Source organism: Ursus arctos, chromosome Y, assembly GCF_023065955.2.
Source record: "Ursus arctos isolate Adak ecotype North America chromosome Y, UrsArc2.0, whole genome shotgun sequence".
Classification (NCBI taxonomy): domain Eukaryota; kingdom Metazoa; phylum Chordata; class Mammalia; order Carnivora; family Ursidae; genus Ursus; species Ursus arctos.
In genome coordinates, this window is record NC_079874.1 from 3,472,329 (window position 1) to 3,541,620 (window position 69,292).

The following is a 69,292-nucleotide window of genomic DNA, read 5'->3' on the forward strand; positions in this document are numbered from 1 at the left end:
GTTGTGCGTGTGATAGTGTATGTGTGTGTGTGTGTGTGTTTAGCTGGATACCATTGTGTATGTCTGTAAGAAAAAGTCGTTGGGTGTTTTTGTGTGTTTCTTCTGCATGTGTGTTTCGGGACCACGTCTGTGAATATGTTAAGGTAATTCCAAGTGTTCATGGCTCTGCTGGAGATCCAATGTGAGTGCTCTGTCGTGAGTGTGACTTTTGTGTGTGTGTGTGTGTGTGTGTGTTTGCAGGAAACCATTGTGTATGCCTGCAAGAAAAAGTCGATGGGTGTTTGTGTGTGTTATATGTATATGTGTGTGTCAGGACGATGTTTTTGATTATGTTAAAGCAGTTCCAAGTGTTGACGGCTGTGTTGGAGACCCAGTGTGAGTGCTATGTTGTGAGTGTGATAGTGTGTGTGTGTGTCTGTGTGTGTTTCAGAACCCCCTGTGTACGCCTGTAAGAAAAATTCCATGGGTGTTTGTGTGTGTTTCTTGTGTATGTGTGTGTCGGGAAAACGTTTGTGAGTATGTTAGGGCAGTTCCAAGTGTTGATGGCTCTGCCGAGGCCCAGTGTGAGTGCTGTGTTGTGAGTGTGAGAGTGTGTGTGTGTGTGTGTGTGTTTTCGGGTAACCATTGTGTATGCCTGTATGAAAAAGTCGATGGGTGTATTTGTGTGTTCTTGCGTATTGTGTTTCAGATCCACATTTGTGAGTGTGTGAGGGCAGTTCCAAGTGTTGATGTCTCTGCCGAGGTACAGAGTGAGTGCTGTGTTGTGAGTGTGAGAGTGTGTGTGTGTGTGTGTGTTTTCGGGTAACCATTGTGTATGCCTGTATGAAAAAGTCGATGGGTGTATTTGTGTGTTCTTGCGTATTGTGTTTCAGATCCACATTTGTGAGTGTGTGAGGGCAGTTCCAAGTCTTCATGAGTTTGCTGGATATCCAGTGTGAGTATGTGTTGTGAGTGTGACAGTGTGTGTGCGTGTCTGTGTGTGTGTTTGCAGGAAACCAGTCTGTATGCCTATAAGAAAAATTCCATGGGTGTTTGTGTGTGTTTCTTCTGTATGTGTGTGTCGGGACCACATTTGTGAATATGTTAGGGCAGTTCCAAGTGTTGATGGCTCTGCTGGAGACCCAGTGAGAGTGCTGTGTTGTGAGTGTGACAGTGTGTGTGTGTCTATGTGTGTGTGTGTGTGTTTGGGGCAACCCCACAGTGTATGCTTCTAAGAAAAAGTCGATGGGTGTTTGTGTGTGTTTCTTGTGTATGTGTGTGTCGGGACCACGTATGTGAGTATGTTGTGGCAGTTCCAAGTGCCAGTGTGAATGCTGTGTTGTGAGTGTGGCAGTGTGTGTTTCTGTGTGTGTTTGTGTTGGCGGGAAAACATTGTGTATGCCTGTAAGAATAAGTCGATGGATGTGTGTGTGAGTTTCATGTGTATGTGTGTGTCGCGACCACATTTGTCAATATTTTAGGGCAGTTCCAAGTGTTGATGGTTCTGCTGGATACCCATTGTGAGTGCTGTGTTGTAAGTGTGACTGTGTGTGTGTGTGTTCGCGGGAAACCGTTGTGTATGCCTGTAAGAAAAAGTCGATGGGTGTTTGTGTGTGTTTCTTGTGTATGTGTGTGTCGGGAAAACGTTTGTGAGTATGTTAGGGCAGTTCCAAGTGTTGATGGCTCTGCCGAGGCCCAGTGTGCGTACTGTGCTGTTAGTGTGACAGTGTGTGTGTGTGTGTGTGTGTGTTTGGGGAAACCCCATTCTGTCTGCCTGTAACAAAATGTTGATGGGTGTTTGTGTGTGTTTCTTGTGTATGTGTGTGTCGGGACCACGTTTGTTTGTATGTTAGGGCAGATTCAAGTGCCAGTGTGAATGCTGTGTTGTGAGTGTGAGAGTGTGTGTGTGTGTGTGTGTGTGTATGCGGAAACCATTGTGCATGACTGTAAGTAAAAGTCAATGGTAGTTTGTGTGTGTTTCTTGTGTATGTGTGTGTCGGGACCACGTTTGTGAGTATGTTAGGGCAGTTCCAACTGTTGATGGCTATGCCGGGGACCCAGTGTGAGTGCTGTGTTGTGCGTGTGATAGTGTATGTGTGTGTGTGTGTGTGTGTTTTGCTGGATACCATTGTGTATGTCTGTAAGAAAAAGTCGTAGGGTGTTTTTGTGTGTTTCTTCTGCATGTGTGTTTCGGGACCACGTCTGTGAATATGTTAAGGTAATTCCAAGTGTTCATGGCTCTGCTGGAGATCCAATGTGAGTGCTCTGTCGTGAGTGTGACTTTTGTGTGTGTGTGTGTGTGTGTGTGTTTGCAGGAAACCATTGTGTATGCCTGCAAGAAAAAGTCGATGGGTGTTTGTGTGTGTTATTTGTATATGTGTGTGTCAGGACCATGTTTGTGATTATGTTAAAGCAGTTCCAAGTGTTGACGGCTGTGTTGGAGACCCAGTGTGAGTGCGGTGTTGTGAGTGTGATAGTGTGTGTGTGTCTGTGTGTGTTTCAGAACCCCCTGTGTACGCCTGTAAGAAAAATTCCATGGGTGTTTGTGTGTGTTTCTTGTGTATGTGTGTGTCGGGAAAACGTTTGTGAGTATGTTAGGGCAGTTCCAAGTGTTGATGGCTCTGCCGAGGCCCAGTGTGAGTGCTGTGTTGCGAGTGTGACAGTGTGTGTGTGTGTGTGTGTGTGTTTTCCGGTAACCATTGTGTATGCCTGTATGAAAAAGTCGATGGGTGTATTTGTGTGTTCTTGCGTATTGTGTTTCAGATCCACATTTGTGAGTGTGTGAGGGCAGTTCCAAGTGTTGATGTCTCTGCCGAGGTACAGAGTGAGTGCTGTGTTGTGAGTGTGAGAGTGTGTGTGTGTGTGTTTTCGGGTAACCATTGTGTATGCCTGTATGAAAAAGTCGATGGGTGTATTTGTGTGTTCTTGCGTATTGTGTTTCAGATCCACATTTGTGAGTGTGTGAGGGCAGTTCCAAGTGTTCATGAGTTTGCTGGATATCCAGTGTGAGTGTGTGTTGTGAGTGTGACAGTGTGTGTGCGTGTCTGTGTGTGTGTTTGCAGGAAACCAGTCTGTATGCCTATAAGAAAAATTCCATGGGTGTTTGTGTGTGTTTCTTCTGTATGTGTGTGTCGGGACCACATTTGTGAATATGTTAGGGCAGTTCCAAGTGTTGATGGCTCTGCTGGAGACCCAGTGAGAGTGCTGTGTTGTGAGTGTGATAGTGTGTGTGTGTCTCTGTGTGTGTGTGTGTTTGGGGGAACCCCACAGTGTATGCTTCTAAGAAAAAGTCGATGGGTGTTTGTGTGTGTTTCTTGTGTATGTGTGTGTCGGGACCACGTATGTGAGTATGTTGTGGCAGTTCCAAGTGCCAGTGTGAATGCTGTGTTGTGAGTGTGGCAGTGTGTGTTTCTGTGTGTGTTTGTGTTGGCGGGAAAACATTGTGTATGCGTGTAAGAATAAGTCGATGGATGTGTGTGTGAGTTTCATGTGTATGTGTGTGTCGCGACCACATTTGTCAATATTTTAGGGCAGTTCCAAGTGTTGATGGTTCTGCTGGATACCCATTGTGAGTGCTGTGTTGTAAGTGTGACTGTGTGTGTGTGTGTTTGCGGGAAACCGTTGTGTATGCCTGTAAGAAAAAGTCGATGGGTGTTTGTGTGTGTTTCTTGTGTATGTGTGTGTCGGGAAAACGTTTGTGAGTATGTTAGGGCAGTTCCAAGTGTTGATGGCTCTGCCGAGGCCCAGTGTGCGTACTGTGCTGTTAGTGTGACAGTGTGTTTGTGTGTGTGTGTGTGTGTGTGTGTTTGGGGAAACCCCACTCTGTCTGCCTGTAACAAAATGTTGATGGGTGTTTGTGTGTGTTTCTTGTGTATGTGTGTGTCGGGACCACGTTTGTTTGTATGTTAGGGCAGATTCAAGTGCCAGTGTGAATGCTGTGTTGTGAGTGTGAGAGTGTGTGTGTGTGTGTGTTTGCGGAAACCATTGTGCATGACTGTAAGTAAAAGTCAATGGGAGTTTGTGTGTGTTTCTTGTGTATGTGTGTGTCGGGACCACGTTTGTGAGTATGTTAGGGCAGTTCCAACTGTTGATGGCTATGCCGGGGACCCAGTGTGAGTGCTGTGTTGTGCGTGTGATAGTGTATGTGTGTGTGTGTGTGTGTGTGTTTAGCTGGATACCATTGTGTATGTCTGTAAGAAAAAGTCGTAGGGTGTTTTTGTGTGTTTCTTCTGCATGTGTGTTTCGGGACCACGTTTGTGAATATGTTAAGGTAATTCCAAGTGTTCATGGCTCTGCTGGAGATCCAATGTGAGTGCTCTGTCGTGAGTGTGACTTTTGTGTGTGTGTGTGTGTGTTTGCAGGAAATCATTGTGTATGCCTGCAAGAAGGAGTCGATGGGTGTTTGTGTGTGTTATATGTATATGTGTGTGTCAGGACCATGTTTGTGATTATGTTAAAGCAGTTCCAAGTGTTGACGGCTGTGTTGGAGACCCAGTGTGAGTGCTATGTTGTGAGTGTGATAGTGTGTGTGTGTCTGTGTGTGTTTCAGAACCCCCTGTGTACGCCTGTAAGAAAAATTCCATGGGTGTTTGTGTGTGTTTCTTGTGTATGTGTGTGTCGGGAAAACGTTTGTGAGTATGTTAGGGCAGTTCCAAGTGTTGATGGCTCTGCCGAGGCCCAGTGTGAGTGCTGTGTTGTGAGTGTGAGAGTGTGTGTGTGTGTGTGTGTGTTTTCGGGTAACCATTGTGTATGCCTGTATGAAAAAGTCGATGGGTGTATTTGTGTGTTCTTGCGTATTGTGTTTCAGATCCACATTTGTGAGTGTGTGAGGGCAGTTCCAAGTGTTGATGTCTCTGCCGAGGTACAGAGTGAGTGCTGTGTTGTGAGTGTGAGAGTTTGTGTGTGTGTGTGTGTGTTTTCGGGTAACCATTGTGTATGCCTATATGAAAAAGTCGATGGGTGTATTTGTGTGTTCTTGCGTATTCTGTTTCAGATCCACATTTGTGAGTGTGTGAGGGCAGTTCCAAGTGTTCATGAGTTTGCTAGATATCCAGTGTGAGTGTGTGTTGTGAGTGTGACAGTGTGTGTGCGTGTCTGTGTGTGTGTTTGCAGGAAACCAGTCTGTATGCCTATAAGAAAAATTCCATGGGTGTTTGTGTGTGTTTCTTCTGTATGTGTGTGTCGGGACCACATTTGTGAATATGTTAGGGCAGTTCCAAGTGTTGATGGCTCTGCTGGACACCCAGTGAGAGTGCTGTGTTGTGAGTGTGATAGTGTGTGTGTGTCTCTGTGTGTGTGTGTGTTTGGGGGAACCCCACAGTGTATGCTTCTAAGAAAAAGTCGATGGGTGTTTGTGTGTGTTTCTTGTGTATGTGTGTGTCGGGACCACGTATGTGAGTATGTTGTGGCAGTTCCAAGTGCCAGTGTGAATGCTGTGTTGTGAGTGTGGCAGTGTGTGTTTCTGTGTGTGTTTGTGTTGGCGGGAAAACATTGTGTATGCCTGTAAGAATAAGTCGATGGATGTGTGTGTGAGTTTCATGTGTATGTGTGTGTCGCGACCACATTTGTTAATATTTTAGAGCAGTTCCAAGTGTTGATGGTTCTGCTGGATACCCATTGTGAGTGCTGTGTTGTAAGTGTGACTGTGTGTGTGTGTTCACGGGAAACCGTTGTGTATGCCTGTAAGAAAAGGTCGATGGGTGTTTGTGTGTGTTTCTGGTGTATGTGTGTGTCGGTAAAACGTTTGTGAGTATGTTAGGGCAGTTCCAAGTGTTGATGGCTCTGCAGAGGCCCAGTGTGCGTACTGTGCTGTTAGTGTGACAGTGTGTGTGTGTGTGTGTGTGTGTGTTTGTGGAAACCCCACTCTGTCTGCCTGTAACAAAAAGTTGATGGGTGTTTGTGTGTGTTTCTTGTGTATGTGTGTGTCGGGACCACGTTTGTTTGTATGTTAGGGCAGATTCAAGTGCCAGTGTGAATGCTGTGTTGTGAGTGTGATAGTGTGTGTGTGTGTGTGTATGCGGAAACCATTGTGCATGACTGTAAGTAAAAGTCAATGGGAGTTTGTGTGTGTTTCTTGTGTATGTGTGTGTCGGGACCACGTTTGTGAGTATTTTAGGGCAGTTCCAACTGTTGATGGCTATGCCGGGGACCCAGTGTGAGTGCTGTGTTGTGCGTGTGATAGAGTATGTGTGTGTGTGTGTGTGTGTGTTTTGCTGGATACCATTGTGTATGTCTGTAAGAAAAAGTCTTAGGGTGTTTTTGTGTGTTTCTTCTGCATGTGTGTTACGGGACCACGTCTGTGAATATGTTCAGGTAATTCCAAGTGTTCATGGCTCTGCTGGAGATCCAATGTGAGTGCTCTGTCGTGAGTGTGACTTTTGTGTGTGTGTGTGTGTGTGTGTGTGTGTTTGCAGGAAACCATTGTGTATGCCTGCAAGAAAAAGTCGATGGGTGTTTGTGTGTGTTCTTTGTATATGTGTGTGTCAGGACCATGTTTGTGATTATGTTAAAGCAGTTCCAAGTGTTGACGGCTGTGTTGGAGACCCAGTGTGAGTGCGGTGTTGTGAGTGTGATAGTGTGTGTGTGTCTGTGTGTGTTTCAGAACCCCCTGTGTACGCCTGTAAGAAAAATTCCATGGGTGTTTGTGTGTGTTTCTTGTGTATGTGTGTGTCGGGAAAACGTTTGTGAGTATGTTAGGGCAGTTCCAAGTGTTGATGGCTCTGCCGAGGCCCAGTGTGAGTGCTGTGTTGCGAGTGTGACAGTGTGTGTGTGTGTGTGTGTGTGTGTTTTCCGGTAACCATTGTGTATGCCTGTATGAAAAAGTCGATGGGTGTATTTGTGTGTTCTTGCGTATTGTGTTTCAGATCCACATTTGTGAGTGTGTGAGGGCAGTTCCAAGTGTTGATGTCTCTGCCGAGGTACAGAGTGAGTGCTGTGTTGTGAGTGTGAGAGTGTGTGTGTGTGTGTGTGTTTTCGGGTAACCATTGTGTATGCCTGTATGAAAAAGTCGATGGGTGTATTTGTGTGTTCTTGCGTATTGTGTTTCAGATCCACATTTGTGAGTGTGTGAGGGCAGTTCCAAGTGTTCATGAGTTTGCTGGATATCCAGTGTGAGTGTGTGTTGTGAGTGTGACAGTGTGTGTGCGTGTCTGTGTGTGTGTTTGCAGGAAACCAGTCTGTATGCCTATAAGAAAAATTCCATGGGTGTTTGTGTGTGTTTCTTCTGTATGTGTGTGTCGGGACCACATTTGTGAATATGTTAGGGCAGTTCCAAGTGTTGATGGCTCTGCTGGAGACCCAGTGAGTGTGCTGTGTTGTGAGTGTGACAGTGTGTGTGTGTCTATGTGTGTGTGTGTGTGTTTGGGGCAACCCCACAGTGTATGCTTCTAAGAAAAAGTCGATGGGTGTTTGTGTGTGTTTCTTGTGTATGTGTGTGTCGGGACCACGTATGTGAGTATGTTGTGGCAGTTCCAAGTGCCAGTGTGAATGCTGTGTTGTGAGTGTGGCAGTGTGTGTTTTTGTGTGTGTTTGTGTTGTCGGGAAAACATTGTGTATGCCTGTAAGAATAAGTCGATGGATGTTTGTGTGAGTTTCATGTGTATGTGTGTGTCGCGACCACATTTGTCAATATTTTAGAGCAGTTCCAAGTGTTGATGGTTCTGCTGGATACCCATTGTGAGTGCTGTGTTGTAAGTGTGACTGTGTGTGTGTGTTCACGGGAAACCGTTGTGTATGCCTGTAAGAAAAGGTCGATGGGTGTTTGTGTGTGTTTCTGGTGTATGTGTGTGTCGGTAAAACGTTTGAGAGTATGTTAGGGCAGTTCCAAGTGTTGATGGCTCTGCAGAGGCCCAGTGTGCGTACTGTGCTGTTAGTGTGACAGTGTGTGTGTGTGTGTGTGTGTGTTTGTGGAAACCCCACTCTGTCTGCCTGTAACAAAAAGTTGATGGGTGTTGTGTGTGTTTCTTGTGTATGTGTGTGTCGGGACCACGTTTGTTTGTATGTTAGGGCAGATTCAAGTGCCAGTGTGAATGCTGTGTTGTGAGTGTGATAGTGTGTGTGTGTGTGTGTATGCGGAAACCATTGTGCATGACTGTAAGTAAAAGTCAATGGGAGTTTGTGTGTGTTTCTTGTGTATGTGTGTGTCGGGACCACGTTTGTGAGTATGTTAGGGCAGTTCCAACTGTTGATGGGTATGCCGGGGACCCAGTGTGAGTGCTGTGTTGTGCGTGTGATAGTGTATGTGTGTGTGTGTGTGTGTGTGTTTTGCTGGATACCATTGTGTATGTCTGTAAGAAAAAGTCTTAGGGTGTTTTTGTGTGTTTCTTCTGCATGTGTGTTACGGGACCACGTCTGTGAATATGTTCAGGTAATTCCAAGTGTTCATGGCTCTGCTGGAGATCCAATGTGAGTGCTCTGTCGTGAGTGTGACTTTTGTGTGTGTGTTTGTGTGTGTGTGTGTGTTTGCAGGAAACCATTGTGTATGCCTGCAAGAAAAAGTCGATGGGTGTTTGTGTGTGTTATTTGTATATGTGTGTGTCAGGACCATGTTTGTGATTATGTTAAAGCAGTTCCAAGTGTTGACGGCTGTGTTGGAGACCCAGTGTGAGTGCGGTATTGTGAGTGTGATAGTGTATGTGTGTCTGTGTGTGTTTCAGAACCCCCTGTGTACGCCTGTAAGAAAAATTCCATGGGTGTTTGTGTGTGTTTCTTGTGTATGTGTGTGTCGGGAAAACGTTTGTGAGTATGTTAGGGCAGTTCCAAGTGTTGATGGCTCTGCCGAGGCCCAGTGTGAGTGCTGTGTTGCGAGTGTGACAGTGTCTGTGTGTGTGTGTGTGTGTGTTTTCCGGTAACCATTGTGTATGCCTGTATGAAAAAGTCGATGGGTGTATTTGTGTGTTCTTGCGTATTGTGTTTCAGATCCACATTTGTGAGAGTGTGAGGGCAGTTCCAAGTGTTGATGTCTCTGCCGAGGTACAGAGTGAGTGCTGTGTTGTGAGTGTGAGAGTGTGTGTGTGTGTGTGTGTGTTTTCGGGTAACCATTGTGTATGCCTGTATGAAAAAGTCGATGGGTGTATTTGTGTGTTCTTGCGTATTGTGTTTCAGATCCACATTTGTGAGTGTGTGAGGGCAGTTCCAAGTGTTCATGAGTTTGCTGCATATCCAGTGTGAGTGTGTGTTGTGAGTGTGACAGTGTGTGTGCGTGTCTGTGTGTGTGTTTGCAGGAAACCAGTCTGTATGCCTATAAGAAAAATTCCATGGGTGTTTGTGTGTGTTTCTTCTGTATGTGTGTGTCGGGACCACATTTGTGAATATGTTAGGGCAGTTCCAAGTGTTGATGGCTCTGCTGGAGACCCAGTGAGAGTGCTGTGTTGTGAGTGTGATAGTGTGTGTGTCTCTGTGTGTGTGTGTGTTTGGGGGAACCCCACAGTGTATGCTTCTAAGAAAAAGTCGATGGGTGTTTGTGTGTGTTTCTTGTGTATGTGTGTGTCGGGCCACGTATGTGAGTATGTTGCGGCAGTTCCAACTGCCAGTGTGAATGCTGTGTTGTGAGTGTGGCAGTGTGTGTTTCTGTGTGTGTTTGTGTTGGCGGGAAAACATTGTGTATGCCTCTAAGAATAAGTCGATGGATGTTTGTGTGAGTTTCATGTGTATGTGTGTGTCGCGACCACATTTGTCAATATTTTAGGGCAGTTCCAAGTGTTGATGGTTCTGCTGGATACCCATTGTGAATGCTGTGTTGTAAGTGTGACTCTGTGTGTGTGTGTTCGCGGGAAACCGTTGTGTATGCCTGTAAGAAAAAGTCGATGGGTGTTTGTGTGTGTTTCTTGTGTATGTGTGTGTCGGGAAAACGTTTGTGAGTATGTTAGGGCAGTTCCAAGTGTTGATGGCTCTGCCGAGGCCCAGTGTGCGTACTGTGCTGTTAGTGTGACAGTGTGTGTGTGTGTGTGTGTGTTTGGGGAAACCCCACTCTGTCTGCTTGTAACAAAATGTTGATGGGTGTTTGTGTGTGTTTCTTGTGTATGTGTGTGTCGGGACCACGTTTGTTTGTATGTTAGGGCAGATTCAAGTGCCAGTGTGAATGCTGTGTTGTGAGTGTGATAGTGTGTGTGTGTGCGTTTGCGGAAACCATTGTGCATGACTGTAAGTAAAAGTCAATGGGAGTTTGTGTGTGTTTCTTGTGTATGTGTGTGTCGGGACCACGTTTGTGAGTATGTTAGGGCAGTTCCAACTGTTGATGGCTATGCCGGGGACCCAGTGTGAGTGCTGTGTTGTGCATGTGATAGTGTATGTGTGTGTGTGTGTGTGTGTTTTGCTGGATACCATTGTGTATGTCTGTAAGAAAAAGTCGTAGGGTGTTTTTGTGTGTTTCTTCTGCATGTGTGTTTCGGGACCACGTTTGTGAATATGTTAAGGTAATTCCAAGTGTTCATGGCTCTGCTGGAGATCCAATGTGAGTGCTCTGTCGTGAGTGTGACTTTTGTGTGTGTGTGTGTGTGTGTGTTTGCAGGAAACCAGTGTGTATGCATGCAAGAAAAAGTCGATGGGTGTTTGTGTGTGTTATTTGTATATGTGTGTGTCAGGACCATGTTTGTGATTATGTTAAAGCAGTTCCAAGTGTTGACGGCTGTGTTGGAGACCCAGTGTGAGTGCGGTGTTGTGAGTGTGATAGTGTGTGTGTGTCTGTGTGTGTTTCAGAACCCCCTGTGTACGCCTGTAAGAAAAATTCCATGGGTGTTTGTGTGTGTTTCTTGTGTATGTGTGTGTCGGGAAAACGTTTGTGAGTATGTTAGGGCAGTTCCAAGTGTTGATGGCTCTGCCGAGGCCCAGTGTGAGTGCTGTGTTGCGAGTGTGACAGTGTGTGTGTGTGTGTGTGTGTGTTTTCCGGTAACCATTGTGTATGCCTGTATGAAAAAGTCGATGGGTGTATTTGTGTGTTCTTGCGTATTGTGTTTCAGATCCACATTTGTGAGTGTGTGAGGGCAGTTCCAAGTGTTGATGTCTCTGCCGAGGTACAGAGTGAGTGCTGTGTTGTGAGTGTGAGAGTGTGTGTGTGTGTGTGTGTGTGTGTTTTCGGGTAACCATTGTGTATGCCTGTATGAAAAAGTCGATGGGTGTATTTGTGTGTTCTTGCGTATTGTGTTTCAGATCCACATTTGTGAGTGTGTGAGGGCAGTTCCAAGTGTTCACGAGTTTGCTGGATATCCAGTGTGAGTGTGTGTTGTGAGTGTGACAGTGTGTGTGCGTGTCTGTGTGTGTGTTTGCAGGAAACCAGTCTGTATGCCTATAAGAAAAATTCCATGGGTGTTTGTGTGTGTTTCTTCTGTATGTGTGTGTCGGGACCACATTTGTGAATATGTTAGGGCAGTTCCAAGTGTTGATGGCTCTGCTGGAGACCCAGTGAGAGTGCTGTGTTGTGAGTGTGATAGTGTGTGTGTGTCTCTGTGTGTGTGTGTGTTTGGGGGAACCCCACAGTGTATGCTTCTAAGAAAAAGTCGATGGGTGTTTGTGTGTGTTTCTTGTGTATGTGTGTGTCGGGACCACGTATGTGAGTATGTTGTGGCAGTTCCAAGTGCCAGTGTGAATGCTGTGTTGTGAGTGTGGCAGTGTGTGTTTCTGTGTGTGTTTGTGTTGGCGGGAAAACATTGTGTATGCCTGTAAGAATAAGTCGATGGATGTTTGTGTGAGTTTCATGTGTATGTGTGTGTCGCGACCACATTTGTCAATATTTTAGGGCAGTTCCAAGTGTTGATGGTTCTGCTGGATACCCATTGTGAGTCCTGTGTTGTAAGTGTGACTGTGTGTGTGTGTGTTCGCGGGAAACTGTTGTGTATGCCTGTAAGAAAAAGTCGATGGGTGTTTGTGTGTGTTTCTTGTGTATGTGTGTGTCGGGAAAACGTTTGTGAGTATGTTAGGGCAGTTCCAAGTGTTGATGGCTCTGCAGAGGCCCAGTGTGCGTACTGTGCTGTTAGTGTGACAGTGTGTGTGTGTGTGTGTGTGTTTGTGTTTGGGGAAACCCCACTCTGTCTGCCTGTAACAAAATGTTGATGGGTGTTTGTGTGTGTTTCTTGTGTATGTGTGTGTCGGGACCACGTTTGTTTGTATGTTAGGGCAGATTCAAGTGCCAGTGTGAATGCTGTGTTGTGAGTGTGAGAGTGTGTGTGAGTGTGTGTTTGCGGAAACCATTGTGCATGACTGTAAGTAAAAGTCAATGGGAGTTTGTGTGTGTTTCTTGTGTATGTGTGTGTCGGGACCACGTTTGTGAGTATGTTAGGGCAGTTCCAACTGTTGATGGCTATGCCGGGGACCCAGTGTGAGTGCTGTGTTGTGCGTGTGATAGTGTATGTGTGTGTGTGTGTGTGTTTAGCCGGATACCATTGTGTATGTCTGTAAGAAAAAGTCGTAGGGTGTTTTTGTGTGTTTCTTCTGCATGTGTGTTTCGGGACCACGTTTGTGAATATGTTAAGGTAATTCCAAGTGTTCATGGCTCTGCTGGAGATCCAATGTGAGTGCTCTGTCGTGAGTGTGACTTTTGTGTGTGTGTGTGTGTGTGTGTTTGCAGGAAACCATTGTGTATGCCTGCAAGAAAAAGTCGATGGGTGTTTGTGTGTGTTATATGTATATGTCTGTGTCAGGACCATGCTTGTGATTATTTTAAAGCAGTTCCAAGTGTTGACGGCTGTGTTGGAGACCCAGTGTGAGTGCTATGTTGTGAGTGTGAGAGTGTGTGTGTGTCTGTGTGTGTTTCAGAACCCCCTGTGTACGCCTGTAAGAAAAATTCCATGGGTGTTTGTGTGTGTTTCTTGTGTATGTGTGTTTCGGGAAAACGTTTGTGAGTATGTGAGGCCAGTTCCAAGTGTTGATGGCTCTGCCGAGGCCCAGTGTGAGTGCTGTGTTGTGAGTGTGAGAGTGTGTGTGTGTGTGTGTGTGTTTTCGGGTAACCATTGTGTATGCCTGTATGAAAAAGTCGATGGGTGTATTTGTGTGTTCTTGCGTATTGTGTTTCAGATCCACATTTGTGAGTGTGTGAGGGCAGTTCCAAGTGTTGATGTCTCTGCCGAGGTACAGAGTGAGTGCTGTGTTGTGAGTGTGAGAGTTTGTGTGTGTGTGTGTGTGTGTGTTTTCGGGTAACCATTGTGTATGCCTGTATGAAAAAGTCGATGGGTGTATTTGTGTGTTCTTGCGTATTGTGTTTCAGATCCACATTTGTGAGTGTGTGAGGGCAGTTCCAAGTGTTCATGAGTGTGCTGGATATCCAGTGTGAGTGTGTGTTGTGAGTGTGACAGTGTGTGTGCGTGTCTGTGTGTGTGTTTGCAGGAAACCAGTCTGTATGCCTATAAGAAAAATTCCATGGGTGTTTGTGTGTGTTTCTTCTGTATGTGTGTGTCGGGACCACATTTGTGAATATGTTAGGGCAGTTCCAAGTGTTGATGGCTCTGCTGGAGACCCAGTGAGAGTGCTGTGTTGTGAGTGTGACAGTGTGTGTGTGTCTATGTGTGTGTGTGTGTGTTTGGGGCAACCCCACAGTGTATGCTTCTAAGAAAAAGTCGATGGGTGTTTGTGTGTGTTTCTTGTGTATGTGTGTGTCGGGACCACGTATGTGAGTATGTTGTGGCAGTTCCAAGTGACAGTGTGAATGCTGTGTTGTGAGTGTGGCAGTGTGTGTTTTTGTGTGTGTTTGTATTGGCGGGAAAACATTGTGTATGCCTGTAAGAATAAGTCGATGGATGTGTGTGTGAGTTTCATGTGTATGTGTGTGTCGCGACCACATTTGTCAATATTTTAGAGCAGTTCCAAGTGTTGATGGTTCTGCTGGATGCCCATTGTGAGTGCTGTGTTGTAAGTGTGACTGTGTGTGTGTGTTCACGGGAAACCATTGTGTATGCCTGTAAGAAAAGGTCGATGGGTGTTTGTGTGTTTCTGGTGTATGTGTGTGTCGGTAAAACGTTTGTGAGTATGTTAGTGCAGTTCCAAGTGTTGATGGCTCTGCCGAGGCCCAGTGTTAGTACTGTGCTGTTAGTGTGACAGTGTGTTTGTGTGTGTGTGTGTGTGTGTTTTTGGAAACCCCACTCTGTCTGCCTGTAACAAAAAGTTGATGGGTGTTTGTGTGTGTTTCTTGTGTATGTGTGTGTCGGGACCACGTTTGTTTGTATGTTAGGGCAGATTCAAGTGCCAGTGTGAATGCTGTTTTGTGAGTGTGATAGTGTGTGTGTGTGTGTTTGCGGAAACCATTGTGCATGACTGTAAGTAAAAGTCAATGGGAGTTTGTGTGTGTTTCTTGTGTATGTGTGTGTCGGGACCACGTTTGTGAGTATGTTAGGGCAGTTCCAACTGTTGATGGCTATGCCGGGGACCCAGTGTGAGTGCTGTGTTGTGCGTGTGATAGTGTATGTGTGTGTGTGTGTGTGTGTGTTTTGCTGGATACCATTGTGTATGTCTGTAAGAAAAAGTCGTAGGGTGTTTTTGTGTGTTTCTTCTGCATGTGTGTTTCGGGATCACGTTTGTGAATATGTTAAGGTAATTCCAAGTGTTCATGGCTCTGCTGGAGATCCAATGTGAGTGCTCTGTCGTGAGTGTGACTTTTGTGTGTGTGTGTGTGTGTGTGTGTTTGCAGGAAACCATTGTGTATGCCTGCAAGAAAAAGTCGATGGGTGTTTGTGTGTGTTATTTGTATATGTGTGTGTCAGGACCATGTTTGTGATTATGTTAAAGCAGTTCCAAGTGTTGACGGCTGTGTTGGAGACCCAGTGTGAGTGCTGTGTTGTGAGTGTGATAGTGTGTGTGTGTCTGTGTGTGTTTCAGAACCCCCTGTGTACGCCTGTAAGAAAAATTCCATGGCTGTTTGTGTGTGTTTCTTGTGTATGTGTGTGTCGGGAAAACGTTTGTGAGTATGTTAGGGCAGTTCCAAGTGTTGATGGCTCTGCCGAGGCCCAGTGTGAGTGCTGTGTTGCGAGTGTGACAGTGTGTGTGTGTGTGTGTGTTTTCTGGTAACCATTGTGTATGCCTGTATGAAAAAGTCGATGGGTGTATTTGTGTTCTTGCGTATTGTGTTTCAGATCCACATTTGTGAGTGTGTGAGGGCAGTTCCAAGTGTTCATGAGTTTGCTGGATATCCAGTGTGAGTGTGTGTTGTGAGTGTGACAGTGTGTGTGCGTGTCTGCGTATGTGTTTGCAGGAAACCAGTCTGTATGCGTATAAGAAAAATTCCATGGGTGTTTGTGTGTGTTTCTTCTGTATGTGTGTGTCGGGACCACATTTGTGAATATGTTAGGGCAGTTCCAAGTGTTGATGGCTCTGCTGGAGACCCAGTGAGAGTGCTGTGTTGTGAGTGTGACAGTGTGTGTGTGTCTCTGTGTGTGTGTGTGTTTGGGGGAACCCCACAGTGTATGCTTCTAAGAAAAAGTCGATGGGTGTTTGTGTGTGGTTCTTCTGTATGTGTGTGTCGTGACCACGTATGTGAGTATGTTGTGGCAGTTCCAAGTGCCAGTGTGAATGCTGTGTTGTGAGTGTGGCAGTGTGTGTTTTTGTGTGTGTTTGTGTTGGCGGGAAAACATTGTGTATGCCTGTAAGAATAAGTCGATGGATGTGTGTGTGAGTTTCATGTGTATGTGTGTGTCGCGACCACATTTGTCAATATTTTAGAGCAGTTCCAAGTGTTGATGGTTCTGCTGGATACCCATTGTGAGTGCTGTGTTGTAAGTGTGACTGTGTGTGTGTGTTCACGGGAAACCGTTGTGTATGCCTGTAAGAAAAGGTCGATGGGTGTTTGTGTGTGTTTCTGGTGTATGTGTGTGTCGTTAAAACGTTTGTGAGTATGTTAGTGCAGTTCCAAGTGTTGATGGCTCTGCAGAGGCCCAGTGCGCGTACTGTGCTGTTAGTGTGACAGTGTGTTTGTGTGTGTGTGTGTGTGTGTTTTTGGAAACCCCACTCTGTCTGCCTGTAACAAAAAGTTGATGGGTGTTTGTGTGTGTTTCTTGTGTATGTGTGTGTCGGGACCACGTTTGTTTGTATGTTAGGGCAGATTCAAGTGCCAGTGTGAATGCTGTTTTGTGAGTGTGATAGTGTGTGTGTGTGTGTTTGCGGAAACCATTGTGCATGACTGTAAGTAAAAGTCAATGGGAGTTTGTGTGTGTTTCTTGTGTATGTGTGTGTCGGGACCACGTTTGTGAGTATGTTAGGGCAGTTCCAACTGTTGATGGCTATGCCGGGGACCCAGTGTGAGTGCTGTGTTGTTTGTGTGATAGTGTATGTGTGTGTGTGTGTGTGTGTTTTGCTGGATACCATTGTGTATGTCTGTAAGAAAAAGTCGTAGGGTGTTTTTGTGTGTTTCTTCTGCATGTGTGTTTCGGGACCACGTTTGTGAATATGTTAAGGTAATTCCAAGTGTTCATGGCTCTGCTGGAGATCCAATGTGAGTGCTCTGTCGTGAGTGTGACTTTTGTGTGTGTGTGTGTGTGTGTGTTTGCAGGAAACCATTGTGTATGCCTGCAAGAAAAAGTCGATGGGTGTTTGTGTGTGTTATTTGTATATGTGTGTGTCAGGACCATGTTTGTGATTATGTTAAAGCAGTTCCAAGTGTTGACGGCTGTGTTGGAGACCCAGTGTGAGTGCTGTGTTGTGAGTGTGATAGTGTGTGTGTGTCTGTGTGTGTTTCAGAACCCCCTGTGTACGCCTGTAAGAAAAATTCCATGGCTGTTTGTGTGTGTTTCTTGTGTATGTGTGTGTCGGGAAAACGTTTGTGAGTATGTTAGGGCAGTTCCAAGTGTTGATGGCTCTGCCGAGGCCCAGTGTGAGTGCTGTGTTGCGAGTGTGACAGTGTGTGTGTGTGTGTGTGTGTGTGTTTTCTGGTAACCATTGTGTATGCCTGTATGAAAAAGTCGATGGGTGTATTTGTGTTCTTGCGTATTGTGTTTCAGATCCACATTTGTGAGTGTGTGAGGGCAGTTCCAAGTGTTGATGGCTCTGCTGGATACGCACTGTGAGTGCCGTGTTGTGAGTGTGATAGTGTGTGTGCACGTGTGTTTGCGGGAAACCATTGTGTACGCCTGTAAGAAAATGTCGATGGGTGTTTGTGTGTTTCTTCTGTATGTCTGTGTTGGGAAAACGTTTGTGAGTATGTTAGGGCAGTTCCAAGTGTTGATGTCTCTGCCGAGGTACAGAGTGAGTGCTGTGTTGTGAGTGTGAGAGTGTGTGTGTGTGTGTGTTTTCGGGTAACCATTGTGTATGCCTGTATGAAAAAGTCGATATGTGTATTTGTGTGTTCTTGCGTATTGTGTTTCAGATCCACATTTGTGAGTGTGTGAGGGCAGTTCCAAGTGTTCATGAGTTTGCTGGATATCCAGTGTGAGTGTGTGTTCTGAGTGTGACAGTGTGTGTGCGTGTCTGCGTGTGTGTTTGCAGGAAACCAGTCTGTATGCGTATAAGAAAAATTCCATGGGTGTTTGTGTGTGTTTCTTCTGTATGTGTGTGTCGGGACCACATTTGTGAATATGTTAGGGCAGTTCCAAGTGTGGATGGCTCTGCTGGAGACCCAGTGAGAGTGCTGTGTTGTGAGTGTGACAGTGTGTGTGTGTCTCTGTGTGTGTGTGTGTTTGGGGGAACCCCACAGTGTATGCTTCTAAGAAAAAGTCGATGGGTGTTTGTGTGTGGTTCTTGTGTATGTGTGTGTCGGGACCTCGTATGTGAGTATGTTGTGGCAGTTCCAACTGCCAGTGTGAATGCTGTGTTGTGAGTGTGGCAGTGTGTGTTTCTGTGTGTGTTTGTGTTGGCGGGAAAACATTGTGTATGCCTGTAAGAATATGTCGATGGATGTGTGTGTGAGTTTCATGTGTATGTGTGTGTCGCGACCACATTTGTCAATATTTTAGGGCAGTTCCAAGTGTTGATGGTTCTGCTGGATACCCATTGTGAGTGCTGTGTTGTAAGTGTGACTGTGTGTGTGTGTGTTCGCGGGAAACCGTTGTGTATGCCTGTAAGAAAAAGTCGATGGGTGTTTGTGTGTGTTTCTTGTGTATGTGTGTGTCGGGAAAACGTTTGTGAGTATGTTAGGGCAGTTCCAAGTGTTGATGGCTCTGCCGAGGCCCAGTGTTAGTACTGTGCTTTTAGTGTGACAGTGTGTGTGTGTGTGTGTGTGTGTGTGTGTTTGGGGAAACCCCACTCTGTCTGCCTGTAACAAAATGTTGATGGGTGTTTGTGTGTGTTTCTTGTGTATGTGTGTGTCGGGACCACGTTTGTTTGTATGTTAGGGCAGATTCAAGTGCCAGTGTGAATGCTGTGTTGTGAGAGTGTGTGTGTGTGTGTGTTTGCGGAAACCATTGTGCATGACTGTAAGTAAAAGTCAATGGGAGTTTGTGTGTGTTTCTTGTGTATGTGTGTGTCGGGACCACGTTTGTGAGTATGTTAGGGCAGTTCCAACTGTTGATGGCTATGCCGGGGACCCAGTGTGAGTGCTGTGTTGTGCGTGTGATAGTGTATGTGTGTGTGTGTGTGTGTGTTTTGCTGGGTACCATTGTGTATGTCTGTAAGAAAAAGTCGTAGGGTGTTTTTGTGTGTTTCTTCTGCATGTGTGTTTCGGGACCACGTTTGTGAACATGTTAAGGTAATTCCAAGTGTTCATGGCTCTGCTGGAGATCCAATGTGAGTTCTCTGTCGTGAGTGTGACTTTTGTGTGTGTTTGTGTGTGTGTGTGTTTGCAGGAAACCATTGTGTATGCCTGCAAGAAAAAGTCGATGGGTGTTTGTGTGTGTTATTTGTATATGTGTGTGTCAGGACCATGTTTGTGATTATGTTAAAGCAGTTCCAAGTGTTGACGGCTGTGTTGGAGACCCAGTGTGAGTGCGGTGTTGTGAGTGTGATAGTGTGTGTGTGTCTGTGTGTGTTTCAGAACCCCCTGTGTACGCCTGTAAGAAAAATTCCATGGGTGTTTGTGTGTGTTTCTTGTGTATGTGTGTGTCGGGAAAACGTTTGTGAGTATGTTAGGGCAGTTCCAAGTGTTGATGGCTCTGCCGAGGCCCAGTGTGAGTGCTGTGTTGCGAGTGTGACAGTGTCTGTGTGTGTGTGTGTGTGTGTTTTCCGGTAACCATTGTGTATGCCTGTATGAAAAAGTCGATGGGTGTATTTGTGTGTTCTTGCGTATTGTGTTTCAGATCCACATTTGTGAGAGTGTGAGGGCAGTTCCAAGTGTTGATGTCTCTGCCGAGGTACAGAGTGAGTGCTGTGTTGTGAGTGTGAGAGTGTGTGTGTGTGTGTGTGTGTGTGTTTTCGGGTAACCATTGTGTATGCCTGTATGAAAAAGTCGATGGGTGTATTTGTGTGTTCTTGCGTATTGTGTTTCAGATCCACATTTGTGAGTGTGTGAGGGCAGTTCCAAGTGTTCATGAGTTTGCTGCATATCCAGTGTGAGTGTGTGTTGTGAGTGTGACAGTGTGTGTGCGTGTCTGTGTGTGTGTTTGCAGGAAACCAGTCTGTATGCCTATAAGAAAAATTCCATGGGTGTTTGTGTGTGTTTCTTCTGTATGTGTGTGTCGGGACCACATTTGTGAATATATTAGGGCAGTTCCAAGTGTTGATGGCTCTGCTGGAGACCCAGTGAGAGTGCTGTGTTGTGAGTGTGATAGTGTGTGTGTCTCTGTGTGTGTGTGTGTTTGGGGGAACCCCACAGTGTATGCTTCTAAGAAAAAGTCGATGGGTGTTTGTGTGTGTTTCTTGTGTATGTGTGTGTCGGGCCACGTATGTGAGTATGTTGTGGCAGTTCCAACTGCCAGTGTGAATGCTGTGTTGTGAGTGTGGCAGTGTGTGTTTCTGTGTGTGTTTGTGTTGGCGGGAAAACATTGTGTATGCCTCTAAGAATAAGTCGATGGATGTTTGTGTGAGTTTCATGTGTATGTGTGTGTTGCGACCACATTTGTCAATATTTTAGGGCAGTTCCAAGTGTTGATGGTTCTGCTGGATACCCATTGTGAGTGCTGTGTTGTAAGTGTGACTGTGTGTGTGTGTTCACGGGAAACCGTTGTGTATGCCTGTAAGAAAAGGTCGATGGGTGTTTGTGTGTGTTTCTGGTGTATGTGTGTGTCGGGAAAACGTTTGTGAGTATGTTAGGGCAGTTCCAAGTGTTGATGGCTCTGCCGAGGCCCAGTGTGAGTGCTGTGTTGCGAGTGTGACAGTGTGTGTGTGTGTGTGTGTGTTTTCCGGTAACCATTGTGTATGCCTGTATGAAAAAGTCGATGGGTGTATTTGTGTGTTCTTGCGTATTGTGTTTCAGATCCACATTTGTGAGTGTGTGAGGGCAGTTCCAAGTGTTGATGTCTCTGCCGAGGTACAGAGTGAGTGCTGTGTTGTGAGTGTGAGAGTGTGTGTGTGTGTGTGTGTGTGTTTTCGGGTAACCATTGTGTATGCCTGTATGAAAAAGTCGATGGGTGTATTTGTGTGTTCTTGCGTATTGTGTTTCAGATCCACATTTGTGAGTGTGTGAGGGCAGTTCCAAGTGTACACGAGTTTGCTGGATATCCAGTGTGAGTGTGTGTTGTGAGTGTGACAGTGTGTGTGCGTGTCTGTGTGTGTGTTTGCAGGAAACCAGTCTGTATGCCTATAAGAAAAATTCCATGGGTGTTTGTGTGTGTTTCTTCTGTATGTGTGTGTCGGGACCACATTTGTGAATATGTTAGGGCAGTTCCAAGTGTTGATGGCTCTGCTGGAGACCCAGTGAGAGTGCTGTGTTGTGAGTGTGATAGTGTGTGTGTGTCTCTGTGTGTGTGTGTGTTTGGGGGAACCCCACAGTGTATGCTTCTAAGAAAAAGTCGATGGGTGTTTGTGTGTGTTTCTTGTGTATGTGTGTGTCGGGCCACGTATGTGAGTATGTTGTGGCAGTTCCAACTGCCAGTGTGAATGCTGTGTTGTGAGTGTGGCAGTGTGTGTTTCTGTGTGTGTTTGTGTTGGCGGGAAAACATTGTGTATGCCTCTAAGAATAAGTCGATGGATGTTTGTGTGAGTTTCATGTGTATGTGTGTGTCGCGACCACATTTGTCAATATTTTAGGGCAGTTCCAAGTGTTGATGGTTCTTCTGGATACCCATTGCGAGTGCTGTGTTGTAAGTGTGACTCTGTGTGTGTGTGTTCGCGGGAAACCGTTGTGTATGCCTGTAAGAAAAAGTCGATGGGTGTTTGTGTGTGTTTCTTGTGTATGTGTGTGTCGGGAAAACGTTTGTGAGTATGTTAGGGCAGTTCCAAGTGTTGATGGCTCTGCCGAGGCCCAGTGTGCGTACTGTGCTGTTAGTGTGACAGTGTGTGTGTGTGTGTGTGTGTGTGTGTGTTTGGGGAAACCCCACTCTGTCTGCCTGTAACAAAATGTTGATGGGTGTTTGTGTGTGTTTCTTGTGTATGTGTGTGTCGGGACCACGTTTGTTTGTATGTTAGGGCAGATTCAAGTGCCAGTGTGAATGCTGTGTTGTGAGTGTGATAGTGTGTGTGTGTGTGTGTTTGCGGAAACCATTGTGCATGACTGTAAGTAAAAGTCAATGGGAGTTTGTGTGTGTTTCTTGTGTATGTGTGTGTCGGGACCACGTTTGTGAGTATGTTAGGGCAGTTCCAACTGTTGATGGCTATGCCGGGGACCCAGTGTGAGTGCTGTGTTGTGCGTGTGATAGTGTATGTGTGTGTGTGTGTGTGTGTTTTGCTGGATACCATTGTGTATGTCTGTAAGAAAAAGTCGTAGGGTGTTTTTGTGTGTTTCTTCTGCATGTGTGTTTCGGGACCACGTTTGTGAATATGTTAAGGTAATTCCAAGTGTTCATGGCTCTGCTGGAGATCCAATGTGAGTGCTCTGTCGTGAGTGTGACTTTTGTGTGTGTGTGTGTGTGTGTGTTTGCAGGAAACCAGTGTGTATGCATGCAAGAAAAAGTCGATGGGTGTTTGTGTGTGTTATTTGTAAATGTGTGTGTCAGGACCATGTTTGTGATTATGTTAAAGCAGTTCCAAGTGTTGACGGCTGTGTTGGAGACCCAGTGTGAGTGCGGTGTTGTGAGTGTGATAGTGTGTGTGTGTCTGTGTGTGTTTCAGAACCCCCTGTGTACGCCTGTAAGAAAAACTCAATGGGTGTTTGTGTGTGTTTCTTGTGTATGTGTGTGTCGGGAAAACGTTTGTGAGTATGTTAGGGCAGTTCCAAGTGTTGATGGCTCTGCCGAGGCCCAGTGTGAGTGCTGTGTTGCGAGTGTGACAGTGTGTGTGTGTGTGTGTGTTTTCCGGTAACCATTGTGTATGCCTGTATGAAAAAGTCGATGGGTGTATTTGTGTGTTCTTGCGTATTGTGTTTCAGATCCACATTTGTGAGAGTGTGAGGGCAGTTCCAAGTGTTGATGTCTCTGCCGAGGTACAGAGTGAGTGCTGTGTTGTGAGTGTGAGAGTGTGTGTGTGTGTGTGTGTGTGTTTTCGGGTAACCATTGTGTATGCCTGTATGAAAAAGTCGATGGGTGTATTTGTGTGTTCTTGCGTATAGTGTTTCAGATCCACATTTGTGAGTGTGTGAGGGCAGTTCCAAGTGTTCACGAGTTTGCTGGATATCCAGTGTGAGTGTGTGTTGTGAGTGTGACAGTGTGTGTGCGTGTCTGTGTGTGTGTTTGCAGGAAACCAGTCTGTATGCCTATAAGAAAAATTCCATGGGTGTTTGTGTGTGTTTCTTCTGTATGTGTGTGTCGGGACCACATTTGTGAATATGTTAGGGCAGTTCCAAGTGTTGATGGCTCTGCTGGAGACCCAGTGAGAGTGCTGTGTTGTGAGTGTGATAGTGTGTGTGTGTCTCTGTGTGTGTGTGTGTTTGGGGGAACCCCACAGTGTATGCTTCTAAGAAAAAGTCGATGGGTGTTTGTGTGTGTTTCTTGTGTATGTGTGTGTCGGGACCACGTATGTGAGTATGTTGTGGCAGTTCCAAGTGCCAGTGTGAATGCTGTGTTGTGAGTGTGGCAGTGTGTGTTTCTGTGTGTGTTTGTGTTGGCGGGAAAACATTCTGTATGCCTGTAAGAATAAGTCGATGGATGATTGTGTGAGTTTCATGTGTATGTGTGTGTCGCGACCACATTTGTCAATATTTTAGGGCAGTTCCAAGTGTTGATGGTTCTGCTGGATACCCATTGTGAGTCCTGTGTTGTAAGTGTGACTGTGTGTGTGTGTGTTCGCGGGAAACCGTTGTGTATGCCTGTAAGAAAAAGTCGATGGGTGTTTGTGTGTGTTTCTTGTGTATGTGTGTGTCGGGAAAACGTTTGTGAGTATGTTAGGGCAGTTCCAAGTGTTGATGGCTCTGCCGAGGCCCAGTGTGCGTACTGTGCTGTTAGTGTGACAGTGTGTGTGTGTGTGTGTGTGTGTGTGTGTTTGGGGAAACCCCACTCTGTCTGCCTGTAACAAAATGTTGATGGGTGTTTGTGTGTGTTTCTTGTGTATGTGTGTGTCGGGACCACGTTTGTTTGTATGTTAGGGCAGATTCAAGTGCCAGTGTGAATGCTGTGTTGTGAGAGTGTGTGTGTGTGTGTGTTTGCGGAAACCATTGTGCATGACTGTAAGTAAAAGTCAATGGGAGTTTGTGTGTGTTTCTTGTGTATGTGTGTGTCGGGACCACGTTTGTGAGTATGGTAGGGCAGTTCCAACTGTTGATGGCTATGCCGGGGACCCAGTGTGAGTGCTGTGTTGTGCGTGTGATAGTGTATGTGTGTGTGTGTGTGTGTGTTTTGCTGGATACCATTGTGTATGTCTGTAAGAAAAAGTCGTAGGGTGTTTTTGTGTGTTTCTTCTGCATGTGTGTTTCGGGACCACGTTTGTGAACATGTTAAGGTAATTCCAAGTGTTCATGGCTCTGCTGGAGATCCAATGTGAGTGTTCTGTCGTGAGTGTGCCTTTTGTGTGTGTTTGTGTGTGTGTGTGTTTGCAGGAAACCATTGTGTATGCCTGCAAGAAAAAGTCGATGGGTGTTTGTGTGTGTTATTTGTATATGTGTGTGTCAGGACCATGTTTGTGATTATGTTAAAGCAGTTCCAAGTGTTGACGGCTGTGTTGGAGACCCAGTGTGAGTGCGGTGTTGTGAGTGTGATAGTGTGTGTGTGTCTGTGTGTGTTTCAGAACCCCCTGTGTACGCCTGTAAGAAAAATTCCATGGGTGTTTGTGTGTGTTTCTTGTGTATGTGTGTGTCGGGAAAACGTTTGTGAGTATGTTAGGGCAGTTCCAAGTGTTGATGGCTCTGCCGAGGCCCAGTGTGAGTGCTGTGTTGCGAGTGTGACAGTGTCTGTGTGTGTGTGTGTGTGTTTTCCGGTAACCATTGTGTATGCCTGTATGAAAAAGTCGATGGGTGTATTTGTGTGTTCTTGCGTATTGTGTTTCAGATCCACATTTGTGAGAGTGTGAGGGCAGTTCCAAGTGTTGATGTCTCTGCCGAGGTACAGAGTGAGTGCTGTGTTGTGAGTGTGAGAGTGTGTGTGTGTGTGTGTGTGTGTGTTTTCGGGTAACCATTGTGTATGCCTGTATGAAAAAGTCGATGGGTGTATTTGTGTGTCCTTGCGTATTGTGTTTCAGATCCACATTTGTGAGTGTGTGAGGGCAGTTCCAAGTGTTCATGAGTTTGCTGCATATCCAGTGTGAGTGTGTGTTGTGAGTGTGACAGTGTGTGTGCGTGTCTGTGTGTGTGTTTGCAGGAAACCAGTCTGTATGCCTATAAGAAAAATTCCATGGGTGTTTGTGTGTGTTTCTTCTGTATGTGTGTGTCGGGACCACATTTGTGAATATGTTAGGGCAGTTCCAAGTGTTGATGGCTCTGCTGGAGACCCAGTGAGAGTGCTGTGTTGTGAGTGTGATAGTGTGTGTGTCTCTGTGTGTGTGTGTGTTTGGGGGAACCCCACAGTGTATGCTTCTAAGAAAAAGTCGATGGGTGTTTGTGTGTGTTTCTTGTGTATGTGTGTGTCGGGCCACGTATGTGAGTATGTTGTGGCAGTTCCAACTGCCAGTGTGAATGCTGTGTTGTGAGTGTGGCAGTGTGTGTTTCTGTGTGTGTTTGTGTTGGCGGGAAAACATTGTGTATGCCTCTAAGAATAAGTCGATGGATGTTTGTGTGAGTTTCATGTGTATGTGTGTGTCGCGACCACATTTGTCAATATTTTAGTGCAGTTCCAAGTGTTGATGGTTCTGCTGGATACCCATTGTGAATGCTGTGTTGTAAGTGTGACTCTGTGTGTGTGTGTTCGCGGGAAACCGTTGTGTATGCCTGTAAGAAAAAGTCGATGGGTGTTTGTGTGTGTTTCTTGTGTATGTGTGTGTCGGTAAAACGTTTGTGAGTATGTTAGGGCAGTTCCAAGTGTTGATGGCTCTGCCGAGGCCCAGTGTGCGTACTGTGCTGTTAGTGTGACAGTGTGTGTGTGTGTGTGTGTGTGTGTGTGTTTGGGGAAACCCCACTCTGTCTGCTTGTAACAAAATGTTGATGGGTGTTTGTGTGTGTTTCTTGTGTATGTGTGTGTCGGGACCACGTTTGTTTGTATGTTAGGGCAGATTCAAGTGCCAGTGTGAATGCTGTGTTGTGAGTGTGATAGTGTGTGTGTGTGTGTTTGCGGAAACCATTGTGCATGACTGTAAGTAAAAGTCAATGGGAGTTTGTGTGTGTTTCTTGTGTATGTGTGTGTCGCGACCACATTTGTCAATATTTTAGGGCAGTTCCAAGTGTTGATGGTTCTGCTGGATACCCATTGTGAGTGCTGTGTTGTAAGTGTGACTGTGTGTGTGTGTTCACGGGAAACCGTTGTGTATGCCTGTAAGAAAAGGTCGATGGGTGTTTGTGTGTGTTTCTGGTGTATGTGTGTGTCGGGAAAACGTTTGTGAGTATGTTAGGGCAGTTCCAAGTGTTGATGGCTCTGCCGAGGCCCAGTGTGCGTACTGTGCTGTTAGTGTGACAGTGTGTGTGTGTGTGTGTGTGTGTGTTTGGGGAAACCCCACTCTGTCTGCCTGTAACAAAAAGTTGATGGGTGTTTGTGTGTGTTTCTTGTGTATGTGTGTGTCGGGACCACGTTTGTATGTTAGGGCAGATTCAAGTGCCAGTGTGAATGCTGTGTTGTGAGTGTGATAGTGTGTGTGTGTGTGTGTGTTTGCGGAAACCATTGTGCATGACTGTAAGTAAAAGCCAATGGGAGTTTGTGTGTGTTTCTTGTGTATGTGTGTGTCGGGACCACGTTTGTGAGTATGTTAGGGCAGTTCCAACTGTTGATGGCTATGCCGGGGACCCAGTGTGAGTGCTGTGTTGTGCGTGTGATAGTGTATGTGTGTGTGTGTGTGTGTGTGTGTTTTGCTGGATACCATTGTGTATGTCTGTAAGAAAAATTCGTAGGGTGTTTTTGTGTGTTTCTTCTGCATGTGTGTTTCGGGACCACGTTTGTGAATATGTTAAGGTAATTCCAAGTGTTCATGGTTCTGCTGGAGATCCAATGTGAGTGCTCTGTCGTGAGTGTGACTTTTGTGTGTGTGTGTGTGTGTGTGTTTGCAGGAAACCATTGTGTATGCCTGCAAGAAAAAGTCGATGGGTGTTTGTGTGTGTTATTTGTATATGTGTGTGTCAGGACCATGTTTGTGATTATGTTAAAGCAGTTCCAAGTGTTGACGGCTGTGTTGGAGACCCAGTGTGAGTGCTGTGTTGTGAGTGTGATAGTGTGTGTGTGTCTGTGTGTGTTTCAGAACCCCCTGTGTACGCCTGTAAGAAAAATTCCATGGCTGTTTGTGTGTGTTTCTTGTGTATGTGTGTGTCGGGAAAACGTTTGTGAGTATGTTAGGGCAGTTCCAAGTGTTGATGGCTCTGCCGAGGCCCAGTGTGAGTGCTGTGTTGCGAGTGTGACAGTGTGTGTGTGTGTGTGTGTGTGTGTTTTCTGGTAACCATTGTGTATGCCTGTATGAAAAAGTCGATGGGTGTATTTGTGTTCTTGCGTATTGTGTTTCAGATCCACATTTGTGAGTGTGTGAGGGCAGTTCCAAGTGTTGATGGCTCTGCTGGATACTCACTGTGAGTGCCGTGTTGTGAGTGTGATAGTGTGTGTGCGCGTGTGTTTGCGGGAAACCATTGTGTACGCCTGTAAGAAAATGTCGATGGGTGTTTGTGTGTGTTATTTGTATATGTGTGTGTCAGGACCATGTTTGTGATTATGTTAAAGCAGTTCCAAGTGTTGACGGCTGTGTTGGAGACCCAGTGTGAGTGCGGTGTTGTGAGTGTGATAGTGTGTGTGTGTCTGTGTGTGTTTCAGAACCCCCTGTGTACGCCTGTAAGAAAAATTCCATGGCTGTTTGTGTGTGTTTCTTGTGTATGTGTGTGTCGGGAAAACGTTTGTGAGTATGTTAGGGCAGTTCCAAGTGTTGATGGCTCTGCCGAGGCCCAGTGTGAGTGCTGTGTTGCGAGTGTGACAGTGTGTGTGTGTGTGTGTGTGTGTGTTTTCTGGTAACCATTGTGTATGCCTGTATGAAAAAGTCGATGGGTGTATTTGTGTTCTTGCGTATTGTGTTTCAGATCCACATTTGTGAGTGTGTGAGGGCAGTTCCAAGTGTTGATGGCTCTGCTGGATACGCACTGTGAGTGCCGTGTTGTGAGTGTGATAGTGTGTGTGCGGGTGTGTTTGCGGGAAACCATTGTGTACGCCTGTAAGAAAATGTCGATGGGTGTTTGTGTGTTTCTTCTGTATGTCTGTGTTGGGAAAACGTTTGTGAGTATGTTAGGGCAGTTCCAAGTGTTGATGTCTCTGCCGAGGTACAGAGTGAGTGCTGTGTTGTGAGTGTGAGAGTGTGTGTGTGTGTGTGTTTTCGGGTAACCATTGTGTATGCCTGTATGAAAAAGTCGATATGTGTATTTGTGTGTTCTTGCGTATTGTGTTTCAGATCCACATTTGTGAGTGTGTGAGGGCAGTTCCAAGTGTGGATGGCTCTGCTGGAGACCCAGTGAGAGTGCTGTGTTGTGAGTGTGACAGTGTGTGTGTGTCTCTGTGTGTGTGTGTGTTTGGGGGAACCCCACAGTGTATGCTTCTAAGAAAAAGTCGATGGGTGTTTGTGTGTGGTTCTTGTGTATGTGTGTGTCGGGACCTCGTATGTGAGTATGTTGTGGCAGTTCCAACTGCCAGTGTGAATGCTGTGTTGTGAGTGTGGCAGTGTGTGTTTCTGTGTGTGTTTGTGTTGGCGGGAAAACATTGTGTATGCCTGTAAGAATATGTCGATGGATGTGTGTGTGAGTTTCATGTGTATGTGTGTGTCGCGACCACATTTGTCAATATTTTAGGGCAGTTCCAAGTGTTGATGGTTCTGCTGGATACCCATTGTGAGTGCTGTGTTGTAAGTGTGACTGTGTGTGTGTGTGTTCGCGGGAAACCGTTGTGTATGCCTGTAAGAAAAAGTCAATGGGTGTTTGTGTGTGTTTCTTGTGTATGTGTGTGTCGGGAAAACGTTTGTGAGTATGTTAGGGCAGTTCCAAGTGTTGATGGCTCTGCCGAGGCCCAGTGTGCGTACTGTGCTTTTAGTGTGACAGTGTGTGTGTGTGTGTGTGTGTGTGTGTGTGTGTGTGTGTTTGGGGAAACCCCACTCTGTCTGCCTGTAACAAAATGTTGATGGGTGTTTGTGTGTGTTTCTTGTGTATGTGTGTGTCGGGACCACGTTTGTTTGTATGTTAGGGCAGATTCAAGTGCCAGTGTGAATGCTGTGTTGTGAGAGTGTGTGTGTGTGTGTGTTTGCGGAAACCATTGTGCATGACTGTAAGTAAAAGTCAATGGGAGTTTGTGTGTGTTTCTTGTGTATGTGTGTGTCGGGACCACGTTTGTGAGTATGTTAGGGCAGTTCCAACTGTTGATGGCTATGCCGGGGACCCAGTGTGAGTGCTGTGTTGTGCGTGTGATAGTGTATGTGTGTGTGTGTGTGTGTGTTTTGCTGGGTACCATTGTGTATGTCTGTAAGAAAAAGTCGTAGGGTGTTTTTGTGTGTTTCTTCTGCATGTGTGTTTCGGGACCACGTTTGTGAACATGTTAAGGTAATTCCAAGTGTTCATGGCTCTGCTGGAGATCCAATGTGAGTTCTCTGTCGTGAGTGTGACTTTTGTGTGTGTTTGTGTGTGTGTGTGTTTGCAGGAAACCATTGTGTATGCCTGCAAGAAAAAGTCGATGGGTGTTTGTGTGTGTTATTTGTATATGTGTGTGTCAGGACCATGTTTGTGATTATGTTAAAGCAGTTCCAAGTGTTGACGGCTGTGTTGGAGACCCAGTGTGAGTGCGGTGTTGTGAGTGTGATAGTGTGTGTGTGTCTGTGTGTGTTTCAGAACCCCCTGTGTACGCCTGTAAGAAAAATTCCATGGGTGTTTGTGTGTGTTTCTTGTGTATGTGTGTGTCGGGAAAACGTTTGTGAGTATGTTAGGGCAGTTCCAAGTGTTGATGGCTCTGCCGAGGCCCAGTGTGAGTGCTGTGTTGCGAGTGTGACAGTGTGTGTGTGTGTGTGTGTGTGTGTGTTTTCCGGTAACCATTGTGTATGCCTGTATGAAAAAGTCGATGGGTGTATTTGTGTGTTCTTGCGTATTGTGTTTCAGATCCACATTTGTGAGAGTGTGAGGGCAGTTCCAAGTGTTGATGTCTCTGCCGAGGTACAGAGTGAGTGCTGTGTTGTGAGTGTGAGAGAGTGTGTGTGTGTGTGTGTGTGTGTTTTCGGGTAACCATTGTGTATGCCTGTATGAAAAAGTCGATGGGTGTATTTGTGTGTTCTTGCGTATTGTGTTTCAGATCCACATTTGTGAGTGTGTGAGGGCAGTTCCAAGTGTTCATGAGTTTGCTGCATATCCAGTGTGAGTGTGTGTTGTGAGTGTGACAGTGTGTGTGCGTGTCTGTGTGTGTGTTTGCAGGAAACCAGTCTGTATGCCTATAAGAAAAATTCCATGGGTGTTTGTGTGTGTTTCTTCTGTATGTGTGTGTCGGGACCACATTTGTGAATATATTAGGGCAGTTCCAAGTGTTGATGGCTCTGCTGGAGACCCAGTGAGAGTGCTGTGTTGTGAGTGTGATAGTGTGTGTGTCTCTGTGTGTGTGTGTGTTTGGGGGAACCCCACAGTGTATGCTTCTAAGAAAAAGTCGATGGGTGTTTGTGTGTGTTTCTTGTGTATGTGTGTGTCGGGCCACGTATGTGAGTATGTTGTGGCAGTTCCAACTGCCAGTGTGAATGCTGTGTTGTGAGTGTGGCAGTGTGTGTTTCTGTGTGTGTTTGTGTTGGCGGGAAAACATTGTGTATGCCTCTAAGAATAAGTCGATGGATGTTTGTGTGAGTTTCATGTGTATGTGTGTGTTGCGACCACATTTGTCAATATTTTAGGGCAGTTCCAAGTGTTGATGGTTCTGCTGGATACCCATTGTGAGTGCTGTGTTGTAAGTGTGACTGTGTGTGTGTGTTCACGGGAAACCGTTGTGTATGCCTGTAAGAAAAGGTCGATGGGTGTTTGTGTGTGTTTCTGGTGTATGTGTGTGTCGGGAAAACGTTTGTGAGTATGTTAGGGCAGTTCCAAGTGTTGATGGCTCTGCCGAGGCCCAGTGTGAGTGCTGTGTTGCGAGTGTGACAGTGTGTGTGTGTGTGTGTGTGTTTTCCGGTAACCATTGTGTATGCCTGTATGAAAAAGTCGATGGGTGTATTTGTGTGTTCTTGCGTATTGTGTTTCAGATCCACATTTGTGAGTGTGTGAGGGCAGTTCCAAGTGTTGATGTCTCTGCCGAGGTACAGAGTGAGTGCTGTGTTGTGAGTGTGAGAGTGTGTGTGTGTGTGTGTGTGTGTTTTCGGGTAACCATTGTGTATGCCTGTATGAAAAAGTCGATGGGTGTATTTGTGTGTTCTTGCGTATTGTGTTTCAGATCCACATTTCTGAGTGTGTGAGGGCAGTTCCAAGTGTTCACGAGTTTGCTGGATATCCAGTGTGAGTGTGTGTTGTGAGTGTGACAGTGTGTGTGCGTGTCTGTGTGTGTGTTTCCAGGAAACCAGTCTGTATGCCTATAAGAAAAATTCCATGGGTGTTTGTGTGTGTTTCTTCTGTATGTGTGTGTCGGGACCACATTTGTGAATATGTTAGGGCAGTTCCAAGTGTTGATGGCTCTGCTGGAGACCCAGTGAGAGTGCTGTGTTGTGAGTGTGATAGTGTGTGTGTGTCTCTGTGTGTGTGTGTGTTTGGGGGAACCCCACAGTGTATGCTTCTAAGAAAAAGTCGATGGGTGTTTGTGTGTGTTTCTTGTGTATGTGTGTGTCGGGCCACGTATGTGAGTATGTTGTGGCAGTTCCAACTGCCAGTGTGAATGCTGTGTTGTGAGTGTGGCAGTGTGTGTTTCTGTGTGTGTTTGTGTTGGCGGGAAAACATTGTGTATGCCTCTAAGAATAAGTCGATGGATGTTTGTGTGAGTTTCATGTGTATGTGTGTGTCGCGACCACATTTGTCAATATTTTAGGGCAGTTCCAAGTGTTGATGGTTCTTCTGGATACCCATTGCGAGTGCTGTGTTGTAAGTGTGACTCTGTGTGTGTGTGTGTTTGCGGGAAACCGTTGTGTATGCCTGTAAGAAAAAGTCGATGGGTGTTTGTGTGTGTTTCTTGTGTATGTGTGTGTCGGGAAAACGTTTGTGAGTATGTTAGGGCAGTTCCAAGTGTTGATGGCTCTGCCGAGGCCCAGTGTGCGTACTGTGCTGTTAGTGTGACAGTGTGTGTGTGTGTGTGTGTGTGTGTGTTTGGGGAAACCCCACTCTGTCTGCCTGTAACAAAATGTTGATGGGTGTTTGTGTGTGTTTCTTGTGTATGTGTGTGTCGGGACCACGTTTGTTTGTATGTTAGGGCAGATTCAAGTGCCAGTGTGAATGCTGTGTTGTGAGAGTGTGTGTGTGTGTGTGTTTGCGGAAACCATTGTGCATGACTGTAAGTAAAAGTCAATGGGAGTTTGTGTGTGTTTCTTGTGTATGTGTGTGTCGGGACCACGTTTGTGAGTATGGTAGGGCAGTTCCAACTGTTGATGGCTATGCCGGGGACCCAGTGTGAGTGCTGTGTTGTGCGTGTGATAGTGTATGTGTGTGTGTGTGTGTGTGTTTTCCTGGATACCATTGTGTATGTCTGTAAGAAAAAGTCGTAGGGTGTTTTTGTGTGTTTCTTCTGCATGTGTGTTTCGGGACCACGTTTGTGAACATGTTAAGGTAATTCCAAGTGTTCATGGCTCTGCTGGAGATCCAATGTGAGTGTTCTGTCGTGAGTGTGCCTTTTGTGTGTGTTTGTGTGTGTGTGTGTTTGCAGGAAACCATTGTGTATGCCTGCAAGAAAAAGTCGATGGGTGTTTGTGTGTGTTATTTGTATATGTGTGTGTCAGGACCATGTTTGTGATTATGTTAAAGCAGTTCCAAGTGTTGACGGCTGTGTTGGAGACCCAGTGTGAGTGCGGTGTTGTGAGTGTGATAGTGTGTGTGTGTCTGTGTGTGTTTCAGAACCCCCTGTGTACGCCTGTAAGAAAAATTCCATGGGTGTTTGTGTGTGTTTCTTGTGTATGTGTGTGTCGGGAAAACGTTTGTGAGTATGTTAGGGCAGTTCCAAGTGTTGATGGCTCTGCCGAGGCCCAGTGTGAGTGCTGTGTTGCGAGTGTGACAGTGTCTGTGTGTGTGTGTGTGTGTTTTCCGGTAACCATTGTGTATGCCTGTATGAAAAAGTCGATGGGTGTATTTGTGTGTTCTTGCGTATTGTGTTTCAGATCCACATTTGTGAGAGTGTGAGGGCAGTTCCAAGTGTTGATGTCTCTGCCGAGGTACAGAGTGAGTGCTGTGTTGTGAGTGTGAGAGTGTGTGTGTGTGTGTGTGTGTGTGTTTTCGGGTAACCATTGTGTATGCCTGTATGAAAAAGTCGATGGGTGTATTTGTGTGTCCTTGCGTATTGTGTTTCAGATCCACATTTGTGAGTGTGTGAGGGCAGTTCCAAGTGTTCATGAGTTTGCTGCATATCCAGTGTGAGTGTGTGTTGTGAGTGTGACAGTGTGTGTGCGTGTCTGTGTGTGTGTTTGCAGGAAACCAGTCTGTATGCCTATAAGAAAAATTCCATGGGTGTTTGTGTGTGTTTCTTCTGTATGTGTGTGTCGGGACCACATTTGTGAATATGTTAGGGCAGTTCCAAGTGTTGATGGCTCTGCTGGAGACCCAGTGAGAGTGCTGTGTTGTGAGTGTGATAGTGTGTGTGTCTCTGTGTGTGTGTGTGTTTGGGGGAACCCCACAGTGTATGCTTCTAAGAAAAAGTCGATGGGTGTTTGTGTGTGTTTCTTGTGTATGTGTGTGTCGGGCCACGTATGTGAGTATGTTGTGGCAGTTCCAACTGCCAGTGTGAATGCTGTGTTGTGAGTGTGGCAGTGTGTGTTTCTGTGTGTGTTTGTGTTGGCGGGAAAACATTGTGTATGCCTCTAAGAATAAGTCGATGGATGTTTGTGTGAGTTTCATGTGTATGTGTGTGTCGCGACCACATTTGTCAATATTTTAGTGCAGTTCCAAGTGTTGATGGTTCTGCTGGATACCCATTGTGAATGCTGTGTTGTAAGTGTGACTCTGTGTGTGTGTGTTCGCGGGAAACCGTTGTGTATGCCTGTAAGAAAAAGTCGATGGGTGTTTGTGTGTGTTTCTTGTGTATGTGTGTGTCGGTAAAACGTTTGTGAGTATGTTAGGGCAGTTCCAAGTGTTGATGGCTCTGCCGAGGCCCAGTGTGCGTACTGTGCTGTTAGTGTGACAGTGTGTGTGTGTGTGTGTGTGTGTGTGTTTGGGGAAACCCCACTCTGTCTGCTTGTAACAAAATGTTGATGGGTGTTTGTGTGTGTTTCTTGTGTATGTGTGTGTCGGGACCACGTTTGTTTGTATGTTAGGGCAGATTCAAGTGCCAGTGTGAATGCTGTGTTGTGAGTGTGATAGTGTGTGTGTGTGTGTTTGCGGAAACCATTGTGCATGACTGTAAGTAAAAGTCAATGGGAGTTTGTGTGTGTTTCTTGTGTATGTGTGTGTCGCGACCACATTTGTCAATATTTTAGGGCAGTTCCAAGTGTTGATGGTTCTGCTGGATACCCATTGTGAGTGCTGTGTTGTAAGTGTGACTGTGTGTGTGTGTTCACGGGAAACCGTTGTGTATGCCTGTAAGAAAAGGTCGATGGGTGTTTGTGTGTGTTTCTGGTGTATGTGTGTGTCGGGAAAACGTTTGTGAGTATGTTAGGGCAGTTCCAAGTGTTGATGGCTCTGCCGAGGCCCAGTGTGCGTACTGTGCTGTTAGTGTGACAGTGTGTGTGTGTGTGTGTGTGTGTGTTTGGGGAAACCCCACTCTGTCTGCCTGTAACAAAAAGTTGATGGGTGTTTGTGTGTGTTTCTTGTGTATGTGTGTGTCGGGACCACGTTTGTATGTTAGGGCAGATTCAAGTGCCAGTGTGAATGCTGTGTTGTGAGTGTGATAGTGTGTGTGTGTGTGTGTGTTTGCGGAAACCATTGTGCATGACTGTAAGTAAAAGCCAATGGGAGTTTGTGTGTGTTTCTTGTGTATGTGTGTGTCGGGACCACGTTTGTGAGTATGTTAGGGCAGTTCCAACTGTTGATGGCTATGCCGGGGACCCAGTGTGAGTGCTGTGTTGTGCGTGTGATAGTGTATGTGTGTGTGTGTGTGTGTGTGTGTTTTGCTGGATACCATTGTGTATGTCTGTAAGAAAAATTCGTAGGGTGTTTTTGTGTGTTTCTTCTGCATGTGTGTTTCGGGACCACGTTTGTGAATATGTTAAGGTAATTCCAAGTGTTCATGGTTCTGCTGGAGATCCAATGTGAGTGCTCTGTCGTGAGTGTGACTTTTGTGTGTGTGTGTGTGTGTGTGTTTGCAGGAAACCATTGTGTATGCCTGCAAGAAAAAGTCGATGGGTGTTTGTGTGTGTTATTTGTATATGTGTGTGTCAGGACCATGTTTGTGATTATGTTAAAGCAGTTCCAAGTGTTGACGGCTGTGTTGGAGACCCAGTGTGAGTGCTGTGTTGTGAGTGTGATAGTGTGTGTGTGTCTGTGTGTGTTTCAGAACCCCCTGTGTACGCCTGTAAGAAAAATTCCATGGCTGTTTGTGTGTGTTTCTTGTGTATGTGTGTGTCGGGAAAACGTTTGTGAGTATGTTAGGGCAGTTCCAAGTGTTGATGGCTCTGCCGAGGCCCAGTGTGAGTGCTGTGTTGCGAGTGTGACAGTGTGTGTGTGTGTGTGTGTGTGTGTTTTCTGGTAACCATTGTGTATGCCTGTATGAAAAAGTCGATGGGTGTATTTGTGTTCTTGCGTATTGTGTTTCAGATCCACATTTGTGAGTGTGTGAGGGCAGTTCCAAGTGTTGATGGCTCTGCTGGATACTCACTGTGAGTGCCGTGTTGTGAGTGTGATAGTGTGTGTGCGCGTGTGTTTGCGGGAAACCATTGTGTACGCCTGTAAGAAAATGTCGATGGGTGTTTGTGTGTGTTATTTGTATATGTGTGTGTCAGGACCATGTTTGTGATTATGTTAAAGCAGTTCCAAGTGTTGACGGCTGTGTTGGAGACCCAGTGTGAGTGCGGTGTTGTGAGTGTGATAGTGTGTGTGTGTCTGTGTGTGTTTCAGAACCCCCTGTGTACGCCTGTAAGAAAAATTCCATGGCTGTTTGTGTGTGTTTCTTGTGTATGTGTGTGTCGGGAAAACGTTTGTGAGTATGTTAGGGCAGTTCCAAGTGTTGATGGCTCTGCCGAGGCCCAGTGTGAGTGCTGTGTTGCGAGTGTGACAGTGTGTGTGTGTGTGTGTGTGTGTGTTTTCTGGTAACCATTGTGTATGCCTGTATGAAAAAGTCGATGGGTGTATTTGTGTTCTTGCGTATTGTGTTTCAGATCCACATTTGTGAGTGTGTGAGGGCAGTTCCAAGTGTTGATGGCTCTGCTGGATACGCACTGTGAGTGCCGTGTTGTGAGTGTGATAGTGTGTGTGCGGGTGTGTTTGCGGGAAACCATTGTGTACGCCTGTAAGAAAATGTCGATGGGTGTTTGTGTGTTTCTTCTGTATGTCTGTGTTGGGAAAACGTTTGTGAGTATGTTAGGGCAGTTCCAAGTGTTGATGTCTCTGCCGAGGTACAGAGTGAGTGCTGTGTTGTGAGTGTGAGAGTGTGTGTGTGTGTGTGTTTTCGGGTAACCATTGTGTATGCCTGTATGAAAAAGTCGATATGTGTATTTGTGTGTTCTTGCGTATTGTGTTTCAGATCCACATTTGTGAGTGTGTGAGGGCAGTTCCAAGTGTGGATGGCTCTGCTGGAGACCCAGTGAGAGTGCTGTGTTGTGAGTGTGACAGTGTGTGTGTGTCTCTGTGTGTGTGTGTGTTTGGGGGAACCCCACAGTGTATGCTTCTAAGAAAAAGTCGATGGGTGTTTGTGTGTGGTTCTTGTGTATGTGTGTGTCGGGACCTCGTATGTGAGTATGTTGTGGCAGTTCCAACTGCCAGTGTGAATGCTGTGTTGTGAGTGTGGCAGTGTGTGTTTCTGTGTGTGTTTGTGTTGGCGGGAAAACATTGTGTATGCCTGTAAGAATATGTCGATGGATGTGTGTGTGAGTTTCATGTGTATGTGTGTGTCGCGACCACATTTGTCAATATTTTAGGGCAGTTCCAAGTGTTGATGGTTCTGCTGGATACCCATTGTGAGTGCTGTGTTGTAAGTGTGACTGTGTGTGTGTGTGTTCGCGGGAAACCGTTGTGTATGCCTGTAAGAAAAAGTCAATGGGTGTTTGTGTGTGTTTCTTGTGTATGTGTGTGTCGGGAAAACGTTTGTGAGTATGTTAGGGCAGTTCCAAGTGTTGATGGCTCTGCCGAGGCCCAGTGTGCGTACTGTGCTTTTAGTGTGACAGTGTGTGTGTGTGTGTGTGTGTGTGTGTGTGTTTGGGGAAACCCCACTCTGTCTGCCTGTAACAAAATGTTGATGGGTGTTTGTGTGTGTTTCTTGTGTATGTGTGTGTCGGGACCACGTTTGTTTGTATGTTAGGGCAGATTCAAGTGCCAGTGTGAATGCTGTGTTGTGAGAGTGTGTGTGTGTGTGTGTTTGCGGAAACCATTGTGCATGACTGTAAGTAAAAGTCAATGGGAGTTTGTGTGTGTTTCTTGTGTATGTGTGTGTCGGGACCACGTTTGTGAGTATGTTAGGGCAGTTCCAACTGTTGATGGCTATGCCGGGGACCCAGTGTGAGTGCTGTGTTGTGCGTGTGATAGTGTATGTGTGTGTGTGTGTGTGTGTTTTGCTGGGTACCATTGTGTATGTCTGTAAGAAAAAGTCGTAGGGTGTTTTTGTGTGTTTCTTCTGCATGTGTGTTTCGGGACCACGTTTGTGAACATGTTAAGGTAATTCCAAGTGTTCATGGCTCTGCTGGAGATCCAATGTGAGTTCTCTGTCGTGAGTGTGACTTTTGTGTGTGTTTGTGTGTGTGTGTGTTTGCAGGAAACCATTGTGTATGCCTGCAAGAAAAAGTCGATGGGTGTTTGTGTGTGTTATTTGTATATGTGTGTGTCAGGACCATGTTTGTGATTATGTTAAAGCAGTTCCAAGTGTTGACGGCTGTGTTGGAGACCCAGTGTGAGTGCGGTGTTGTGAGTGTGATAGTGTGTGTGTGTCTGTGTGTGTTTCAGAACCCCCTGTGTACGCCTGTAAGAAAAATTCCATGGGTGTTTGTGTGTGTTTCTTGTGTATGTGTGTGTCGGGAAAACGTTTGTGAGTATGTTAGGGCAGTTCCAAGTGTTGATGGCTCTGCCGAGGCCCAGTGTGAGTGCTGTGTTGCGAGTGTGACAGTGTGTGTGTGTGTGTGTGTGTGTGTTTTCCGGTAACCATTGTGTATGCCTGTATGAAAAAGTCGATGGGTGTATTTGTGTGTTCTTGCGTATTGTGTTTCAGATCCACATTTGTGAGAGTGTGAGGGCAGTTCCAAGTGTTGATGTCTCTGCCGAGGTACAGAGTGAGTGCTGTGTTGTGAGTGTGAGAGTGTGTGTGTGTGTGTGTGTGTGTGTTTTCGGGTAACCATTGTGTATGCCTGTATGAAAAAGTCGATGGGTGTATTTGTGTGTTCTTGCGTATTGTGTTTCAGATCCACATTTGTGAGTGTGTGAGGGCAGTTCCAAGTGTTCATGAGTTTGCTGCATATCCAGTGTGAGTGTGTGTTGTGAGTGTGACAGTGTGTGTGCGTGTCTGTGTGTGTGTTTGCAGGAAACCAGTCTGTATGCCTATAAGAAAAATTCCATGGGTGTTTGTGTGTGTTTCTTCTGTATGTGTGTGTCGGGACCACATTTGTGAATATATTAGGGCAGTTCCAAGTGTTGATGGCTCTGCTGGAGACCCAGTGAGAGTGCTGTGTTGTGAGTGTGATAGTGTGTGTGTCTCTGTGTGTGTGTGTGTTTGGGGGAACCCCACAGTGTATGCTTCTAAGAAAAAGTCGATGGGTGTTTGTGTGTGTTTCTTGTGTATGTGTGTGTCGGGCCACGTATGTGAGTATGTTGTGGCAGTTCCAACTGCCAGTGTGAATGCTGTGTTGTGAGTGTGGCAGTGTGTGTTTCTGTGTGTGTTTGTGTTGGCGGGAAAACATTGTGTATGCCTCTAAGAATAAGTCGATGGATGTTTGTGTGAGTTTCATGTGTATGTGTGTGTTGCGACCACATTTGTCAATATTTTAGGGCAGTTCCAAGTGTTGATGGTTCTGCTGGATACCCATTGTGAGTGCTGTGTTGTAAGTGTGACTGTGTGTGTGTGTTCACGGGAAACCGTTGTGTATGCCTGTAAGAAAAGGTCGATGGGTGTTTGTGTGTGTTTCTGGTGTATGTGTGTGTCGGGAAAACGTTTGTGAGTATGTTAGGGCAGTTCCAAGTGTTGATGGCTCTGCCGAGGCCCAGTGTGAGTGCTGTGTTGCGAGTGTGACAGTGTGTGTGTGTGTGTGTGTGTTTTCCGGTAACCATTGTGTATGCCTGTATGAAAAAGTCGATGGGTGTATTTGTGTGTTCTTGCGTATTGTGTTTCAGATCCACATTTGTGAGTGTGTGAGGGCAGTTCCAAGTGTTGATGTCTCTGCCGAGGTACAGAGTGAGTGCTGTGTTGTGAGTGTGAGAGTGTGTGTGTGTGTGTGTGTGTGTTTTCGGGTAACCATTGTGTATGCCTGTATGAAAAAGTCGATGGGTGTATTTGTGTGTTCTTGCGTATTGTGTTTCAGATCCACATTTCTGAGTGTGTGAGGGCAGTTCCAAGTGTTCACGAGTTTGCTGGATATCCAGTGTGAGTGTGTGTTGTGAGTGTGACAGTGTGTGTGCGTGTCTGTGTGTGTGTTTCCAGGAAACCAGTCTGTATGCCTATAAGAAAAATTCCATGGGTGTTTGTGTGTGTTTCTTCTGTATGTGTGTGTCGGGACCACATTTGTGAATATGTTAGGGCAGTTCCAAGTGTTGATGGCTCTGCTGGAGACCCAGTGAGAGTGCTGTGTTGTGAGTGTGATAGTGTGTGTGTGTCTCTGTGTGTGTGTGTGTTTGGGGGAACCCCACAGTGTATGCTTCTAAGAAAAAGTCGATGGGTGTTTGTGTGTGTTTCTTGTGTATGTGTGTGTCGGGCCACGTATGTGAGTATGTTGTGGCAGTTCCAACTGCCAGTGTGAATGCTGTGTTGTGAGTGTGGCAGTGTGTGTTTCTGTGTGTGTTTGTGTTGGCGGGAAAACATTGTGTATGCCTCTAAGAATAAGTCGATGGATGTTTGTGTGAGTTTCATGTGTATGTGTGTGTCGCGACCACATTTGTCAATATTTTAGGGCAGTTCCAAGTGTTGATGGTTCTTCTGGATACCCATTGCGAGTGCTGTGTTGTAAGTGTGACTCTGTGTGTGTGTGTTCGCGGGAAACCGTTGTGTATGCCTGTAAGAAAAAGTCGATGGGTGTTTGTGTGTGTTTCTTGTGTATGTGTGTGTCGGGAAAACGTTTGTGAGTATGTTAGGGCAGTTCCAAGTGTTGATGGCTCTGCCGAGGCCCAGTGTGCGTACTGTGCTGTTAGTGTGACAGTGTGTGTGTGTGTGTGTGTGTGTGTTTGGGGAAACCCCACTATGTCTGCCTGTAACAAAATGTTGATGGGTGTTTGTGTGTGTTTCTTGTGTATGTGTGTGTCGGGACCACGTTTGTTTGTATGTTAGGGCAGATTCAAGTGCCAGTGTGAATGCTGTGTTGTGAGTGTGATAGTGTGTGTGTGTGTGTGTTTGCGGAAACCATTGTGCATGACTGTAAGTAAAAGTCAATGGGAGTTTGTGTGTGTTTCTTGTGTATGTGTGTGTCGGGACCACGTTTGTGAGTATGTTAGGGCAGTTCCAACTGTTGATGGCTATGCCGGGGACCCAGTGTGAGTGCTGTGTTGTGCGTGTGATAGTGTATGTGTGTGTGTGTGTGTGTGTTTTGCTGGATACCATTGTGTATGTCTGTAAGAAAAAGTCGTAGGGTGTTTTTGTGTGTTTCTTCTGCATGTGTGTTTCGGGACCACGTTTGTGAATATGTTAAGGTAATTCCAAGTGTTCATGGCTCTGCTGGAGATCCAATGTGAGTGCTCTGTCGTGAGTGTGACTTTTGTGTGTGTGTGTGTGTGTGTGTTTGCAGGAAACCAGTGTGTATGCATGCAAGAAAAAGTCGATGGGTGTTTGTGTGTGTTATTTGTAAATGTGTGTGTCAGGACCATGTTTGTGATTATGTTAAAGCAGTTCCAAGTGTTGACGGCTGTGTTGGAGACCCAGTGTGAGTGCGGTGTTGTGAGTGTGATAGTGTGTGTGTGTCTGTGTGTGTTTCAGAACCCCCTGTGTACGCCTGTAAGAAAAACTCAATGGGTGTTTGTGTGTGTTTCTTGTGTATGTGTGTGTCGGGAAAACGTTTGTGAGTATGTTAGGGCAGTTCCAAGTGTTGATGGCTCTGCCGAGGCCCAGTGTGAGTGCTGTGTTGCGAGTGTGACAGTGTGTGTGTGTGTGTGTGTTTTCCGGTAACCATTGTGTATGCCTGTATGAAAAAGTCGATGGGTGTATTTGTGTGTTCTTGCGTATTGTGTTTCAGATCCACATTTGTGAGAGTGTGAGGGCAGTTCCAAGTGTTGATGTCTCTGCCGAGGTACAGAGTGAGTGCTGTGTTGTGAGTGTGAGAGTGTGTGTGTGTGTGTGTGTGTTTTCGGGTAACCATTGTGTATGCCTGTATGAAAAAGTCGATGGGTGTATTTGTGTGTTCTTGCGTATAGTGTTTCAGATCCACATTTGTGAGTGTGTGAGGGCAGTTCCAAGTGTTCACGAGTTTGCTGGATATCCAGTGTGAGTGTGTGTTGTGAGTGTGACAGTGTGTGTGCGTGTCTGTGTGTGTGTTTGCAGGAAACCAGTCTGTATGCCTATAAGAAAAATTCCATGGGTGTTTGTGTGTGTTTCTTCTGTATGTGTGTGTCGGGACCACATTTGTGAATATGTTAGGGCAGTTCCAAGTGTTGATGGCTCTGCTGGAGACCCAGTGAGAGTGCTGTGTTGTGAGTGTGATAGTGTGTGTGTGTCTCTGTGTGTGTGTGTGTTTGGGGGAACCCCACAGTGTATGCTTCTAAGAAAAAGTCGATGGGTGTTTGTGTGTGTTTCTTGTGTATGTGTGTGTCGGGACCACGTATGTGAGTATGTTGTGGCAGTTCCAAGTGCCAGTGTGAATGCTGTGTTGTGAGTGTGGCAGTGTGTGTTTCTGTGTGTGTTTGTGTTGGCGGGAAAACATTGTGTATGCCTGTAAGAATAAGTCGATGGATGATTGTGTGAGTTTCATGTGTATGTGTGTGTCGCGACCACATTTGTCAATATTTTAGGGCAGTTCCAAGTGTTGATGGTTCTGCTGGATACCCATTGTGAGTCCTGTGTTGTAAGTGTGACTGTGTGTGTGTGTGTTCGCGGGAAACCGTTGTGTATGCCTGTAAGAAAAAGTCGATGGGTGTTTGTGTGTGTTTCTTGTGTATGTGTGTGTCGGGAAAACGTTTGTGAGTATGTTAGGGCAGTTCCAAGTGTTGATGGCTCTGCCGAGGCCCAGTGTGCGTACTGTGCTGTTAGTGTGACAGTGTGTGTGTGTGTGTGTGTGTGTGTGTGTGTTTGGGGAAACCCCACTCTGTCTGCCTGTAACAAAATGGTGATGGGTGTTTGTGTGTGTTTCTTGTGTATGTGTGTGTCGGGACCACGTTTGTTTGTATGTTAGGGCAGATTCAAGTGCCAGTGTGAATGCTGTGTTGTGAGAGTGTGTGTGTGTGTGTGTTTGCGGAAACCATTGTGCATGACTGTAAGTAAAAGTCAATGGGAGTTTGTGTGTGTTTCTTGTGTATGTGTGTGTCGGGACCACGTTTGTGAGTATGGTAGGGCAGTTCCAACTGTTGATGGCTATGCCGGGGACCCAGTGTGAGTGCTGTGTTGTGCGTGTGATAGTGTATGTGTGTGTGTGTGTGTGTGTTTTGCTGGATACCATTGTGTATGTCTGTAAGAAAAAGTCGTAGGGTGTTTTTGTGTGTTTCTTCTGCATGTGTGTTTCGGGACCACGTTTGTGAACATGTTAAGGTAATTCCAAGTGTTCATGGCTCTGCTGGAGATCCAATGTGAGTGTTCTGTCGTGAGTGTGCCTTTTGTGTGTGTTTGTGTGTGTGTGTGTTTGCAGGAAACCATTGTGTATGCCTGCAAGAAAAAGTCGATGGGTGTTTGTGTGTGTTATTTGTATATGTGTGTGTCAGGACCATGTTTGTGATTATGTTAAAGCAGTTCCAAGTGTTGACGGCTGTGTTGGAGACCCAGTGTGAGTGCGGTGTTGTGAGTGTGATAGTGTGTGTGTGTCTGTGTGTGTTTCAGAACCCCCTGTGTACGCCTGTAAGAAAAATTCCATGGGTGTTTGTGTGTGTTTCTTGTGTATGTGTGTGTCGGGAAAACGTTTGTGAGTATGTTAGGGCAGTTCCAAGTGTTGATGGCTCTGCCGAGGTCCAGTGTGAGTGCTGTGTTGCGAGTGTGACAGTGTCTGTGTGTGTGTGTGTGTGTTTTCCGGTAACCATTGTGTATGCCTGTATGAAAAAGTCGATGGGTGTATTTGTGTGTTCTTGCGTATTGTGTTTCAGATCCACATTTGTGAGAGTGTGAGGGCAGTTCCAAGTGTTGATGTCTCTGCCGAGGTACAGAGTGAGTGCTGTGTTGTGAGTGTGAGAGTGTGTGTGTGTGTGTGTGTGTGTGTTTTCGGGTAACCATTGTGTATGCCTGTATGAAAAAGTCGATGGGTGTATTTGTGTGTCCTTGCGTATTGTGTTTCAGATCCACATTTGTGAGTGTGTGAGGGCAGTTCCAAGTGTTCATGAGTTTGCTGCATATCCAGTGTGAGTGTGTGTTGTGAGTGTGACAGTGTGTGTGCGTGTCTGTGTGTGTGTTTGCAGGAAACCAGTCTGTATGCCTATAAGAAAAATTCCATGGGTGTTTGTGTGTGTTTCTTCTGTATGTGTGTGTCGGGACCACATTTGTGAATATGTTAGGGCAGTTCCAAGTGTTGATGGCTCTGCTGGAGACCCAGTGAGAGTGCTGTGTTGTGAGTGTGATAGTGTGTGTGTCTCTGTGTGTGTGTGTGTTTGGGGGAACCCCACAGTGTATGCTTCTAAGAAAAAGTCGATGGGTGTTTGTGTGTGTTTCTTGTGTATGTGTGTGTCGGGCCACGTATGTGAGTATGTTGTGGCAGTTCCAACTGCCAGTGTGAATGCTGTGTTGTGAGTGTGGCAGTGTGTGTTTCTGTGTGTGTTTGTGTTGGCGGGAAAACATTGTGTATGCCTCTAAGAATAAGTCGATGGATGTTTGTGTGAGTTTCATGTGTATGTGTGTGTCGCGACCACATTTGTCAATATTTTAGTGCAGTTCCAAGTGTTGATGGTTCTGCTGGATACCCATTGTGAATGCTGTGTTGTAAGTGTGACTCTGTGTGTGTGTGTTCGCGGGAAACCGTTGTGTATGCCTGTAAGAAAAAGTCGATGGGTGTTTGTGTGTGTTTCTTGTGTATGTGTGTGTCGGTAAAACGTTTGTGAGTATGTTAGGGCAGTTCCAAGTGTTGATGGCTCTGCCGAGGCCCAGTGTGCGTACTGTGCTGTTAGTGTGACAGTGTGTGTGTGTGTGTGTGTGTGTGTGTGTTTGGGGAAACCCCACTCTGTCTGCTTGTAACAAAATGTTGATGGGTGTTTGTGTGTGTTTCTTGTGTATGTGTGTGTCGGGACCACGTTTGTTTGTATGTTAGGGCAGATTCAAGTGCCAGTGTGAATGCTGTGTTGTGAGTGTGATAGTGTGTGTGTGTGTGTTTGCGGAAACCATTGTGCATTACTGTAAGTAAAAGTCAATGGGAGTTTGTGTGTGTTTCTTGTGTATGTGTGTGTCGCGACCACATTTGTCAATATTTTAGGGCAGTTCCAAGTGTTGATGGTTCTGCTGGATACCCATTGTGAGTGCTGTGTTGTAAGTGTGACTGTGTGTGTGTGTTCACGGGAAACCGTTGTGTATGCCTGTAAGAAAAGGTCGATGGGTGTTTGTGTGTGTTTCTGGTGTATGTGTGTGTCGGGAAAACGTTTGTGAGTATGTTAGGGCAGTTCCAAGTGTTGATGGCTCTGCCGAGGCCCAGTGTGCGTACTGTGCTGTTAGTGTGACAGTGTGTGTGTGTGTGTGTGTGTGTGTTTGGGGAAACCCCACTCTGTCTGCCTGTAACAAAAAGTTGATGGGTGTTTGTGTGTGTTTCTTGTGTATGTGTGTGTCGGGACCACGTTTGTATGTTAGGGCAGATTCAAGTGCCAGTGTGAATGCTGTGTTGTGAGTGTGATAGTGTGTGTGTGTGTGTGTGTTTGCGGAAACCATTGTGCATGACTGTAAGTAAAAGCCAATGGGAGTTTGTGTGTGTTTCTTGTGTATGTGTGTGTCGGGACCACGTTTGTGAGTATGTTAGGGCAGTTCCAACTGTTGATGGCTATGCCGGGGACCCAGTGTGAGTGCTGTGTTGTGCGTGTGATAGTGTATGTGTGTGTGTGTGTGTGTGTGTGTTTTGCTGGATACCATTGTGTATGTCTGTAAGAAAAATTCGTAGGGTGTTTTTGTGTGTTTCTTCTGCATGTGTGTTTCGGGACCACGTTTGTGAATATGTTAAGGTAATTCCAAGTGTTCATGGTTCTGCTGGAGATCCAATGTGAGTGCTCTGTCGTGAGTGTGACTTTTGTGTGTGTGTGTGTGTGTGTGTTTGCAGGAAACCATTGTGTATGCCTGCAAGAAAAAGTCGATGGGTGTTTGTGTGTGTTATTTGTATATGTGTGTGTCAGGACCATGTTTGTGATTATGTTAAAGCAGTTCCAAGTGTTGACGGCTGTGTTGGAGACCCAGTGTGAGTGCTGTGTTGTGAGTGTGATAGTGTGTGTGTGTCTGTGTGTGTTTCAGAACCCCCTGTGTACGCCTGTAAGAAAAATTCCATGGCTGTTTGTGTGTGTTTCTTGTGTATGTGTGTGTCGGGAAAACGTTTGTGAGTATGTTAGGGCAGTTCCAAGTGTTGATGGCTCTGCCGAGGCCCAGTGTGAGTGCTGTGTTGCGAGTGTGACAGTGTGTGTGTGTGTGTGTGTGTGTGTTTTCTGGTAACCATTGTGTATGCCTGTATGAAAAAGTCGATGGGTGTATTTGTGTTCTTGCGTATTGTGTTTCAGATCCACATTTGTGAGTGTGTGAGGGCAGTTCCAAGTGTTGATGGCTCTGCTGGATACTCACTGTGAGTGCCGTGTTGTGAGTGTGATAGTGTGTGTGCGCGTGTGTTTGCGGGAAACCATTGTGTACGCCTGTAAGAAAATGTCGATGGGTGTTTGTGTGTGTTATTTGTATATGTGTGTGTCAGGACCATGTTTGTGATTATGTTAAAGCAGTTCCAAGTGTTGACGGCTGTGTTGGAGACCCAGTGTGAGTGCGGTGTTGTGAGTGTGATAGTGTGTGTGTGTCTGTGTGTGTTTCAGAACCCCCTGTGTACGCCTGTAAGAAAAATTCCATGGCTGTTTGTGTGTGTTTCTTGTGTATGTGTGTGTCGGGAAAACGTTTGTGAGTATGTTAGGGCAGTTCCAAGTGTTGATGGCTCTGCCGAGGCCCAGTGTGAGTGCTGTGTTGCGAGTGTGACAGTGTGTGTGTGTGTGTGTGTGTGTGTTTTCTGGTAACCATTGTGTATGCCTGTATGAAAAAGTCGATGGGTGTATTTGTGTTCTTGCGTATTGTGTTTCAGATCCACATTTGTGAGTGTGTGAGGGCAGTTCCAAGTGTTGATGGCTCTGCTGGATACGCACTGTGAGTGCCGTGTTGTGAGTGTGATAGTGTGTGTGCGGGTGTGTTTGCGGGAAACCATTGTGTACGCCTGTAAGAAAATGTCGATGGGTGTTTGTGTGTTTCTTCTGTATGTCTGTGTTGGGAAAACGTTTGTGAGTATGTTAGGGCAGTTCCAAGTGTTGATGTCTCTGCCGAGGTACAGAGTGAGTGCTGTGTTGTGAGTGTGAGAGTGTGTGTGTGTGTGTGTTTTCGGGTAACCATTGTGTATGCCTGTATGAAAAAGTCGATATGTGTATTTGTGTGTTCTTGCGTATTGTGTTTCAGATCCACATTTGTGAGTGTGTGAGGGCAGTTCCAAGTGTTCATGAGTTTGCTGGATATCCAGTGTGAGTGTGTGTTGTGAGTGTGACAGTGTGTGTGCGTGTCTGTGTGTGTGTTTGCAGGAAACCAGTCTGTATGCCTATAAGAAAAATTCCATGGGTGTTTGTGTGTGTTTCTTCTGTATGTGTGTGTCGGGAAAACGTTTGTGAGTATGTTAGGGCAGTTCCAAGTGTTGATGGCTCTGCCGAGGCCCAGTGTGAGTGCTGTGTTGCGAGTGTGACAGTGTGTGTGTGTGTGTGTGTGTGTGTTTTCCGGTAACCATTGTGTATGCCTGTATGAAAAAGTCGATGGGTGTATTTGTGTGTTCTTGCGTATTGTGTTTCAGATCCACATTTGTGAGAGTGTGAGGGCAGTTCCAAGTGTTGATGTCTCTGCCGAGGTACAGAGTGAGTGCTGTGTTGTGAGGGTGAGAGTGTGTGTGTGTGTGTGTGTGTGTGTTTTCGGGTAACCATTGTGTATGCCTGTATGAAAAAGTCGATGGGTGTATTTGTGTGTTCTTGCGTATAGTGTTTCAGATCCACATTTGTGAGTGTGTGAGGGCAGTTCCAAGTGTTCACGAGTTTGCTGGATATCCAGTGTGAGTGTGTGTTGTGAGTGTGACAGTGTGTGTGCGTGTCTGTGTGTGTGTTTGCAGGAAACCAGTCTGTATGCCTATAAGAAAAATTCCATGGGTGTTTGTGTGTGTTTCTTCTGTATGTGTGTGTCGGGACCACATTTGTGAATATGTTAGGGCAGTTCCAAGTGTTGATGGCTCTGCTGGAGACCCAGTGAGAGTGCTGTGTTGTGAGTGTGATAGTGTGTGTGTGTCTCTGTGTGTGTGTGTGTTTGGGGGAACCCCACAGTGTATGCTTCTAAGAAAAAGTCGATGGCTGTTTGTGTGTGTTTCTTGTGTATGTGTGTGTCGGGACCACGTATGTGAGTATGTTGTGGCAGTTCCAAGTGCCAGTGTGAATGCTGTGTTGTGAGTGTGGCAGTGTGTGTTTCTGTGTGTGTTTGTGTTGGCGGGAAAACATTGTGTATGCCTGTAAGAATAAGTCGATGGATGATTGTGTGAGTTTCATGTGTATGTGTGTGTCGCGACCACATTTGTCAATATTTTAGGGCAGTTCCAAGTGTTGATGGTTCTGCTGGATACCCATTGTGAGTCCTGTGTTGTAAGTGTGACTGTGTGTGTGTGTGTTCGCGGGAAACCGTTGTGTATGCCTGTAAGAAAAAGTCGATGGGTGTTTGTGTGTGTTTCTTGTGTATGTGTGTGTCGGGAAAACGTTTGTGAGTATGTTAGGGCAGTTCCAAGTGTTGATGGCTCTGCCGAGGCCCAGTGTGCGTACTGTGCTGTTAGTGTGACAGTGTGTGTGTGTGTGTGTGTGTGTGTGTGTTTGGGGAAACCCCACTCTGTCTGCCTGTAACAAAATGTTGATGGGTGTTTGTGTGTGTTTCTTGTGTATGTGTGTGTCGGGACCACGTTTGTTTGTATGTTAGGGCAGATTCAAGTGCCAGTGTGAATGCTGTGTTGTGAGAGTGTGTGTGTGTGTGTGTTTGCGGAAACCATTGTGCATGACTGTAAGTAAAAGTCAATGGGAGTTTGTGTGTGTTTCTTGTGTATGTGTGTGTCGGGACCACGTTTGTGAGTATGGTAGGGCAGTTCCAACTGTTGATGGCTATGCCGGGGACCCAGTGTGAGTGCTGTGTTGTGCGTGTGATAGTGTATGTGTGTGTGTGTGTGTGTGTTTTGCTGGATACCATTGTGTATGTCTGTAAGAAAAAGTCGTAGGGTGTTTTTGTGTGTTTCTTCTGCATGTGTGTTTCGGGACCACGTTTGTGAACATGTTAAGGTAATTCCAAGTGTTCATGCCTCTGCTGGAGATCCAATGTGAGTGTTCTGTCGTGAGTGTGCCTTTTGTGTGTGTTTGTGTGTGTGTGTGTTTGCAGGAAACCATTGTGTATGCCTGCAAGAAAAAGTCGATGGGTGTTTGTGTGTGTTATTTGTATATGTGTGTGTCAGGACCATGTTTGTGATTATGTTAAAGCAGTTCCAAGTGTTGACGGCTGTGTTGGAGACCCAGTGTGAGTGCGGTGTTGTGAGTGTGATAGTGTGTGTGTGTCTGTGTGTGTTTCAGAACCCCCTGTGTACGCCTGTAAGAAAAATTCCATGGGTGTTTGTGTGTGTTTCTTGTGTATGTGTGTGTCGGGAAAACGTTTGTGAGTATGTTAGGGCAGTTCCAAGTGTTGATGGCTCTGCCGAGGCCCAGTGTGAGTGCTGTGTTGCGAGTGTGACAGTGTCTGTGTGTGTGTGTGTGTGTTTTCCGGTAACCATTGTGTATGCCTGTATGAAAAAGTCGATGGGTGTATTTGTGTGTTCTTGCGTATTGTGTTTCAGATCCACATTTGTGAGAGTGTGAGGGCAGTTCCAAGTGTTGATGTCTCTGCCGAGGTACAGAGTGAGTGCTGTGTTGTGAGTGTGAGAGTGTGTGTGTGTGTGTGTGTGTTTTCGGGTAACCATTGTGTATGCCTGTATGAAAAAGTCGATGGGTGTATTTGTGTGTCCTTGCGTATTGTGTTTCAGATCCACATTTGTGAGTGTGTGAGGGCAGTTCCAAGTGTTCATGAGTTTGCTGCATATCCAGTGTGAGTGTGTGTTGTGAGTGTGACAGTGTGTGTGCGTGTCTGTGTGTGTGTTTGCAGGAAACCAGTCTGTATGCCTATAAGAAAAATTCCATGGGTGTTTGTGTGTGTTTCTTCTGTATGTGTGTGTCGGGACCACATTTGTGAATATGTTAGGGCAGTTCCAAGTGTTGATGGCTCTGCTGGAGACCCAGTGAGAGTGCTGTGTTGTGAGTGTGATAGTGTGTGTGTCTCTGTGTGTGTGTGTGTTTGGGGGAACCCCACAGTGTATGCTTCTAAGAAAAAGTCGATGGGTGTTTGTGTGTGTTTCTTGTGTATGTGTGTGTCGGGCCACGTATGTGAGTATGTTGTGGCAGTTCCAACTGCCAGTGTGAATGCTGTGTTGTGAGTGTGGCAGTGTGTGTTTCTGTGTGTGTTTGTGTTGGCGGGAAAACATTGTGTATGCCTCTAAGAATAAGTCGATGGATGTTTGTGTGAGTTTCATGTGTATGTGTGTGTCACGACCACATTTGTCAATATTTTAGGGCAGTTCCAAGTGTTGATGGTTCTGCTGGATACCCATTGTGAATGCTGTGTTGTAAGTGTGACTCTGTGTGTGTGTGTTCGCGGGAAACCGTTGTGTATGCCTGTAAGAAAAAGTCGATGGGTGTTTGTGTGTGTTTCTTGTGTATGTGTGTGTCGGTAAAACGTTTGTGAGTATGTTAGGGCAGTTCCAAGTGTTGATGGCTCTGCCGAGGCCCAGTGTGCGTACTGTGCTGTTAGTGTGACAGTGTGTGTGTGTGTGTGTGTGTGTGTGTTTGGGGAAACCCCACTCTGTCTGCTTGTAACAAAATGTTGATGGGTGTTTGTGTGTGTTTCTTGTGTATGTGTGTGTCGGGACCACGTTTGTTTGTATGTTAGGGCAGATTCAAGTGCCAGTGTGAATGCTGTGTTGTGAGTGTGATAGTGTGTGTGTGTGTGTTTGCGGAAACCATTGTGCATGACTGTAAGTAAAAGTCAATGGGAGTTTGTGTGTGTTTCTTGTGTATGTGTGTGTCGCGACCACATTTGTCAATATTTTAGGGCAGTTCCAAGTGTTGATGGTTCTGCTGGATACCCATTGTGAGTGCTGTGTTGTAAGTGTGACTGTGTGTGTGTTCACGGGAAACCGTTGTGTATGTCTGTAAGAAAAGGTCGATGGGTGTTTGTGTGTGTTTCTGGTGTATGTGTGTGTCGGGAAAACGTTTGTGAGTATGTTAGGGCAGTTCCAAGTGTTGATGGCTCTGCCGAGGCCCAGTGTGCGTACTGTGCTGTTAGTGTGACAGTGTGTGTGTGTGTGTGTGTGTGTGTTTGGGGAAACCCCACTCTGTCTGCCTGTAACAAAAAGTTGATGGGTGTTTGTGTGTGTTTCTTGTGTATGTGTGTGTCGGGACCACGTTTGTATGTTAGGGCAGATTCAAGTGCCAGTGTGAATGCTGTGTTGTGAGTGTGATAGTGTGTGTGTGTGTGTGTGTTTGCGGAAACCATTGTGCATGACTGTAAGTAAAAGCCAATGGGAGTTTGTGTGTGTTTCTTGTGTATGTGTGTGTCGGGACCACGTTTGTGAGTATGTTAGGGCAGTTCCAACTGTTGATGGCTATGCCGGGGACCCAGTGTGAGTGCTGTGCTGTGCGTGTGATAGTGTATGTGTGTGTGTGTGTGTGTGTGTGTTTTGCTGGATACCATTGTGTATGTCTGTAAGAAAAATTCGTAGGGTGTTTTTGTGTGTTTCTTCTGCATGTGTGTTTCGGGACCACGTTTGTGAATATGTTAAGGTAATTCCAAGTGTTCATGGTTCTGCTGGAGATCCAATGTGAGTGCTCTGTCGTGAGTGTGACTTTTGTGTGTGTGTGTGTGTGTGTGTTTGCAGGAAACCATTGTGTATGCCTGCAAGAAAAAGTCGATGGGTGTTTGTGTGTGTTATTTGTATATGTGTGTGTCAGGACCATGTTTGTGATTATGTTAAAGCAGTTCCAAGTGTTGACGGCTGTGTTGGAGACCCAGTGTGAGTGCTGTGTTGTGAGTGTGATAGTGTGTGTGTGTCTGTGTGTGTTTCAGAACCCCCTGTGTACGCCTGTAAGAAAAATTCCATGGCTGTTTGTGTGTGTTTCTTGTGTATGTGTGTGTCGGGAAAACGTTTGTGAGTATGTTAGGGCAGTTCCAAGTGTTGATGGCTCTGCCGAGGCCCAGTGTGAGTGCTGTGTTGCGAGTGTGACAGTGTGTGTTTGTGTGTGTGTGTGTTTTCTGGTAACCATTGTGTATGCCTGTATGAAAAAGTCGATGGGTGTATTTGTGTTCTTGCGTATTGTGTTTCAGATCCACATTTGTGAGTGTGTGAGGGCAGTTCCAAGTGTTGATGGCTCTGCTGGATACTCACTGTGAGTGCCGTGTTGTGAGTGTGATAGTGTGTGTGCGCGTGTGTTTGCGGGAAACCATTGTGTACGCCTGTAAGAAAATGTCGATGGGTGTTTGTGTGTGTTATTTGTATATGTGTGTGTCAGGACCATGTTTGTGATTATGTTAAAGCAGTTCCAAGTGTTGACGGCTGTGTTGGAGACCCAGTGTGAGTGCGGTGTTGTGAGTGTGATAGTGTGTGTGTGTCTGTGTGTGTTTCAGAACCCCCTGTGTACGCCTGTAAGAAAAATTCCATGGCTGTTTGTGTGTGTTTCTTGTGTATGTGTGTGTCGGGAAAACGTTTGTGAGTATGTTAGGGCAGTTCCAAGTGTTGATGGCTCTGCCGAGGCCCAGTGTGAGTGCTGTGTTGCGAGTGTGACAGTGTGTGTGTGTGTGTGTGTGTGTTTTCTGGTAACCATTGTGTATGCCTGTATGAAAAAGTCGATGGGTGTATTTGTGTTCTTGCGTATTGTGTTTCAGATCCACATTTGTGAGTGTGTGAGGGCAGTTCCAAGTGTTGATGGCTCTGCTGGATACGCACTGTGAGTGCCGTGTTGTGAGTGTGATAGTGTGTGTGCGCGTGTGTTTGCGGGAAACCATTGTGTACGCCTGTAAGAAAATGTCGATGGGTGTTTGTGTGTTTCTTCTGTATGTCTGTGTTGGGAAAACGTTTGTGAGTATGTTAGGGCAGTTCCAAGTGTTGATGTCTCTGCCGAGGTACAGAATGAGTGCTGTGTTGTGAGTGTGAGAGTGTGTGTGTGTGTGTGTTTTCGGGTAACCATTGTGTATGCCTGTATGAAAAAGTCGATATGTGTATTTGTGTGTTCTTGCGTATTGTGTTTCAGATCCACATTTGTGAGTGTGTGAGGGCAGTTCCAAGTGTTCATGAGTTTGCTGCATATCCAGTGTGAGTGTGTGTTGTGAGTGTGACAGTGTGTGTGCGTGTCTGTGTGTGTGTTTGCAGGAAACCAGTCTGTATGCGTATAAGAAAAATTCCATGGGTGTTTGTGTGTGTTTCTTCTGTATGTGTGTGTCGGGACCACATTTGTGAATATGTTAGGGCAGTTCCAAGTGTTGATGGCTCTGCTGGAGACCCAGTGAGAGTGCTGTGTTGTGAGTGTGACAGTGTGTGTGTGTCTCTGTGTGTGTGTGTGTTTGGGGGAACCCCACAGTGTATGCTTCTAAGAAAAAGTCGATGGGTGTTTGTGTGTGGTTCTTGTGTATGTGTGTGTCGGGACCACGTATGTGAGTATGTTGTGGCAGTTCCAAGTGCCAGTGTGAATGCTGTGTTGTGAGTGTGGCAGTGTGTGTTTCTGTGTGTGTTTGTGTTGGCGGGAAATCATTGTGTATGCCTGTAAGAATATGTCGATGGATGTGTGTGTGAGTTTCATGTGTATGTGTGTGTCGCGACCACATTTGTCAATATTTTAGGGCAGTTCCAAGTGTTGATGGTTCTGCTGGATACCCATTGTGAGTGCTGTGTTGTAAGTGTGACTGTGTGTGTGTGTGTTCGCGGGAAACCGTTGTGTATGCCTGTAAGAAAAAGTCAATGGGTGTTTGTGTGTGTTTCTTGTGTATGTGTGTGTCGGGAAAACGTTTGTGAGTATGTTAGGGCAGTTCCAAGTGTTGATGGCTCTGCCGAGGCCCAGTGTGCGTACTGCGCTTTTAGTGTGACAGTGTGTGTGTGTGTGTGTGTGTGTGTTTGGGGAAACCCCACTCTGTCTGCCTGTAACAAAATGTTGATGGGTGTTTGTGTGTGTTTCTTGTGTATGTGTGTGTCGGGACCACGTTTGTTTGTATGTTAGGGCAGATTCAAGTGCCAGTGTGAATGCTGTGTTGTGAGAGTGTGTGTGTGTGTGTGTTTGCGGAAACCATTGTGCATGACTGTAAGTAAAAGTCAATGGGAGTTTGTGTGTGTTTCTTGTGTATGTGTGTGTCAGGACCACGTTTGTGAGTATGGTAGGGCAGTTCCAACTGTTGATGGCTATGCCGGGGACCCAGTGTGAGTGCTGTGTTGTGCGTGTGATAGTGTATGTGTGTGTGTGTGTGTGTGTTTTGCTGGATACCATTGTGTATGTCTGTAAGAAAAAGTCGTAGGGTGTTTTTGTGTGTTTCTTCTGCATGTGTGTTTCGGGACCACGTTTGTGAACATGTTAAGGTAATTCCAAGTGTTCATGGCTCTGCTGGAGATCCAATGTGAGTGTTCTGTCGTGAGTGTGCCTTTTGTGTGTGTTTGTGTGTGTGTGTGTTTGCAGGAAACCATTGTGTATGCCTGCAAGAAAAAGTCGATGGGTGTTTGTGTGTGTTATTTGTATATGTGTGTGTCAGGACCATGTTTGTGATTATGTTAAAGCAGTTCCAAGTGTTGACGGCTGTGTTGGAGACCCAGTGTGAGTGCGGTGTTGTGAGTGTGATAGTGTGTGTGTGTCTGTGTGTGTTTCAGAACCCCCTGTGTACGCCTGTAAGAAAAATTCCATGGGTGTTTGTGTGTGTTTCTTGTGTATGTGTGTGTCGGGAAAACGTTTGTGAGTATGTTAGGGCAGTTCCAAGTGTTGATGGCTCTGCCGAGGCCCAGTGTGAGTGCTGTGTTGCGAGTGTGACAGTGTCTGTGTGTGTGTGTGTGTGTTTTCCGGTAACCATTGTGTATACCTGTATGAAAAAGTCGATGGGTGTATTTGTGTGTTCTTGCGTATTGTGTTTCAGATCCACATTTGTGAGAGTGTGAGGGCAGTTCCAAGTGTTGATGTCTCTGCCGAGGTACAGAGTGAGTGCTGTGTTGTGAGTGTGAGAGTGTGTGTGTGTGTGTGTGTGTTTTCGGGTAACCATTGTGTATGCCTGTATGAAAAAGTCGATGGGTGTATTTGTGTGTTCTTGCGTATTGTGTTTCAGATCCACATTTGTGAGTGTGTGAGGGCAGTTCCAAGTGTTCATGAGTTTGCTGCATATCCAGTGTGAGTGTGTGTTGTGAGTGTGACAGTGTGTGTGCGTGTCTGTGTGTGTGTTTGCAGGAAACCAGTCTGTATGCCTATAAGAAAAATTCCATGGGTGTTTGTGTGTGTTTCTTCTGTATGTGTGTGTCGGGACCACATTTGTGAATATGTTAGGGCAGTTCCAAGTGTTGATGGCTCTGCTGGAGACCCAGTGAGAGTGCTGTGTTGTGAGTGTGATAGTGTGTGTGTCTCTGTGTGTGTGTGTGTTTGGGGGAACCCCACAGTGTATGCTTCTAAGAAAAAGTCGATGGGTGTTTGTGTGTGTTTCTTGTGTATGTGTGTGTCGGGCCACGTATGTGAGTATGTTGTGGCAGTTCCAACTGCCAGTGTGAATGCTGTGTTGTGAGTGTGGCAGTGTGTGTTTCTGTGTGTGTTTGTGTTGGCGGGAAAACATTGTGTATGCCTCTAAGAATAAGTCGATGGATGTTTGTGTGAGTTTCATGTGTATGTGTGTGTCGCGACCACATTTGTCAATATTTTAGGGCAGTTCCAAGTGTTGATGGTTCTGCTGGATACCCATTGTGAATGCTGTGTTGTAAGTGTGACTCTGTGTGTGTGTGTTCGCGGGAAACCGTTGTGTATGCCTGTAAGAAAAAGTCGATGGGTGTTTGTGTGTGTTTCTTGTGTATGTGTGTGTCGGGAAAACGTTTGTGAGTATGTTAGGGCAGTTCCAAGTGTTGATGGCTCTGCCGAGGCCCAGTGTGCGTACTGTGCTGTTAGTGTGACACTGTGTGTGTGTGTGTGTGTGTGTGTGTTTGGGGAAACCCCACTCTGTCTGCTTGTAACAAAATGTTGATGGGTGTTTGTGTGTGTTTCTTGTGTATGTGTGTGTCGGGACCACGTTTGTTTGTATGTTAGGGCAGATTCAAGTGCCAGTGTGAATGCTGTGTTGTGAGTGTGATAGTGTGTGTGTGTGTGTTTGCGGAAACCATTGTGCATGACTGTAAGTAAAAGTCAATGGGAGTTTGTGTGTGTTTCTTGTGTATGTGTGTGTCGCGACCACATTTGTCAATATTTTAGGGCAGTTCCACGTGTTGATGGTTCTGCTGGATACCCATTGTGAGTGCTGTGTTGTAAGTGTGACTGTGTGTGTGTGTTCACGGGAAACCGTTGTGTATGCCTGTAAGAAAAGGTCGATGGGTGTTTGTGTGTGTTTCTGGTGTATGTGTGTGTCGGGAAAACGTTTGTGAGTATGTTAGGGCAGTTCCAAGTGTTGATGGCTCTGCCGAGGCCCAGTGTGCGTACTGTGCTGTTAGTGTGACAGTGTGTGTGTGTGTGTGTGTGTGTGTTTGGGGAAACCCCACTCTGTCTGCCTGTAACAAAAAGTTGATGGGTGTTTGTGTGTGTTTCTTGTGTATGTGTGTGTCGGGACCACGTTTGTATGTTAGGGCAGATTCAAGTGCCAGTGTGAATGCTGTGTTGTGAGTGTGATAGTGTGTGTGTGTGTGTGTGTTTGCGGAAACCATTGTGCATGACTGTAAGTAAAAGCCAATGGGAGTTTGTGTGTGTTTCTTGTGTATGTGTGTGTCGGGACCACGTTTGTGAGTATGTTAGGGCAGTTCCAACTGTTGATGGCTATGCCGGGAACCCAGTGTGAGTGCTGTGCTGTGCGTGTGATAGTGTATGTGTGTGTGTGTGTGTGTGTGTGTTTTGCTGGATACCATTGTGTATGTCTGTAAGAAAAATTCGTAGGGTGTTTTTGTGTGTTTCTTCTGCATGTGTGTTTCGGGACCACGTTTGTGAATATGTTAAGGTAATTCCAAGTGTTCATGGTTCTGCTGGAGATCCAATGTGAGTGCTCTGTCGTGAGTGTGACTTTTGTGTGTGTGTGTGTGTGTGTGTTTGCAGGAAACCATTGTGTATGCCTGCAAGAAAAAGTCGATGGGTGTTTGTGTGTGTTATTTGTATATGTGTGTGTCAGGACCATGTTTGTGATTATGTTAAAGCAGTTCCAAGTGTTGACGGCTGTGTTGGAGACCCAGTGTGAGTGCTGTGTTGTGAGTGTGATAGTGTGTGTGTGTCTGTGTGTGTTTCAGGACCCCCTGTGTACGCCTGTAAGAAAAATTCCATGGGTGTTTGTGTGTGTTTCTTGTGTATGTGTGTGTCGGGAAAACGTTTGTGAGTATGTTAGGGCAGTTCCAAGTGTTGATGGCTCTGCCGAGGCCCAGTGTGAGTGCTGTGTTGCGAGTGTGACAGTGTGTGTTTGTGTGTGTGTGTGTTTTCTGGTAACCATTGTGTATGCCTGTATGAAAAAGTCGATGGGTGTATTTGTGTTCTTGCGTATTGTGTTTCAGATCCACATTTGTGAGTGTGTGAGGGCAGTTCCAAGTGTTGATGGCTCTGCTGGATACTCACTGTGAGTGCCGTGTTGTGAGTGTGATAGTGTGTGTGCGCGTGTGTTTGCGGGAAACCATTGTGTACGCCTGTAAGAAAATGTCGAAGGGTGTTTGTGTGTGTTATTTGTATATGTGTGTGTCAGGACCATGTTTGTGATTATGTTAAAGCAGTTCCAAGTGTTGACGGCTGTGTTGGAGACCCAGTGTGAGTGCGGTGTTGTGAGTGTGATAGTGTGTGTGTGTCTGTGTGTGTTTCAGAACCCCCTGTGTACGCCTGTAAGAAAAATTCCATGGGTGTTTGTGTGTGTTTCTTGTGTATGTGTGTGTCGGGAAAACGTTTGTGAGTATGTTAGGGCAGTTCCAAGTGTTGATGGCTCTGCCGAGGCCCAGTGTGAGTGCTGTGTTGCGAGTGTGACAGTGTCTGTGTGTGTGTGTGTGTTTTCCGGTAACCATTGTGTATGCCTGTATGAAAAAGTCGATGGGTGTATTTGTGTGTTCTTGCGTATTGTGTTTCAGATCCACATTTGTGAGAGTGTGAGGGCAGTTCCAAGTGTTGATGTCTCTGCCGAGGTACAGAGTGAGTGCTGTGTTGTGAGTGTGAGAGTGTGTGTGTGTGTGTGTGTGTTTTCGGGTAACCATTGTGTATGCCTCTATGAAAAAGTCGATGGGTGTATTTGTGTGTTCTTGCGTATTGTGTTTCAGATCCACATTTGTGAGTGTGTGAGGGCAGTTCCAAGTGTTCATGAGTTTGCTGCATATCCAGTGTGAGTGTGTGTTGTGAGTGTGACAGTGTGTGTGCGTGTCTGTGTGTGTGTTTGCAGGAAACCAGTCTGTATGCCTATAAGAAAAATTCCATGGGTGTTTGTGTGTGTTTCTTCTGTATGTGTGTGTCGGGACCACATTTGTGAATATGTTAGGGCAGTTCCAAGTGTTGATGGCTCTGCTGGAGACCCAGTGAGAGTGCTGTGTTGTGAGTGTGATAGTGTGTGTGTCTCTGTGTGTGTGTGTGTTTGGGGGAACCCCACAGTGTATGCTTCTAAGAAAAAGTCGATGGGTGTTTGTGTGTGTTTCTTGTGTATGTGTGTGTCGGGCCACGTATGTGAGTATGTTGTGGCAGTTCCAACTGCCAGTGTGAATGCTGTGTTGTGAGTGTGGCAGTGTGTGTTTCTGTGTGTGTTTGTGTTGGCGGGAAAACATTGTGTATGCCTCTAAGAATAAGTCGATGGATGTTTGTGCGAGTTTCATGTGTATGTGTGTGTCGCGACCACATTTGTCAATATTTTAGGGCAGTTCCAAGTGTTGATGGTTCTACTGGATACCCATTGTGAATGCTGTGTTGTAAGTGTGACTCTGTGTGTGTGTGTTCGCGGGAAACCGTTGTGTATGCCTGTAAGAAAAAGTCGATGGGTGTTTGTGTGTGTTTCTTGTGTATGTGTGTGTCGGGAAAACGTTTGTGAGTATGTTAGGGCAGTTCCAAGTGTTGATGGCTCTGCCGAGGCCCAGTGTGCGTACTGTGCTGTTAGTGTGACAGTGTGTGTGTGTGTGTGTGTGTGTGTGTGTTTGGGGAAACCCCACTCTGTCTGCTTGTAACAAAATGTTGATGGGTGTTTGTGTGTGTTTCTTGTGTATGTGTGTGTCGGGACCACGTTTGTTTGTATGTTAGGGCAGATTCAAGTGCCAGTGTGAATGCTGTGTTGTGAGTGTGATAGTGTGTGTGTGTGTGTTTGCGGAAACCATTGTGCATGACTGTAAGTAAAAGTCAATGGGAGTTTGTGTGTGTTTCTTGTGTATGTGTGTGTCGCGACCACATTTGTCAATATTTTAGGGCAGTTCCACGTGTTGATGGTTCTGCTGGATACCCATTGTGAGTGCTGTGTTGTAAGTGTGACTGTGTGTGTGTGTTCACGGGAAACCGTTGTGTATGCCTGTAAGAAAAGGTCGATGGGTGTTTGTGTGTGTTTCTGGTGTATGTGTGTGTCGGGAAAACGTTTGTGAGTATGTTAGGGCAGTTCCAAGTGTTGATGGCTCTGCCGAGGCCCAGTGTGCGTACTGTGCTGTTAGTGTGACAGTGTGTGTGTGTGTGTGTGTGTGTGTTTGGGGAAACCCCACTCTGTCTGCCTGTAACAAAAAGTTGATGGGTGTTTGTGTGTGTTTCTTGTGTATGTGTGTGTCGGGACCACGTTTGTATGTTAGGGCAGATTCAAGTGCCAGTGTGAATGCTGTGTTGTGAGTGTGATAGTGTGTGTGTGTGTGTTTGCGGAAACCATTGTGCATGACTGTAAGTAAAAGCCAATGGGAGTTTGTGTGTGTTTCTTGTGTATGTGTGTGTCGGGACCACGTTTGTGAGTATGTTAGGGCAGTTCCAACTGTTGATGGCTATGCCGGGGACCCAGTGTGAGTGCTCTTGTGCGTGTGATAGTGTATGTGTGTGTGTGTGTGTGTGTTTTGCTGGATACCATTGTGTATGTCTGTAAGAAAAAGTCGTAGGGTGTTTTTGTGTGTTTCTTCTGCATGTGTGTTTCGGGACCACGTTTGTGAATATGTTAAGGTAATTCCAAGTGTTCATGGCTCTGCTGGAGATCCAATGTGAGTTCTCTGTCGTGAGTGTGACTTTTGTGTGTGTTTGTGTGTGTGTGTGTTTGCAGGAAACCATTGTGTATGCCTGCAAGAAAAAGTCGATGGGTGTTTGTGTGTGTTATTTGTATATGTGTGTGTCAGGACCATGTTTGTGATTATGTTAAAGCAGTTCCAAGTGTTGACGGCTGTGTTGGAGACCCAGTGTGAGTGCGGTGTTGTGAGTGTGATAGTGTGTGTGTGTCTGTGTGTGTTTCAGAACCCCCTGTGTACGCCTGTAAGAAAAATTCCATGGGTGTTTGTGTGTGTTTCTTGTGTATGTGTGTGTCGGGAAAACGTTTGTGAGTATGTTAGGGCAGTTCCAAGTGTTGATGGCTCTGCCGAGGCCCAGTGTGAGTGCTGTGTTGCGAGTGTGACAGTGTCTGTGTGTGTGTGTGTGTGTTTTCCGGTAACCATTGTGTATGCCTGTATGAAAAAGTCGATGGGTGTATTTGTGTGTTCTTGCGTATTGTGTTTCAGATCCACATTTGTGAGAGTGTGAGGGCAGTTCCAAGTCTTGATGTCTCTGCCGAGGTACAGAGTGAGTGCTGTGTTGTGAGTGTGAGAGTGTGTGTGTGTGTGTGTGTGTGTTTTCGGGTAACCATTGTGTATGCCTGTATGAAAAAGTCGATGGGTGTATTTGTGTGTTCTTGCGTATTGTGTTTCAGATCCACATTTGTGAGTGTGTGAGGGCAGTTCCAAGTGTTCATGAGTTTGCTGCATATCCAGTGTGAGTGTGTGTTGTGAGTGTGACAGTGTGTGTGCGTGTCTGTGTGTGTGTTTGCAGGAAACCAGTCTGTATGCGTATAAGAAAAATTCCATGGGTGTTTGTGTGTGTTTCTTCTGTATGTGTGTGTCGGGACCACATTTGTGAATATGTTAGGGCAGTTCCAAGTGTTGATGGCTCTGCTGGAGACCCAGTGAGAGTGCTGTGTTGTGAGTGTGACAGTGTGTGTGTGTCTCTGTGTGTGTGTGTGTTTGGGGGAACCCCACAGTGTATGCTTCTAAGAAAAAGTCGATGGGTGTTTGTGTGTGGTTCTTGTGTATGTGTGTGTCGGGACCACGTATGTGAGTATGTTGTGGCAGTTCCAAGTGCCAGTGTGAATGCTGTGTTGTGAGTGTGGCAGTGTGTGTTTCTGTGTGTGTTTGTGTTGGCGGGAAAACATTGTGTATGCCTGTAAGAATATGTCGATGGATGTGTGTGTGAGTTTCATGTGTATGTGTGTGTCGCGACCACATTTGTCAATATTTTAGGGCAGTTCCAAGTGGTGATGGTTCTGCTGGATACCCATTGTGAGTGCTGTGTTGTAAGTGTGACTGTGTGTGTGTGTGTTCGCGGGAAACCGTTGTGTATGCCTGTAAGAAAAAGTCAATGGGTGTTTGTGTGTGTTTCTTGTGTATGTGTGTGTCGGGAAAACGTTTGTGAGTATGTTAGGGCAGTTCCAAGTGTTGATGGCTCTGCCGAGGCCCAGTGTGCGTACTGCGCTTTTAGTGTGACAGTGTGTGTGTGTGTGTGTGTGTGTGTTTGGGGAAACCCCACTCTGTCTGCCTGTAACAAAATGTTGATGGGTGTTTGTGTGTGTTTCTTGTGTATGTGTGTGTCGGGACCACGTTTGTTTTTATGTTAGGGCAGATTCAAGTGCCAGTGTGAATGATGTGTTGTGAGAGTGTGTGTGTGTGTGTGTTTGCGGAAACCATTGTGCATGACTGTAAGTAAAAGTCAATGGGAGTTTGTGTGTGTTTCTTGTGTATGTGTGTGTCGGGACCACGTTTGTGAGTATGTTAGGGCAGTTCCAACTGTTGATGGCTATGCCGGGGACCCAGTGTGAGTGCTGTGTTGTGCGTGTGATAGTGTATGTGTGTGTGTGTGTGTGTGTTTTGCTGGATACCATTGTGTATGTCTGTAAGAAAAAGTCGTAGGGTGTTTTTGTGTGTTTCTTCTGCATGTGTGTTTCGGGACCACGTTTGTGAACATGTTAAGGTAATTCCAAGTGTTCATGGCTCTGCTGGAGATCCAATGTGAGTTCTCTGTCGTGAGTGTGACTTTTGTGTGTGTTTGTGTGTGTGGGTGTTTGCAGGAAACCATTGTGTATGCCTGCAAGAAAAAGTCGATGGGTGTTTGTGTGTGTTATTTGTATATGTGTGTGTCAGGACCATGTTTGTGATTATGTTAAAGCAGTTCCAAGTGTTGACGGCTGTGTTGGAGACCCAGTGTGAGTGCGGTGTTGTGAGTGTGATAGTGTGTGTGTGTCTGTGTGTGTTTCAGAACCCCCTGTGTACGCCTGTAAGAAAAATTCCATGGGTGTTTGTGTGTGTTTCTTGTGTATGTGTGTGTCGGGAAAACGTTTGTGAGTATGTTAGGGCAGTTCCAAGTGTTGATGGCTCTGCCGAGGCACAGTGTGAGTGCTGTGTTGCGAGTGTGACAGTGTCTGTGTGTGTGTGTGTGTTTTCCGGTAACCATTGTGTATGCCTGTATGAAAAAGTCGATGGGTGTATTTGTGTGTTCTTGCGTATTGTGTTTCAGATCCACATTTGTGAGAGTGTGAGGGCAGTTCCAAGTGTTGATGTCTCTGCCGAGGTACAGAGTGAGTGCTGTGTTGTGAGTGTGAGAGTGTGTGTGTGTGTGTGTGTGTGTGTTTTCGGGTAACCATTGTGTATGCCTGTATGAAAAAGTCGATGGGTGTATTTGTGTGTTCTTGCGTATTGTGTTTCAGATCCACATTTGTGAGTGTGTGAGGGCAGTTCCAAGTGTTCATGAGTTTGCTGCATATCCAGTGTGAGTGTGTGTTGTGAGTGTGACAGTGTGTGTGCGTGTCTGTGTGTGTGTTTGCAGGAAACCAGTCTGTATGCCTATAAGAAAAATTCCATGGGTGTTTGTGTGTGTTTCTTCTGTATGTGTGTGTCGGGACCACATTTGTGAATATGTTAGGGCAGTTCCAAGTGTTGATGGCTCTGCTGGAGACCCAGTGAGAGTGCTGTGTTGTGAGTGTGATAGTGTGTGTGTCTCTGTGTGTGTGTGTGTTTGGGGGAACCCCACAGTGTATGCTTCTAAGAAAAAGTCGATGGGTGTTTGTGTGTGTTTCTTGTGTATGTGTGTGTCGGGCCACGTATGTGAGTATGTTGTGGCAGTTCCAACTGCCAGTGTGAATGCTGTGTTGTGAGTGTGGCAGTGTGTGTTTCTGTGTGTGTTTGTGTTGGCGGGAAAACATTGTGTATGCCTCTAAGAATAAGTCGATGGATGTTTGTGTGAGTTTCATGTGTATGTGTGTGTCGCGACCACATTTGTCAATATTTTAGGGCAGTTCCAAGTGTTGATGGTTCTGCTGGATACCCATTGTGAATGCTGTGTTGTAAGTGTGACTCTGTGTGTGTGTGTTCGCGGGAAACCGTTGTGTATGCCTGTAAGAAAAAGTCGATGGGTGTTTGTGTGTGTTTCTTGTGTATGTGTGTGTCGGGAAAACGTTTGTGAGTATGTTAGGGCAGTTCCAAGTGTTGATGGCTCTGCCGAGGCCCAGTGTGCGTACTGTGCTGTTAGTGTGACAGTGTGTGTGTGTGTGTGTGTGTTTGGGGAAACCCCACTCTGTCTGCTTGTAACAAAATGTTGATGGGTGTTTGTGTGTGTTTCTTGTGTATGTGTGTGTCGGGACCACGTTTGTTTGTATGTTAGGGCAGATTCAAGTGCCAGTGTGAATGCTGTGTTGTGAGTGTGATAGTGTGTGTGTGTGTGTTTGCGGAAACCATTGTGCATGACTGTAAGTAAAAGTCAATGGGAGTTTGTGTGTGTTTCTTGTGTATGTGTGTGTCGCGACCACATTTGTCAATATTTTAGGGCAGTTCCACGTGTTGATGGTTCTGCTGGATACCCATTGTGAGTGCTGTGTTGTAAGTGTGACTGTGTGTGTGTGTTCACGGGAAACCGTTGTGTATGCCTGTAAGAAAAGGTCGATGGGTGTTTGTGTGTGTTTCTGGTGTATGTGTGTGTCGGGAAAACGTTTGTGAGTATGTTAGGGCAGTTCCAAGTGTTGATGGCTCTGCCGAGGCCCAGTGTGCGTACTGTGCTGTTAGTGTGACAGTGTGTGTGTGTGTGTGTGTGTGTGTTTGGGGAAACCCCACTCTGTCTGCCTGTAACAAAAAGTTGATGGGTGTTTGTGTGTGTTTCTTGTGTATGTGTGTGTCGGGACCACGTTTGTATGTTAGGGCAGATTCAAGTGCCAGTGTGAATGCTGTGTTGTGAGTGTGATAGTGTGTGTGTGTGTGTGTTTGCGGAAACCATTGTGCATGACTGTAAGTAAAAGCCAATGGGAGTTTGTGTGTGTTTCTTGTGTATGTGTGTGTCGGGACCACGTTTGTGAGTATGTTAGGGCAGTTCCAACTGTTGATGGCTATGCCGGGGACCCAGTGTGAGTGCTGTGTTGTGCGTGTGATAGTGTATGTGTGTGTGTGTGTGTGTGTGTTTTGTTGGATACCATTGTGTATGTCTGTAAGAAAAATTCGTAGGGTGTTTTTGTGTGTTTCTTCTGCATGTGTGTTTCGGGACCATGTTTGTGAATATGTTAAGGTAATTCCAAGTGTTCATGGTTCTGCTGGAGATCCAATGTGAGTGCTCTGTCGTGAGTGTGACTTTTGTGTGTGTGTGTGTGTGTGTGTTTGCAGGAAACCATTGTGTATGCCTGCAAGAAAAAGTCGATGGGTGTTTGTGTGTGTTATTTGTATATGTGTGTGTCAGGACCATGTTTGTGATTATGTTAAAGCAGTTCCAAGTGTTGACGGCTGTGTTGGAGACCCAGTGTGAGTGCTGTGTTGTGAGTGTGATAGTGTGTGTGTGTCTGTGTGTGTTTCAGGACCCCCTGTGTACGCCTGTAAGAAAAATTCCATGGCTGTTTGTGTGTGTTTCTTGTGTATGTGTGTGTCGGGAAAACGTTTGTGAGTATGTTAGGGCAGTTCCAAGTGTTGATGGCTCTGCCGAGGCCCAGTGTGAGTGCTGTGTTGCGAGTGTGACAGTGTGTGTTTGTGTGTGTGTGTGTTTTCTGGTAACCATTGTGTATGCCTGTATGAAAAAGTCGATGGGTGTATTTGTGTTCTTGCGTATTGTGTTTCAGATCCACATTTGTGAGTGTGTGAGGGCAGTTCCAAGTGTTGATGGCTCTGCTGGATACTCACTGTGAGTGCCGTGTTGTGAGTGTGATAGTGTGTGTGCGCGTGTGTTTGCGGGAAACCATTGTGTACGCCTGTAAGAAAATGTCGATGGGTGTTTGTGTGTGTTATTTGTATATGTGTGTGTCAGGACCATGTTTGTGATTATGTTAAAGCAGTTCCAAGTGTTGACGGCTGTGTTGGAGACCCAGTGTGAGTGCGGTGTTGTGAGTGTGATAGTGTGTGTGTGTCTGTGTGTGTTTCAGAACCCCCTGTGTACGCCTGTAAGAAAAATTCCATGGGTGTTTGTGTGTGTTTCTTGTGTATGTGTGTGTCGGGAAAACGTTTGTGAGTATGTTAGGGCAGTTCCAAGTGTTGATGGCTCTGCCGAGGCCCAGTGTGAGTGCTGTGTTGCGAGTGTGACAGTGTCTGTGTGTGTGTGTGTGTTTTCCGGTAACCATTGTGTATGCCTGTATGAAAAAGTCGATGGGTGTATTTGTGTGTTCTTGCGTATTGTGTTTCAGATCCACATTTGTGAGAGTGTGAGGGCAGTTCCAAGTGTTGATGTCTCTGCCGAGGTACAGAGTGAGTGCTGTGTTGTGAGTGTGAGAGTGTGTGTGTGTGTGTGTGTGTTTTCGGGTAACCATTGTGTATGCCTGTATGAAAAAGTCGATGGGTGTATTTGTGTGTTCTTGCGTATTGTGTTTCAGATCCACATTTGTGAGTGTGTGAGGGCAGTTCCAAGTGTTCATGAGTTTGCTGCATATCCAGTGTGAGTGTGTGTTGTGAGTGTGACAGTGTGTGTGCGTGTCTGTGTGTGTGTTTGCAGGAAACCAGTCTGTATGCCTATAAGAAAAATTCCATGGGTGTTTGTGTGTGTTTCTTCTGTATGTGTGTGTCGGGACCACATTTGTGAATATGTTAGGGCAGTTCCAAGTGTTGATGGCTCTGCTGGAGACCCAGTGAGAGTGCTGTGTTGTGAGTGTGATAGTGTGTGTGTCTCTGTGTGTGTGTGTGTTTGGGGGAACCCCACAGTGTATGCTTCTAAGAAAAAGTCGATGGGTGTTTGTGTGTGTTTCTTGTGTATGTGTGTGTCGGGCCACGTATGTGAGTATGTTGTGGCAGTTCCAACTGCCAGTGTGAATGCTGTGTTGTGAGTGTGGCAGTGTGTGTTTCTGTGTGTGTTTGTGTTGGCGGGAAAACATTGTGTATGCCTCTAAGAATAAGTCGATGGATGTTTGTGCGAGTTTCATGTGTATGTGTGTGTCGCGACCACATTTGTCAATATTTTAGGGCAGTTCCAAGTGTTGATGGTTCTGCTGGATACCCATTGTGAATGCTGTGTTGTAAGTGTGACTCTGTGTGTGTGTGTTCGCGGGAAACCGTTGTGTATGCCTGTAAGAAAAAGTCGATGGGTGTTTGTGTGTGTTTCTTGTGTATGTGTGTGTCGGGAAAACGTTTGTGAGTATGTTAGGGCAGTTCCAAGTGTTGATGGCTCTGCCGAGGCCCAGTGTGCGTACTGTGCTGTTAGTGTGACAGTGTGTGTGTGTGTGTGTGTGTGTGTGTGTGTGTTTGGGGAAACCCCACTCTGTCTGCTTGTAACAAAATGTTGATGGGTGTTTGTGTGTGTTTCTTGTGTATGTGTGTGTCGGGACCACGTTTGTTTGTATGTTAGGGCAGATTCAAGTGCCAGTGTGAATGCTGTGTTGTGAGTGTGATAGTGTGTGTGTGTGTGTTTGCGGAAACCATTGTGCATGACTGTAAGTAAAAGTCAATGGGAGTTTGTGTGTGTTTCTTGTGTATGTGTGTGTCGCGACCACATTTGTCAATATTTTAGGGCAGTTCCAAGTGTTGATGGTTCTGCTGGATACCCATTGTGAGTGCTGTGTTGTAAGTGTGACTGTGTGTGTGTGTTCACGGGAAACCGTTGTGTATGCCTGTAAGAAAAGGTCGATGGGTGTTTGTGTGTGTTTCTGGTGTATGTGTGTGTCGGGAAAACGTTTGTGAGTATGTTAGGGCAGTTCCAAGTGTTGATGGCTCTGCCGAGGCCCAGTGTGCGTACTGTGCTGTTAGTGTGACAGTGTGTGTGTGTGTGTGTGTGTGTTTGGGGAAACCCCACTCTGTCTGCCTGTAACAAAAAGTTGATGGGTGTTTGTGTGTGTTTCTTGTGTATGTGTGTGTCGGGACCACGTTTGTATGTTAGGGCAGATTCAAGTGCCAGTGTGAATGCTGTGTTGTGAGTGTGATAGTGTGTGTGTGTGTGTGTGTTTGCGGAAACCATTGTGCATGACTGTAAGTAAAAGCCAATGGGAGTTTGTGTGTGTTTCTTGTGTATGTGTGTGTCGGGACCACGTTTGTGAGTATGTTAGGGCAGTTCCAACTGTTGATGGCTATGCCGGGGACCCAGTGTGAGTGCTGTGCTGTGCGTGTGATAGTGTATGTGTGTGTGTGTGTGTGTGTGTGTTTTGCTGGATACCATTGTGTATGTCTGTAAGAAAAATTCGTAGGGTGTTTTTGTGTGTTTCTTCTGCATGTGTGTTTCGGGACCACGTTTGTGAATATGTTAAGGTAATTCCAAGTGTTCATGGTTCTGCTGGAGATCCAATGTGAGTGCTCTGTCGTGAGTGTGACTTGTGTGTGTGTGTGTGTGTGTGTTTGCAGGAAACCATTGTGTATGCCTGCAAGAAAAAGTCGATGGGTGTTTGTGTGTGTTATTTGTATATGTGTGTGTCAGGACCATGTTTGTGATTATGTTAAAGCAGTTCCAAGTGTTGACGGCTGTGTTGGAGACCCAGTGTGAGTGCTGTGTTGTGAGTGTGATAGTGTGTGTGTGTCTGTGTGTGTTTCAGAACCCCCTGTGTACGCCTGTAAGAAAAATTCCATGGCTGTTTGTGTGTGTTTCTTGTGTATGTGTGTGTCGGGAAAACGTTTGTGAGTATGTTAGGGCAGTTCCAAGTGTTGATGGCTCTGCCGAGGCCCAGTGTGAGTGCTGTGTTGCGAGTGTGACAGTGTGTGTTTGTGTGTGTGTGTGTTTTCTGGTAACCATTGTGTATGCCTGTATGAAAAAGTCGATGGGTGTATTTGTGTTCTTGCGTATTGTGTTTCAGATCCACATTTGTGAGTGTGTGAGGGCAGTTCCAAGTGTTGATGGCTCTGCTGGATACTCACTGTGAGTGCCGTGTTGTGAGTGTGATAGTGTGTGTGCGCGTGTGTTTGCGGGAAACCATTGTGTACGCCTGTAAGAAAATGTCGATGGGTGTTTGTGTGTTTCTTCTGTATGTCTGTGTTGGGAAAACGTTTGTGAGTATGTTAGGGCAGTTCCAAGTGTTGATGTCTCTGCCGAGGTACAGAGTGAGTGCTGTGTTGTGAGTGTGAGAGTGTGTGTGTCTGTGTGTTTTCGGGTAACCATTGTGTATGCCTGTATGAAAAAGTCGATGGGTGTATTTGTGTGTTCTTGCGTATTGTGTTTCAGATCCACATTTGTGAGTGTGTGAGGGCAGTTCCAAGTGTTCATGAGTTTGCTGGATATCCAGTGTGAGTGTGTGTTGTGAGTGTGACAGTGTGTGTGCGTGTCTGTGTGTGTGTTTGCAGGAAACCAGTCTGTATGCGTATAAGAAAAATTCCATGGGTGTTTGTGTGTGTTTCTTCTGTATGTGTGTGTCGGGACCACATTTGTGAATATGTTAGGGCAGTTCCAAGTGTTGATGGCTCTGCTGGAGACCCAGTGAGAGTGCTGTGTTGTGAGTGTGACAGTGTGTGTGTGTCTCTGTGTGTGTGTGTGTTTGGGGGAACCCCACAGTGTATGCTTCTAAGAAAAAGTCGATGGGTGTTTGTGTGTGGTTCTTGTGTATGTGTGTGTCGGGACCACGTATGTGAGTATGTTGTGGCAGTTCCAAGTGCCAGTGTGAATGCTGTGTTGTGAGTGTGGCAGTGTGTGTTTCTGTGTGTGTTTGTGTTGGCGGGAAAACATTGTGTATGCCTGTAAGAATATGTCGATGGATGTGTGTGTGAGTTTCATGTGTATGTGTGTGTCGCGACCACATTTGTCAATATTTTAGGGCAGTTCCAAGTGTTGATGGTTCTGCTGGATACCCATTGTGAGTGCTGTGTTGTAAGTGTGACTGTGTGTGTGTGTGTTCGCGGGAAACCGTTGTGTATGCCTGTAAGAAAAAGTCAATGGGTGTTTGTGTGTGTTTCTTGTGTATGTGTGTGTCGGGAAAACGTTTGTGAGTATGTTAGGGCAGTTCCAAGTGTTGATGGCTCTGCCGAGGCCCAGTGTGCGTACTGCGCTTTTAGTGTGACAGTGTGTGTGTGTGTGTGTGTTTGGGGAAACCCCACTCTGTCTGCCTGTAACAAAATGTTGATGGGTGTTTGTGTGTGTTTCTTGTGTATGTGTGTGTCGGGACCACGTTTGTTTGTATGTTAGGGCAGATTCAAGTGCCAGTGTGAATGCTGTGTTGTGAGAGTGTGTGTGTGTGTGTGTTTGCGGAAACCATTGTGCATGACTGTAAGTAAAAGCCAA